The sequence below is a fragment of the Anolis carolinensis genome, chromosome 3 (assembly GCF_035594765.1).
Source record: "Anolis carolinensis isolate JA03-04 chromosome 3, rAnoCar3.1.pri, whole genome shotgun sequence".
NCBI classification, from domain to species: domain Eukaryota; kingdom Metazoa; phylum Chordata; class Lepidosauria; order Squamata; family Dactyloidae; genus Anolis; species Anolis carolinensis.
In genome coordinates this window covers 207,282,959-207,343,906 of record NC_085843.1, presented here as the reverse complement: position 1 = coordinate 207,343,906, position 60,948 = coordinate 207,282,959, and the positions used below count along the sequence as shown (strand labels likewise).

Below are 60,948 nucleotides of genomic sequence, written 5' to 3'. Positions count from 1 at the left end.
CTACACTCCAGCCCTGCACTGAAATTCAGAAAACAAATCTGGTTTCTAAAGTCTTGGTCAGGACCAGGAACCTATTTCTCTGCCATGGGGAAATAATATGATTTACAATATTTCTAAACATCAACATTCCATAGGCAAAGTGATGACAACGGGATTTTATGGCCCAATCTTTGTAGACAGCACCAGTTTGGGGTGGGGACACTTCAATAAATGATCCCCCAGTAAATCTGATAAGAAGCTGTTTTTAAAAACCCATCACAGTCTTCCTTGTATAGACAAGACTGTGGAAAAGACCAAGGCTAGTTCTTGCTTTTTAAAATCATTTCCTTCCATTCTTTGAATGCTCAGTACCTAGTCTTGCATTTCAAAACTCCAGGACGCATGAAGCTAAACGAAACTAATAACAAAGCCCACAATTGACTTGCATATCCTTTCAAAAGCAGAACTACTGTCCCAACTCTGAGGCACCCAAGGCTCCCAAAAATAGCTCTGGTCTGTACTAGATGTAACATTTGTTGATCTTCTTTTATGGAACCATCTTAGAACTTTGTTCACATTAAGCATTTAAAGACCCACTTAGGCTGACAGAGCATGGAGGTAGACGTCAGGTGCTTTGTAAAGGAATGTCTATTATTCGCCTTGTATATTAGCCTTGACTTCCCCTGGCCTAAATAAATCAGTCCCTCTTCTTGAACATAGCATTAAGTTGGTCAACAGTGCACTAGTCCCTCAACAGTGCAATTAACTGGCATTAATGGCTGGCTCACAGACATACTAATGGGCTCACTTTAAGGTTAAAATAATGTGTTATCTTTGGCTAGGAGCTTTTCACATCAAGGAACTCGATGACTTTTTAACTACGCTTCACTGCTAAAGATAATTGTAAATAGACTAGGGTTGCAAAGGGGGATACATTTATATAACATAGAAGGGGATCTTGTCAAAGGCATCACATCAAGGAAAGTCAAGGCACATAGAGCCAAAGCACTGGGACTTTTGAATGGCAAAAATGATGATGTCCTCTGCCACCCCTCCTTTCAGACTTTCATTTTTTTTTCTCTCAATTATTCTGGCAGTGTTGTGATCAAACCCTGTCCTAACGTAAAGTTATTTTGGTATGATTTGGTTTTGAATGTGGATTAAGATGCATGGATCAATATCGCTGTCTTCATTTTGGGACATAGCTATGTTGTTAGCGGCCATCAAGTCAATTTCAGCTTCTGGTTACGCTATAATGAAATGTCTCTAAGACTGGATCTACACTGCCCTATATCTCAGGATCTGATCTCAGATTATCCGATTTGAACTGGATTATATAGAATTATAGAATCATAGAGTCAGAAGAGTCCTTGTGGGTAATCCAGTCCAGCCCTTGCCAAGAAACAGGAAAATTGCATTCAAATCACCCCTGAAAGGTGGCCATCCAGCCTCTGCTTAAAAGCTTCCAAAGAAGGAGCTTCCACCACACTTTGAAACAAAGAGTTCCACTGCTGAACAGCTCTCACAGTGAGAAAGTTCTTCCTAATGTTCAGGTGGAATCACCTTTGCTGTAGTTTGAAGCCGTTGCTCCATGCCTGAGTCTATGCTGCCGGATAATCTAGGATAGATCAGATAATCTGGAATGAGATACTGGGTTATGGGGAAGTGTAGATCCATCCTAAGGCACCTTATCATCAACAGTCCTGCTCAAATTCTCAAGGCCATGGCTTCAATGATTGAGTCTATTCATCTGTCTTGAGCCTTAGAGCTCATGGCAGCTGGTGGCTTCCATAGCAGTAGACCAAGAAATACATCCCAGCTTTTTGTTGTTGTTACTACTGTCAAGTCAACTGTGACTTGCAATAACCCCATGAATGGGAGACCTCCATGTCATCCAGTTTGAGTCTTGCAGACTCAAGGCCATGAATTCCTTGATTTAGTATATTCTGTAAATTGGTCTTCCTCTTACTTCTGCCTTCTGCCTTACTAGTATCATTCACTTTTATAGTGAGCCTCGTTATATGTCCAAAGTATGACAGCATCAATCATTAGGCTTTCAGGGAGAGTTCAGGCTTGATTTGCTCAAGGCCCCATTTACTGGGGGGGGGGGGGGGGTGGTAGTCAATGTTACCTATAGAACTTTCTTCCTGTCAGCTTTATTCACTGTCCATCTTTAACAACTACATATAGACATCAGAAATATGATAGTATTTAATTATATGACTTTACATTTAAGGTTCTTATCTAGTTCTTTCAGAGCTGCTTATCTTGTGGTTTCCTTACTACAGTCTCTGTTTTGATTAATGACTGAACCAAGGCATAGCATTTTAAAAATTATTTTGATACTTTCCTAATCCTATTTTTACATATAATATTATTATTATAATTCTTTCTTCCCCTGTGCACATGGCTCTGAACAATGGTATTTCTAATTTTACTTCTCACCTGCCTTTTACTGTTTGAACAGTTTCATCAGTCATTCAATGAAGCATAAGAGATAGGCCTGAAAACATGGATAGAATCGAACCTAAATAGGATAGTAATCAGAATATCGGAATAGACAGGATGTAGAGTTAGCAAACATTGCAGCAATGAAAACAACAGTCATTGTAAAGTTGTTCATGATGCTGACAGTTTTCTATTCTGTTTTCCATTTTGTTCTCTCTAAGGGCCCTTCCACACAGCCATATAATCCAGAATATCAAGGCAGAAAATCCCAAAATATCTGCTTTGAACTGGGTTTTCTGAGTCCACACTGCCATATATTCCAGTTCAAAGCTGATAAAGTGGGATTTTATTCAGCTGTGTGGAAGGGGCTTATCCTAGCTAACTTCTCCTACCATTTTTTAAAATCTGCTATTTTTACCTTATATTCCCACTCCATAAATAGATGGAATAAGACATAGCCAACAATAAAAAAGTGCTGTGCTCAAGGGCTTTTTTAAAACCATCTTTCAGTAAGGCAAAGAAAAAAAGTAATTGACATTAGATTTAAGCGAAAGGATCCTTTTCAAGAAAAATCTAATTTCAGTGGGTGATTTTTATCCTAGTTCCGCTTCTGCTGGGAAATACATCAATGATATCTGAATTGCATTTTATAAAACACATGCATACTAAATCATAGTTCTGACAATACAAAATGTTTACTTTATCCTTTTGAAAGGAATGCAATTGATTTCAGAGGAAATAATTGTGTAAAAGAGAAGAGGTGGACCTACTGTCCTTGCAGTTTCAAAGAGGCTAAAGTTCAGGTTTGGCTTGACTGATTGCAATTCATTCTGATTAGATAACCGTAAAAATGTCCTACACTGTATCAGTGTACACATATTTGGTATTTCTAACCAAGCTTTCTATCTATGTCTGTTTTCTCTAATATCACGCAACTGACTCATTGATTATCCAGGACTTAGAAACTTGCCAGGCTAAGAGGAGTTCTATAGTACGCAAGTTAAAAAAATACCGTATTCTACCCCTGCTATTTTTTGTACTAATTTTGGGGGACTCACAACTGCAATATTTTGTTTTGTGGTTTCAGTTTTGTGATTATATAAGTTGTATAAAATGAAACAAAGAATAAGAAAAATAATCATAAAATAACAATATTAATTGATTATTTAATTAATAATATTTCTTCCTCATCATCCTCATCAACATTTTCAGCACCTCTGGGAGAAAAAAACTACTGTGTTTCCAAAGGTGGGTGTTCTGAAAACAATTCCAAATCTACTGTCATGATGATTGTAGTTCTCTTTCAGGCATTATTTATATAATACTCAAAGCACTCAGGAAATAGGAACAGAGCATATAAGCTCTTTCAAGCTATAGTCACCGAATTTATAGTAGTTCTAACTAGAATCTGTCAACAAATATGGACAACGAAACAATTGCTACAAATGTTTAATATACATTCCAAACACTAAGAAAGTGGACACCAAAGGACAATTGAATTAATTTTCCAGACAAGCAAACTTATGCTCAACATTCGATAACAACTTTGACATATACGGACTGAAAAATGCCATGTGTTCAAGCTGAATTCAGGAAATGAAGAGGCACTGGAGATCATATTGCATATTTGGATAATGGACTACACCAAAAAAATTCAGGAGGAAACCAGGCATTGCTAGATTACAACCTTTAATTGTGTAGATTGTGAAAAACTATAGATCAAAGAAATTAGTGCATCAAAACATTTTATTGTCCTAAGGAGTAACCTATATTCAAGACAAAAAATGGTTTCCAATTGGCAATGAGTCGGGCTCGGCTGCATTTTATCACCCTATCTCTTGAACTTGTATACTGAACATTTCATATGTAAAATAGATGAGACTCAAAGAAAGGAGGCATGAAAATTTGAACAGCCATAGTTTAAGACATGAATCCAAGAGCAATCAACACAACTAGCAGAAAATAGCAACAACTTGGAATGACTGTTGAAGAAAGTCAAGGAAGACAGAGGAAATGCAAGGGTACAGTTAGAACATAAAAAACACAAAAATGGACTTGAGTGATGTAAAGTGGATGAGGAAGACACTGACATGGTTAAATATTCCACATCTTGGCTCAGTCATCAATCGAAATCTAAATTGCAGTCAAATAATCAGATGAATTCTGCTGATAACATGGACTATTGAAAGGACTAAGAAATATATTCAAGAGCCAATCAAACGCGAATTCTCATTCGAAGCAAGGATGAATAAATAGAGGCTATTGTATCTTGGCCATATTATGAGATGGCATTACTCCTTAGAAAAGATTCTATAGTTGTGCCCTAAATTGCTTTCGTGGACCTCAGTGCTAGAGGAAATGATAATAGAAAGGAAATGACAGTAAAAGATGGTTAAGTGTGTGATGGGGAAGAATGAGCTTTCAAACACTTTAACACAGAAACATGTGATGGAGAAAAGTTTACTTTTGTCTTCTTGCAAGATGGACCGAGGACTGAACACAATGGTAATATGATTCCCTAAGGTACTTCTGACTTGCATGGGATGAGGTACTAAAACATTCAGAAAACTTTTACTGCTGCCAAATGTTTTAGGACCCCAAGATTGAGCTAAAGGGACCCCATTTGGGGTTGGGATCCACAATTTAAGGGCCCTTCCACACAGCCATATAACCCAGAATATCAAGTCAGATAATCCACAATATCTGCTTTGCACTGGATAATCTGAGTTCGCACTGCCATATAATCCAGTCCAATGTGGATTTTATACAGCTGTGTGTAAGGGGCCTAGGAAACAGTGTCCTAGACCAAAACCCAAACTAGTACCTTACACTGTGTCTTCTTTAGAAACCATTTCTCTAAATCTGAAAGAGGGTCTCTTTATTTGGTCCAGATAAAACATTATAGCGATGTAAGCAAGCAGGGCTTTTCCTCTGATGGGATGTCAAGCAAAGGTTGGAAGTAAAAGCAGTAAGTGAAAGGGATATAGGCATTGGATTAGCTATAGATATTATAACACGGGCATGCTATATATCAAAAAGGCTACAAATAAAGTATACACCGGAAATGGTGCGTGATCCTTCACTCAAACAATCTAATAGCAAAACCAGGCCATTAATCAGCTCTCTGTCCAGGAGTGGCAAAGCCATAGCAAATGAAGCGTTAAATCTCTAATCTTGAAAACCATGACAAACACTAGCTAATTGACTGGCATAAGCCATGTTGAGTCAAATATTTAGTTTTGCATTAAATCCGTATCTAACATTAGAACATTTCCTCTTGATTAAAACAGCTAAAACGCGGTTTTTCTGCTCCATTTCCCACATCTAATTAATGCTCGCCATTGACTCATTTTATAATAACATTACAAATGTATCAGCAAACATGCATAAAGAGGAACCGAACTCAGCCTGCATGATTAATTCATATTTCTCCATTTGCAATGGGTGCTAATATAGTATACATAAGGCTATTTGCAGACACTTGCCTGAGCTGTAAACAGTTAAGTCCCCTGATTGCTTAGATCAACAGTGATGTAGACCTGGAGATAAGCACTAGGAAAGAACACTCTGTCGCTAATTTAATTTTTGGCTCATTAGGAGTTAAAAGGCAATCTGCTCCTTCGTTTACAGGCACAATCAGCAAAGCAATTATATCAGCTTTGTCCAATATAGTTCTCAATAACCTTTACTAGAAGAGGAAATTTTAAAAACGAAAGAGGGAATAATATGAAGAGAAATGTGCAGTCCATATCTAAAAAGGGAAGTGGATATTTTCCTATTTTGGCAGATATATTTACTGCTAAAAATCATTTGTTATCTGTCAATCTGCATAGCCCAGGGGTGGGGAATGTATGGCTTTGCAGATGATGCTGGACTGCAATTCACATCATCTCTGGTTATGCTGACTAGGGACCTCATCACACTGACCAATGACCTTGTCACATTAACCAGGCAAAGCATCCCACTTGGCCAGTGAACTAAGGGGCAGCGGGGTGAATCTGTCACCCCATGTACTGCTCCTTCACAGTGATGCTTCCCCATCACACAGGAGAAACGTTGCCGAAGACACATGGATCCGTACTGGCTTCAGTGGAGCCAAGACAACACAGGAAGTTTCCCATGTTGCAAGGGAAGTGTCATACGATGCTTCCACTCTGGCTGTGGGTGTGGCCTTCATAGGAAATTCAGCGACGTTGTGTGATGGTCAACATGCCCATCCATTTCTGGACTGGTGGGAAAGTGTCCGATAACACTAAAAAGCCTTGTGTGATGAGGTCACAAATCAAATGTCCTAGAACACTTCCAGCTTGCTTTGGGGATGGAGCCCCACGCCTGCCATCACACAACTTCGTGTGACTTCTGGCAGAGGCTCTGCCCCCAACCAGGGTGGAAGCATCCTTGGACATTTCCCTCCAAACATGGGAGCCTTCCTGTGTTGTACTGGCTCCAATGGCTTGAGTGCCTGGTTTGGGTAACTCTCCCTCTGTGTGATAGGGGAAGGAGTGCTGCACCTGTTGTTTTGTCACGTTTGCTGATGAAATGGCATGTGGGGAGGCTCCCCATGTGATAAGGTCATAGGTCTATTGGGATTAACAATTGTCGCTGGTATGCAAAAAAATCAGAGTGCTCTGAGATTATTACATCAGTTTGCATATGTATCTCCCTTTATGAATCATCTATGAACCATCACAGAGATTAAGATCTTCTGGGGAGGCCCTGCTTTCAGTCCCACCTCCTTTGCAGGCATCCCCTCCTTTGGTGGGGATGGAAGACAGGGTCTTCTCAGCGGTGACCCCTCTGCAGTGGAACTCCCTCCCTAGTGATATTGTGATATTTGATAAGCTCCTTCCCTTCTAGCCTTCAGAAAGAAAGTTAAAACATAACCATGGGACCAAGCTTTTGGAAAATAACTGCAGTGCAATAAATGAACGTAGAATCTGTGCAATGACAATTGGCCAAAATGGCCCTGAATTACGACTTTGGATTATGTGATGTTAATCATTGAAGTAACTGTTTTAGATGTTTTAATTCTCTGGTTTTTAATGTATATGTTTACAAATTGTATGTTTTTATGGCATTGAATTGTTGCCGATATGTGAATCCACTGAGTCCCCCTCGGGGTTGAGAAGGATGGGGTACAAATATGGTAAATAAATAAATATGCACCACATATCCTCTATCCTGGTGTACATTGCGTAATTTTACATATACTTATCTATGTTGCAGAAGCACTAAAAACTCTTGTTACTACATTGTGAAGATACATAATTTTTTTTTCATGTCAGGAGCAACCGGAGTTGCTTCTGGAGTGAGGGAATTGGCCGTCTGCAAGGACGTTGCCCAGGGGCCGCCCGGATGTTTTGATGTTTTTACTATCCTTGTGGGAGGCTTCTCTCATGTCCCCACATGGAACTGGAGCTGATAGAGGGAGCTCATCCGCGCTCTCCCCGGGTGGGATTTGAACCTGGCAGCCTTCAGGTCAGCAACCCAACCTTCAAGATACATAATGGGGCACTCTGAGATGTGTCCTGATGCACATGGGCACTCTGTAACCAGTGTCCTAACCAGAGAGGGTCAATGCGCAGCCAGACCAATGTGAATTGGTCCCATTGTATATCAGTCTTAATCCACACCCATCATTTTGCTGGCTGCCCTAAGTAGCAACATAACAGTGTCCCCTTTTAAATAGCTTTTCATCTTTTTACTGAAATAGCATTTTATTTTTTTAATTTGAAGTCTGAAAATTTTTGATACTGTGAACAATTTAATTCTATTTCAATGTGAGCCACATTGAGTCCTAATTTTGGGATAGAAAGCAGGATATAAATAAATATAACAACAGCACCAAGAAGAAGAATGGCCCACCATGCCAAGGACTAATGCAGTCAGGACCCATATTTAGAGTCAGATCCCCATCTCTTCATTTAATTCAGGCATTGTTCAGAGCCTCTAAGACTCCTTCCACACAGCTGAATAAAATCTCACATTATCTGCTTTGAACTGGAATATATGGCAGTGTGGACTCGGATAACCCAGTTCAAAGCAGATATTGTGGGATTTTCTGCTTTGATATTCTGGGATGTAGGGCTGTGTGGAAGAGCCCAAAGAAGGCTAAAATTTAGAGGATGTATCTGATTTTAATGTGGGTTTATCTTTTGGATAAGGGAAACTACAACATCTAGCCTTTGGAAACGACCCAACTCTTGTTTGTATTTTACCATGGCCCATTGTCCTGTGGGGCCTCCCATTTGCTTTCCTTGGGCACATGTTGGCTGTTTTGAGTAAATTGGCATGGATGACCTTTACTGCCTTACTCCCAACTTGTTTTCAAACTCATTTAATCAGGAGATTCAACTTGAAAATGGTTATCATTTAGCAGGAAAACAAACAGCAAAGCACATTTTTGCAAGCAAAACGTTAATGATTGGAAGAATTGCACCAATTTCAGCATAACAGTGTGTGATTAATCTTCTGGGTCAGGTACTTATATTTTTAGCCATTAGGTTCATTGGCCTTTGATAGTCAGAACTCTTTCTAGCCTAATAGGATATTGATTTTGCTGGATAGTGTACTTTGACTCTTTAAACAACACCCACTTTTGAGGACTGTAAATAATGTCTAATAGTTCAGGCAGATCGGAGTGCCAGGCACAGATTTGGGACAGTAGACCCACAGGGGAGAACAAAGTGGTTTTCATGCAGGACTGGCATGTGGGAAGAGGCATGAGTTCACAACAGGTACAATTGTGTTTGAAGTAGAAGCACTTCCTTTGAAAAGAAGGATGGGATCAAAACAGCTCTGTACATGAATGTTCGCTCTAGAGTTATGATTCGGTTTCTGTACACATGCAACTTAGGGCCCTTCCAGACAGGCCCTATATCCCAGGATCTGATCCTAGGTTTTCTGCTTTAAACTGGACTATATAAGTCTGCACTGCCAGATAATCTGGGATAAACAGAAATCCTGGGATCAGATCTTGGGATATAGGGCCTGTCTGGGAGGGCCCTAAGGAGCAGGTGTTTTGATCCTGTCCTGTAGGAAAGCACTGAAACCAGTCAATCAATGTGTGTTCAAAAACTGAATAGAATGCAGGGATTCCATTTGCCTCTTATTCCTTGCATACATAAACACTGAGAACTAAATGTTTAATTGTTCCCTTAAAAGTCTGGCCTGAAGCTAAGAAAACCTTCTCTGACATGAGAATGCAAAGGCAGCATCTCTGGTTTGCAAGAACCAGAAAAGCCTGCTGTTACCTATATACTACTGTAATATGTTGTATATATTACAGCATAGTAGTGATATGGAGCCCCTGGTGGCGCAGTGTGTTAAAGCGCTGAGCTGATGAACTTGCAGACCGAAAGGTCACAGGTTCGAATCTGGGGAGCGGAGTGAGCGCCTGCTGTTAGCCCCAGCTTATGCCAACCTAGCAGTTCAAAAACATGCAAATGTGAGTAGATCAATAGGTACCATTCTCGGCGGGAAGGTAACAGTGCTGCATGCAGTCATGCCGACCACATGACCTTGGAGGTGTCTACGTACAATGCCAGCTCTTCAGCTTAGAAATGGAGATGAGCACGAACCCCCATAGTCAGACATGACTGGACTTAATGTCAGGGGAAAACCTTTACTTTTACCCTATGTTGTACGTGAGTTTGGAAACTGAAATTAGTTCAAAGCACTTAAAGTTGCCAAACTGCCAATGCTGCTAGGTTTTCCACCCTTTGTAAGCATGTCACCAAAATCTGTTTGAACCATTAACCGGCCTGGTGTCAAAGTAGCTGAGATATGGAGCAAAATGAGGAGGTAATGAAGTGCAAGAAGCATAGGAGAGACATAGGAAAGAGTAGGAGGATGGAGTAGTTCAAGTAGTAGCATGTTACAGGCAAGGCAATGACATGTTTTGAGGATGTGAGATGATGTGAGGAAGGGAAAAGGATGGAAAGGAACATGCATGACGCTACCAAGTGACACGTAAAAAGCAAGAGAGGGGCATTGTGAAGGCAGGAGTTGAGGTAAAGGAGGGAATATGAGAAAAGGGGAGTGAACAAAGGAGGGTGAGCACAAAGTATAAGAAGCAATGAAAGGGAGTAGGAGGGAATGGTGCAAGCAGGAGGGTTCAGGAACCATGGAAACTAGAAGCAAGGTTGCTGAGAAATATTAATGGTCCCTAGTCAAAAGATGAAAAGCATGGCCAAGGAGCTTCCTTCTACACTGCCACATAAACATCCAGATTATCTGCTTTGAATTGGATTATATGTAATTGTAGACTCATATAATCCAGTTCAAAGCAGATAATGTAGATTATCTGATACGATAATCTGAATTATATGGCAGTGTAGTAAAAGGAGCCAGAGAGATTCAAACATCTGTCTTCTTACATTACTCTGTGGTCATTGGTCTATTAAAACCAGTGCAACTATTAAAAATGGGATATGTTGTATTTGCATATCAAGAAAGCACAATATGCAAATAGCTACAAAAACTTCAGGAAGTGAAATATGGGAACCCTAAATAACATTACAATCAGGGTTTTGACTGGGAATAGATTTTGCTAGTTTTGACAAAGCTACTAAGCCTACCACCGGATTAATGAGCCCAATTCAAATTACTGTTTTTTACCTTTAAAGCCTGACCATTCCAGTCTATCACCGTAGCTTTAAATCTCATCACACTGCATGTGTTAATTGGCGTACCTAATGCTAGAATGCTTGTGTCATCAGCAACAGCTTTATCAATGGGTAGTGTTAGAAATATCATTCTCATTGTCATTACTTTCTGTACTTAATCTTGCAAGATATCGCTATTTACTGTTCTACCTACAACAAAGTATATTAGACCTCACAACCTCTGAGGATGCCTGCCATACATGTGGGCGAAACGTCAGGAAAAACTGCTTCTGGAACATACAGCCTGGAAAACTCACAGCAACACAGTGATTCCGGCCATGAAAGCCTTTGACAACACAAAGTATATTGTATTTGTAGATCTATTGATTGATTCATTCATGCATTCATTCATTTAATATCAAATTTTCTCCCAGTAGGAGATACAAGGTAGTATACACGGTAGTGGCAAATGCTTTGATAACACTCCATATATCTGTTGAAATGGAGGCACAGTCTATATGCCAGCACATAATGTAGTAAATGTGTTAGTAAGACCGCTATCAGACATAGAATCGGTGACAGCAAAAGAGAGGGCTTTCTCATGTGTGGTGCCTCTTACAAAACCCCCTTCTTAGAAAATATCCCTTGCCAGTCACTGTATTTTCTCTTAAGCCTCGGATGAAGATACAGTATTTTTATTGTCTCACCTTTTTTTGGACTTGTGCTTCATGCTTTATGCACAGTAAAAAATAAAGCCAAAATCCAGCACAACTTCAGAAAATTCAAGATTTTCAGCCATTGCCTGACTCGGAAGACAGGCTCCATAAAATCAAGTCAATTTTATTTATATCCTGTCCCATTTCCCCTTGGGGACTTGAGGCAGCCTACAACATAGATGGCAGCCATTCGATGCCACACAAATAAACAATAAAAATACAAATGCATAATCAATTAAATATAAATAATTAATGCAAACAATATCTCATAACTAAACATAATAACAATTAATAAAACACAATTCACAGCAACATTAAAAGCAAGACTTAAAATCAGATCGATAGATTAAAATCATATTCGTCTTTAAAGCCCTGGGGGAACCCAAGTCAAACAGTGCTCATTCATTGTGCCTATCTATTTCCTTGTTCTCCAAAACAGCTGGTGATACAGAGAAGGCCATCCTCAGCAGATATCAAAACATGTGCAGGCTTATATAGAGACAATGCAGTCATCTAGGATACAGCCATTGGATGTAGAAGATCTAGCAAATAATTAAGCAAGTAGTTGATAACCTACAACAGTCGTCCAAATAATAGGGCCGTGGTGGCTCAATGGGTTAAACCCTTGTGCTGCTGAACTGCTGACCTGAAGGTTGGTAGTTTGAGACGGGATGAGCTCCTGCTTTTAGCCCTAGCTCCTGCCAACCTAGCAGTTCGAAAACATGCAAATATGAGTAGATAAATAGGTAACACTTTGGTGGGGAAAGGCAAAAAGATTCTCCAAGCAGACTTGCTGGCCACACAACCAGGAGGTGTCTACGGACAAGGCAGGTTCCTTGGCTTGGAATTGGAGAAGAGCACCTCCCCGAGAGGCAGAGATGAGCACTGCCTCCAGAGCTGAAAATGAAAGGAGAAGCCTTTACCTTTGTCTGTGTATTTGTGTCTCATTGTATTTCTTTGTAACAAGGCATTGAATGTCTGCCTATGTCTGTTTATATGCTGAAATCCTCTCTGAGTCCCCTTGGGGAGAAGGGCAGAATATAAATAAAGATGATAATGATGATAATGATGATAATGATGATGATGATGATTATTATTATTATTATTATTATTATATTGGATTATAGTTCTCACCCTTCCCAGTCACATGGGTGGGAACAAGAAGATTTGTAAAGCAATAATAATAATAATAATAATAATAATAATAATAATAATAATAATAATAACAACAACTTTATTTTTATACCCTGCCCCATCTCCCCGAAGGGCTTACATGGGGCATGGCCCGATAAAACAAACAAATAACAGTAACAAAGCAATAAAACAATTATCCCAGTAAAAACATCAACATCAATAAAAACAATCATTAAAATCAACAAGCAGGATACAGTGTTAAAAACAGGAGATTAATTTGTAGATCCCAGGCAAAGTGCAGAGTGTTACGAAATGGGAAAAGGAGATTTCACAATTGAATGGACAATAAAGTGCGGTATAAAATGGCAAGACAACAACAATGGGACTATTATGGAATGGACAGATAGATCAATCCAGCAACAACTAAACATCGAAGGCCTTTTGGAAGAGCCAGGTTTTTAAGCAACACATATTGATGACATTAGAACAAGATAGTTTAAGCCTGTGAGACCTCTTCCAATCTGCAACTCCTTGAAGAAGTTATGGAGTATAAATACAATTAATAATATGAACTAGAATCTTATACAACAGTGTTAGGCAGCTGCTTGTCAATTGATAGGGAACTTGAGCCCTGTCAATCACAGCAGCTGCTTACTGATAAGAGGAGTTCAGGGGATTTTTATGGTTTTGATGTAGTCCCTAAACTAGGAGCTGTGTAGGGTTCGTAAATACATAGCCATTGAGAAGGCATATCTGTAGGTTACATATTCTCAATTGCCCAACAAAGTTCCGGTCATTATTAACAGCTGTCCATTGTCTCCTGTGAATGATTTGCAGATAGAAATGTAGGCTCCTGTTTGCTTAATTTTTATTCCAGTGTAAGACTCCTCACCTCAAGTTCAATGTCGATGATATTATCAAAGAGAGCTGATGTTTCTCAGTTCCTAATCCAACCTTTCAGCAGGAGATAAGAACAAAATAATGTAGTCTTAGTTGAGCTGGTCTATTGATTAAACCATTAGATGTTGGCAATTTACAATTATTTTCTTCACCTACCCAGCATGGTTACTAGCTGCATGATGAAATGGTCTGACTTTGCTTTTTCCTGCCATGCTTTTGCAATACTGCAGGCTTTATCTGAAACCACTATCACCTAAAGGATTAAAATGATATGTCAATTGCACCAGGAAGAATGTAATCAACAGTTAAATAGATCTGTCAACCACCCTGTGAATTGAGACCTTATTTTTCCTTAGTTGCCTGTGGAATCTGCATTCCATTATTTGCAAATTACACCAGATTAATTGAACAAACGCTTTCAAAAACACCCTGAGTGCTACTTTAGAGCACAGAGGAAGTGGTTTCTCAGACAACGGTTGCCCACAGATAGCTTTGATACCAGGTACATGGAAGGAGTGTGATGGTAATACTGAAGTACAGAGCTGATGATTGCTTAACTGAAGGTAGAGGGCTTTTTTCAAGCTTTTCTAGTCAATTACCTGCTCTCATTAAGTCCTTAAAATTCACTAAAATACAATTCGAGCTGAAGCAGCTGTGCCTTGTTGCTTTATTTTTCTAACACATTAGGAAGGCTATCAGATTAATGGAGAATAGCAAGTGTAAACACAAGAGTGAACCGTTTTCCTCCTTAAGAGTGCAAGGTTATTTTTAACTATTACAGTCTGACAGGGAAAAAGAGATATGGGCCAATTGGGCTATTATATTATACTCCCTTTTAACCTAAATGATCAGTTTGGGTTGTAGTCCCTTTTAATTATCATGTGCAGCAGCGGCAAAAATGGCAAACTACAGGTGTATCAGACAAAGTGACATGGTTGTCTTTCCACCTCATCACAAAGGGCTAAATACTATAGTCATTAGGTGAGAGAAGAAGAGACCCTGGCTGAATCCAATATTAATCCTAATTAGAAGAGAACCATTGTAATTTACATAAGTGCCGATATGCCAGTGTTTTAGTAGGTTTACGCTACTACCGTACTGACAACTTGTTGGATCTAGGCCATAGGTGGGGATGATAAAGCCGTCCAAATGTTGTTGGACTAGAACTACTAGAACTCTTCACTATTGACCTGTGATGACCAGGGCTATTGGTGCTAGTAATCCAACAACATATGGGGTGTGGTATGATTCCCAGCCTCTGATTCCTGGAATACAATCCTCTTGTGGATAAGCTATGAATTATTTTATTTCATGAAAATAGAGATAGAAGTTTTTTGGTTCAGCCTTAGATCAGAGGTACATTTACACTGATTGCTTAATGCAAAAAGGCCCTGGATCAGAATCGTGGCAGCCAAATGCTACCCAGAGCTAATTCGGGATAACGCAGAGCAAGACCAAACTAATGAGATCCTCCTAATTCTGTTGTGGCCGATAGGAGAAATAATACCAAAAGGAAATGTAGGGTGCTTTTCATTGCACCCTGAATACACTGATCTCATCTGATTTTGGAAGCTAAGTAGAGCTGGGTCTTATTAATAGGAAACCAAACAATATGATTATAGGAATATATTCCACTTTAACTGCATTGGCAACATTCTATGGCATTGAAGAAGGGACATTTAGAATGCTCTGATTTACTTTCTCTGAGGTATGAGGGTACAAGATTCCATTCTTAGTGTTAAATGTTGCTGGTATATTTTTTTAATGCAGTCATTACATTCACATTCTAAATTGGGAGATTTTATTTCACATGCATACATGATTTTATTTCTTAATATAGGTAAGTTGTCCCAACAATAGGAGCTCCCAGTGACACAGTGGATTAAACCGCTGAGCTGCTGAACTTGCTGACTGAAAGGTTGGCGGTTCAAATCCGGGAAGCAGGTGAGCTCCTGCTGTTAGCCCCAGCTTCTACCGACCTAGCAGTTCAAAAACATGCAAATGTGAGTAGATCAATAGGTCTCTGGCGGGAAGGTAACAGCGCTTCATTATTATTATTATTATTATTATTATTATTATTATTATTATTATTATATGCAGTCCTCCCGGCCACATGACCTTGGAGGTGTCTATGGACAACGTCGACTCTTCAGCTTAGAAATAGAGATGCATACCAATCCCCAGAATTGGACACAACTAGACTTAATGTCAGGGGAAAACCTAACCTCTGTCACAACAATGTTGTGAGGTATACTTACCTCACAACCTCTGAGGATGCCTGCCATAGATGTGGGCGAAACATCAGGAGAGAATACTTCTAGAACATGGCCATACAGCCCGGAAAACATACAACAACCCTGTGACCCTGGCCATGAAAGCCTTCGACAACACGTTCAAATAAGCCTTGCATAAGAAAACATTTTTTCCTTCTAGAGTCTATTTGAAAGGTTCTTCTAAAATCCATCCAGGATCTCACAACCTCTGAGGATGCCTGCCATAGATGTGGGCAAAACATCAGCAGAGAATGCTTCTGGAACATAGCCATACAGCCCAGAAAACTCTCCACTCTTCTTAGGGATTCCATTTTGTGGCTACACTTAAGACATTTAGGCATGGCTGGCCAGGCAAACTAATCTGCTTTTGCTTTTTCTTTGTTTTGCTAACCAAGCATGTTCAGTAAAGGGTCCAAGACGCAGTTGCTCCAGGCAGACATGGCTACAGTAGCATTTCCTAGAATAGAATCCAGATGTTTCTCAGATCATGTTTTGATTATTGCAACATATCTCGCAGACAAACTGCTACAACCAGACACCAAAAGTTTGTTTCTTTTCAGCTCTCTTTCATCATCTACCCAGTGTTGATGCTGTTAAAAAAAATCTATGGCTAGACAGAAGATGTGGAGGAAAGGGGACTGGGTGGATATGAAAAAAACTTTCCTAAGCAAAATATGGCTTTCTGATATCTGGTCAATGTAGCTGTAATATTTGGAAGGAGATTCCTCTTTTCATAAACTGGGGTGTAATACAAGAACTTGACTGTAAAATTGTCCCAACAAAGTGGTGCGGCTTTGGTTTGTGAATATTGCCATTTTGTATTTTGATAGTGTATAAGCACTGATTATATTTCTGACAATCGTTACAAGAAGTCATCTCCCTGGAATTTGGTACATTCCAAATATATCAGACTATCAGACTATGGCCATCTGTCAGGGGTTCTTTGATGGTTGTGTTTTTCCTTCATGGCAGGATGTTGGACTAGATGGCTCATGTGGTCTCTCCCAACACTATTATTCTATGATTCTATACCTCCCATTATCCCCAGCCAGCATAGCCAATGATTGAAGGGTGTCAAGGAGAGGCAGTTGCAAATAATGACCAGCATCCTCTATGACACTGCTTCTTAAACTGTGCATCCCAACACCAAATGGCTCCTTTTAGCTCATAAAGCAATGGTATTCCCCATAGTAACCTATGGATGCAAGAGCTGGACCATAAGGAAGGCTGAGCAATGGAAGATAGATGCTTTTGAACTGTGGTGCTGGAGGAAAATTCTGAGAGTGCCTTGGACCACAAGATCCAACCAGTCCATCCTCCAGGAAATAATGCTCTCCTGCTCACTGGAGGGAAGGATATTAGAGGCAAGTATTTTGACCACATAATGAGAAGACAGGAAAGTTTGGAGAAGAGAATGATGCTGGGGAAAAAGGAAGGAAAAAGGTAGAGGGGTCGACCAAGGGCAAAATGGATGGATGGTATCCTTGAAGCAACTGGCTTGACCTTGAAGGAACTGGGGGTGGCGACAGTCGACAGGGAGCTCTGGCATGGGCTGGTCCATGAGGTCACGAAGAATCGGAAGCAACTGAATGAATAAACATGAAATATTTGGCAACAGAAAAGAATTTCTGAATACCGCCCATTTACACAAATATGTCAGCAACAACGTTCGGTGTTTAAGTGGATTATGCAGCAAATGTTTCAGTTGTATTCCACAAAAAGGAAAATCGGCCTACTTGTTTAGCAAGCCTTGCAAATAGTGTAATTACGCTATGTAACAAAATTTGAAAAAAATCTGTTCCTGGTTTGAAAGTGTTATTTTCTGTTTCATTGTGTGGCACTTACTTGAAAAGTAGTTGTTATACTCCAGAACCTTGGTTTTTGTGGCTACCACAAACTATGTTGAATTGGTTGAGACTTAAGGAGACATTCATTGAAAACAAGAGCAAAATGTGTTGCAGGATGTCCTGCAAAAATGAAGTGTTTTCAATTTAATAAACCTTTTCCATGTTTGTATGATAGACCCAATTAGGAAATGATATTTATAACTTAGGAATAAAAATCGTGTTACATAGTTTAACTTGTATACTTATTTTATATACCTATATAAAGGTCCCCTGGTGGTGGGGCAGTGTGCTAAAGCGCTGAGCTGCTGAACTTGCAGACCGAAAGGTGCCAGGTTCAAATCCTGGGAGCGGAATGAGCGCCCGCTGTTAGCCCCAGCTCCTGCTAACCTAGCAGTTGGAAAACATGCAAATGTGAGTAAATAGGTACCGCTCTGGCAGGAAGGTAATGGTGCTCCATGCAGTCATGCCGGCCACATGACCTTGGAGGTGTCCATGGACAACGCCGGCTCTTCGGCTTAGAAATGGAGATGAGCACCAACCCACAGAGTCGGTCACGGCTGGACTTAACGTCAGGGGAAAACCTTTACCTTTTTTACCTATATAAGGGTCATGCAAACATTTCTTAGGTGGAAAGGGGTCACTAGTGAAAAGATTTTGAAAAGCCATATGACAGGTATTCATGTGTAACATGGAGTCACACACTTGTCTAGTTTATGGCTATGTAGGGACTGGGACCATGAAAGTTTCCAGTTTCCACATAGCAGGCAGTAGTCACCTCAGCCAAGGGAGATCTGCTCCCATTAACTGAGGCTGGATCTATATAATGCAGTTTCAGAATGCAGAGTAACTTCATTGAACTCCATTATATGGCAGTGTAGACCCATATGATACAGTTCAATGCAGTTAATCTGCATTCTGAAACTGTATTATATTGCAGTGTAGATCCAGCCCAAAAGCGAGTGGCTGATGGTCCCACCCATTTCCCTTGTGTGCGGGGGAATGATGACAGAGACACCTTTCTGCTCGATAGCTTAAGATCATAGTCACATTTGAGAGAAGTGTGTTTATTTATAAATGTTCTGTAATTTTTTCATGACATCATTGCCAATCATTAAAAAATACAAGGCATTTTATAACACTGTAAATCAGTTTGGGAAAGACAACACAAATAAGTGGAGAGAGACTTCTGTTACCACTTAGTGGTCTATGTGTGTTACCTAAATCGGTGTCAAGAGCACAGGTTTTGCATGCTGAAGTTCCTGGTTAAAGTCCGAAGCATCTCCAAATAAAAAAGAACCAGCTAACAGTACCAGTCTGTGTCGAAAATACCAGGCTAAATGGACATTTAGTGCAACATGTTATAAGCGTATGAAAAGAACATAATCGTAGGATGTTTGCTCAAGTCAATCTCATGCCATAGTTGCATCCCTGGTACAATAAGTATACACACACACACAAATCTGGTCTGGATTATGTTCAACACATCTGAGGAAATAGGTTGTAGTTCCTGAAATGATTTTTTTCCATCTTCAAGGTGCCACAGGACTTGTCATTGTCATATCCTTAGTGTGATTATTACCCTATAATAAGGTTTAAACAGATTTTTACAGGACCAGCTCCTACAACACATGAATCAATGAGTACATCAGAGCATTTGAAGCGTGCATTTCCTCCCTGTTCAAAAAACAAAATTGCCTACATTTTACATTCATCACTGCAAAAAAGTGACATTTGAGGAACAAAAATTCCTTTTAAATGAAAGGACAGCTGGAAAAGAACATAAGAGCTCCATCCTATGTCTCTGTAACAGGGCTCATATTTTCAATGCAAAAGGTTCCAAGTTCAATCATTCAATTCCACTTTTTCTTCAATCAACGGCATCTTACAGTAAAAAAAAATCCCTCCTAAACATAAAACATAATATAAAAAATATGTCCTCTTCTCACCCCCCACCCTCACCTCGCAAATTATAGAAATAATCGGTCAGGCTAAGGCAGAGATTTAAAAGCAGTCAATTGTTGGAGGCCACAACCAAAAAGACCCTCTCTCCTGTCACTACTCCCTAATCTTTTCTCACAGGGAATACTTGAAAAAAGGCCAAAGATGATGAGTTCAAGAATAGGCAGGATTGTGATAGAAGTAAACAGTATAAGAGTTAGAATTGCACCTTGAAATGTATCAGCAACTAGTGTTGATGGTCCAGAATGCAAATGATACAGATTCAGAAGTTCTGGTCCCTCTGATCAATTCAGCTGCAGCATTTTGCACTAGCTGCATTTTCTGAACAAACTTCAAAGAATGTACATTGCAATAATCTTATTTGGACATCAGCAAAGCATAGATGGCTGAAAGACAGGTCCCTCTGCGCAGAGCTTGGATCAAACCAGCTAATTCACAATATTTTTTTTCTAGTTGCGTGGCTTTAACTCATTGGTTTTCCTGAATAATTTTGATGTTCATCATAACTTTTCATTAGTTATTCGCTTTGGGGATGTGAATGGCTCTTCCTTAGGAAGATTCATCAGAACGGGAAAGCCTACAAAAACAAATCAGAGTGTTCCTAGACCAAACCTGCAAAAGAATAGCTGGGAAGCATTTGAAGACTTAGGATTGGGGAGAAATGGAGAAAGATCTTAAAAGAAATAAGAATCCTAGAATAGACTAGGGACTTTATCCCACAAGAGGGGGAAATAAAGTTCCTAGGCTTCTGGGATGGTCAGCCATTCCACGTCCTTATCTAGTCAATGCCTGTCTTTCCCTCACTTTCTCCTGCTTTATTCTGTTTGATGGGTAAACGGAGCCCCATGGTGTCCCATCGGAAGTACCCTTATGTCATGTCATGGGCTCCATTTATGAAAAGCATAGAAACAGAAACAGAAACCTAAAGTCATGGGATGAAGTCCTAAGTAAAGTTGAGGGAATGATTTATTATTTAAACCTTAAGTAGCCCTGGGTGTTACCAAATGCTAGGCCTGTCCGGTATGTAAGATGGGCACCCCTTTCTATAATTGGTCTTTGTCAGCAATACATTCTGATTCTCTTCAATTATTTGCATTTGCTGGTTTTATTCTGGGTTTTATTGTGTCTAGTCAGTCCTTTCTATCAATAAGGGATTGGTTCCAGGACTCCACATATAACCAAAAAACCCCACGGATGCTCAATTCCCTCATATAGCGGAACTTTATATAAAGCTTGAGCAACACCTAATCCCCATCAACTTGTCACACCCCAATGGCAATTGCTGCTTGAATGAGGCTCAGCCTCCTGTTGAAAATGTTTGGTGAAACTGGAGCAATTAGTTTGAATTCAAAATATTCTTTTAGTTCAGTTGTTCTCAACCTGTGGGCCCCCAAGTGTTTTGGCCTACAACTCCCAAAAATCCCAGCAAGTTTACCAGCTGTTAGGATTTCTAAGAGTTGAAGACCAAAACATCTGGGGACCCATAGGTTGAGTACCATTGGTTTATTTAAACCTATGTCCTCCTGTTCGCTACACTTAAGTAAATCCTACTGAAAGCTTTTGTAATCCTTTAGTGCGTTTCTTCTAGTTTACACTGTGTAAGGCACCTGGATGATGAACTTTGATTTCTCAATCCCATCTCATTTCCATTTCTTTTGGCTTTATCCTTCTTCTTTTTCCCCAAATGAGTGGTTCAAATACTTTGAGGATTTTGGTGATGCTCCAGTTATTAGTTTGAAGTCAAAGTATTCATTTAGTTTTAACAGTGCTTCCCAACCTTTGGTCCTCCAGGTGTTTTAGACTTCAGTTCCCACAATTCCTAACAGCTGCTAAGCTTGTGGTGATTTCTGGGAGTTGAAGTACAAAACAACTGGAGGACCAATGGTTGGGAACCACTGAGTTAAAACAAGGCTTACCAATGTCTACTCAGACATAAATCCTGCTGAGAGTTTTTGTAATCTTTTAGTGGCTTTAATTCCTACAAAGTGCTGGGCACTTTTCTCTGTTGCCGTCTCCCCTTCTATTCTGTTTTTAATAGATTGAACATTTAGATGGCTTTGGTAAAGCTGAAGATTGGAGCTAACAAACAGACAACTTAAAATCATGACATACTTTTCTTGACTATGTCTTTTCTTTTTTAAAAAAACTACTAAAAACTCTGATTGGTGTAAATGTGAAAAACATATGTTATACAGCTGATCTTAGATTATTCCCTGTTTTTGCCTGTTGCATTTAAAATATGTCAACTCACGACTTAGGTTCCAATAAACATGCACATATAGCATCCTTCCCCAACTTTGAGGATCCTCAGATGTGTTGCATAATTTTTCCCATCACTTTAAATCCCAAATCTGTAATGCATCTGCTTATGGAAGGAAAGAAGACCCTTAAGTTAGCCCGTCCCTCCTGTAGAAAATATTGTGGACAAAGATACATTTGTCTTCTTCACCATTCTATGATTCCTAATAAAATTAAGATAAAATTCAATATGATTTTTAAAGATCCTGACATATGCCCAGTGTCCATGTTTCATGGTACATGCTAGTTATACATACATCATTGTCAATCTTGATGGGATCTACTAAACTCCACAAACACTTTCACAAAGAAGACAGCCTGCAAAACCTCTGTTTCCCTTATAAATCCACCACACTTAGGACATCTTGCAAACAGTTCCATCCCAGTAGTGAATATTCAACTCAGGAAACCAAAAGGTTCATTGTCATTTTGTTGTGTTACTTTTCCTTCCTCGGCTGGCCAAAAGATCTTCATGTCCTCAATCCATGGAGGAAGATGGAGGATATTTCCAGCAGGATGTGAAAAAGAGCTCTCTGAAGATAGATGAACAGCAAGAGATTTCTTTCGTTCATAAAAGCAAATGTAGTCAAACTGCCTGAAAAGAGGGGAACCGTCCATTTAGTCTCAGCACTCTTCCCAACCAGCAGGAAGAAGAAGAAGTGTCATAGACCTGGAAAGTTGAGGAGCAAAAGATGACCATGTCCTTTGCTCCACCAGCCACCGTAAGCATCAATTGCCAGTCAATAAAAGGATTTATTCCATATAGCAATTGATAGTCTAGCGCAAACAATGGATATTAGACCTACGCCACTGTGTGCTTGTCTCATTCCCCCTCCGATGGAAAGATCTTTCCTTCTGCAGCAAATAGGTTGCTTCCGTCAAGCCAGCTCTTCTTAAAGTCAAGCCGAGGGAACATCCATTCTCAAGGTTCGAGGAGAAACAGGCTACTGATGGGGACCGTTCAAATAACCCTTGTCACCTTCAATATCCACCTCTTGATCAGAGTCATCTGAGACTTCAGAGTCAAGCTCCTCCTGAGAGGCGGGTGAGAGGACAAACTGCAGCTGGCCTGGGGAAACTTCTTTTTCAAGTTCAGAACTCAAACAGCCTTCTGGCGTGGGACTAGGATGGTTGTCCTCATTCCCAGACTCTTCTTTTTTGCTGGCCTGAGGATTCTCCTAAAAGCAAACACAGGGAGACATGGGATCAATGCTACCAAGTCACTGGCGGAGCCTTTTTGGAGGAAGGACAACCACCTAGAGAATCCTGTACTGTTCTTATTTGACAGTTTTACTTACCATTATATTGTTGTTAAAATGTTGGTTTAATACATTTAATGTTAAATGTCAATGATGTCTGTTCTATTGTGAATGTATTTTATTTTGTTTATTGTAGAAATTGGGCTTGGCCCCATGTTAGCCGCCCCAAGTCCCTGTGGGGAGATGGAGGCAGGGTATAAAATTATTATTATTACAGTATTATTATTATTTTTCATCCTACTATATGCAAGAATAGTAAGAGACAGCAGTGTGGTACACTAATGTGAATGTTCAGATGACCAGGGTCCAAATCCCCACTCAGCTATGTAAACCTACACAGAGATTGTGCAGAAGGCACCTTCTCAAAGTCTTGGCTTACCATTCCTGGAAAAAAAAATATTGTCCAAAAAACCCTGTTGCTGTTATCTTTTGAGCATTAGTGTTATCATGAGTCAAAACTGACTTGAAGGCACTCAACAGTGAGAAGAAATGTGTTGTTGAAGGCTTTCATGGCCAGGATCACAGGGTTGTTGTATGCTTTTCGGGCTGTATGGCCATGTTCCAGAAGTATTCTCTCCTGACTTTTCGCCCACATCTATGGCAGGCATCCTCAGAGGTTGAGGATGCCTGCCATAGATGTGGGCAAAACGTCAGGAGAGAATACTTCTGGAACATGGACATACAGCCCGAAAAACATACAACAACCCAGTGAGAAGAACGTTGTTACTGGGAAGGATTACTACCCCATCCTGCTCCCAGTCACCTCTATATTCTTGAACTGCCATGCTACAGCACAAACTGCCTAGCAGAGTCCATTGAACACAATTTAATCTTTCTTGTGTCATTAGACAGCTATTAATATTTTGCCATTATGCTGAGAGGAATTACAAAACCCTGCCTGGTGACAGGAGACCAAATTTATTACAAATTCCCTCCAAAGTTTCAAAAACTGTGCAAAACTAAATCTAGAATTTTCTCTAAATTAGTGATATTTTCGGTTTGGTCAAGTAAAGAGTATTTTGAAAGCTCTTTTAACATTTTACAAAGTAATCTGGGTCTTACATAACCCTTCACTCACGAATGTGGATTCCAGGATGGTGTGAGAAGATACAACAAATATCCATACAATGCTCACAGAGTGATAACATTTCGAGAGATAGGACTAACACCATGTGAACAGCACACAGCTGTTAAGTACAGTCAGCCTAAACATATACAGATTTGATTTGACTTGCACATTTGCTTAATATGCCCTCTCTAGGAGTCTCTAGACCGTCCAAAGCAATTCTGATAGAAGTTAACTATAGGGTTGCACTGGAGGTCTAAGTCACGCCTAGAGAAAACCCCTTTCTAAGCATTTATAGCTCCTCCAGAATGATTCAATTGGAAAATGACCAAAGAATTGTGCCTGAGGACCAATGACCCCTAGAGATAGTCTCCCTGGTTTAAAAAAGGCTTAATCCACATTTTCCCCACTTTCACAGGGGTTCTGGACCCCTTAACCTCAACGAATGTGGTGGGACAGTTGTAAATTAAAATGATGGGGAAATTAAAACTTTTTTTATCAGCGCTATAATAATACAATCTAAGTATCAGAGAAGTCTTTTCCAAAATATATTTCAGGATCCAGGCGCTTCCACAGAAAAGACCTCCCTATCTACACTGCCATATCAGATCCAGATTATCTGATTTGAACTGGATTATATGGCAGTTTAGACTCATATAATCCAGTTCAAAGCAGATAATGTGGATCATCTGCTTTGATAATCTTGATTATATGGCAGTATAGAAGGGGCCTAACTCACCTTGCAAGTTATCACAGACACAAACCCCAACTTGTCCTTGATCACATTTAACTGACAAATGTGTTTCCCCTTGTTAAGAGAACTGCATAAACAAACATTTTCTTCCCAATCCTGGAAACAGTTCAACTGGAAACAGAACCAGAAATATCAAGAGATCCTTTCAGGAGTGTTCTTGATTTTTTTAGAGCCCTTTGGAAAAGCCTGATTTTGGGGGACAGGGTGGCTTTCTCCACCAGCACTGTTTGTTTTTTTCTCAAAGTGAAAAGGTTTAACAGCACTTTGCAAATTAAAAAGTAACTTATCAAAAAATTCGCAACCAAGATGTCCCACCATACCTGCTTTAGCCGCCTCCATTTAGCCCGACGGTTCTGAAACCAAGTTTTAACCTATAAAGGTTCAAAGAGGAGAAGACAGAGGCATTAAATAAGAGAAAGATGTAAAAAAAAACCGAAACCAGTAAAGGCAAATCTTAACTGGGGATACCTTTCTTTAGAACAGTAGGTGTAGTAGTTATAGCAGTGAACAACGGAGAACAGGGTTTGAATCCCTGCTCAGCCATAACACCGACTGGGTAACCTTGAGCAAGTACACATGCCTCCTCTGAACAGATTTTGCCAAGAAAATCTTCTAATTTGATTGCCATAGCTTAAAAAAAACAAGCTAAAGATGCGCAGCTTTGACCATGACTACTTTTAAGCAAATCGGTAGTGGCCATGATCCTATTTGCACCTTCACACTGAGCAACAATCTGACAACAGCCCAGCATCCTCAACAGTAAAAAGAGATACGATGAGGCTACAGCTGGACATGATCCACCATGCTTTTAGTGGACTGAAGACCAGGAGGCAGTTTTCCTTACTAAATCCTGGAAGGAGTTAGAAGAAGAGCTTGGACTATAACTCAACTTTGGAACTCCCTGCATAAGGAAGCCAGAATTGCCTCCTCCCTGCTGTCCTTCCAGCGGCAAGCTCAAGCCTTTCTTTTCAGGCAAGCTTTTAAAGAACAAAGTTTTAAAGAATGAGACATGGTGCTGTGTTTTATGTAGTTTAACAGGTTTTCAAATTGTGTTATTGATTTTACCTATAACCCCATAATGTGAACTGCATTATGTGATCAGTGTAGACTCATATAATGCAGACTGAACTGAATTATATAAGTCTACTCTGCCATATAACACTATGCAAAAAAATTGGGGGGGGGGGGGAAATCTGTTCCTGGTTTGAACATCTTATTTCCTGTTTAATTGTGTGGTGCTTACTTTGAAAGTAGTCGTTATTCTCCAGAAACTTTGTTTTTGTGGCTGCCACAAACTATGTTGGATTGGTTGAGACTCTATATAGTTTTTCATTGAAAAACTATAGCAAAACATGCTGCGGAATATCCCACAAAAACAATGATTTTGCAATTTAATAAACTTTTTCCATGTTTTTAGGATAGAACCAATTAGGAAATGACATTTATAACCCAGGAACAAAAATTGTGTTACATAGTGTAATCCAATTCAATCTGCATTATAATGGCATTGTAGATGAGGCCTACATATTTTTAATAGGTTCTGTGCATCGTTCTGTTTTAATGTTTGTTTGCTCTGGGTTTTAGTTGACATATTGCATGACTTGTAGTGTTAGCTACTTTGAGTCTCTTTTGGAAGGAAGGAAGATATTACACTATGTAACACAATTTCCTGGCTTACAAATGTCATTTTCTAATCGGTTCTATCATTTTAAAAAATGGAAAAGGTTTATTAGTTTGTTTTTGTATGACATACTGCAGCAGATTTTGCTATAGTTTTCCAATGAATATCTCATCCAGTCTCAACCAATACAACATAATTTGTGGCAGCCACAAAAATGAAGTTTCTGGAGTAGAACAACTACCAAAACATTTAAAACGAGAATAACACTTTCAAAGCAGGAATAGAACATTTTCAAATTTTGTTACACAGTGTTATTGATGATGCTGATGCTGATATGACATTCAACAGTGGAACTCTCTGCCTTGGAGTCTGGTGGAAGCTTCTTCCTTGGAGGTTTTTAAACAGAGGCTGGATGGCCATCTGTCCAGGGTGCTTTGATTGTGCTTTTCCTGCATGGCAGGGGGTTGGACTGGATGGCCCATGTGGTCTGTTCCAACTCTATTATTCTAGGATTCTAAGAATATAATTCCAACTTTAAAGGCTAGGCCTCCCATTGGCACCGCTCTCACCTGCCTCTCGCTGAGCTGCAGCATCTTGGCCAGGCGCTTCCTCTCGGGAGGCGAGAGGTACTTCTGCGTCTCAAACTTCTTCTCCAGCTCCACGGTCTGGTCGTTGGAGAAGCGCACTTGGCCACCCTTCCGCTTGTGCAGTGGCCTCTGCATGAAGGAGCCCCAGAGCAGTGGCTTCCCTACAGAAGGAGGAGGAGGAAGAAGAAGAGAAGTCACCATCCCACCATCCACTATTTCATAGCATTGAGCCAGGGTAGTCACTGTGCTGTAAACTGCATTCATGACATAAATGCATCCTTTAACTACCTTCTCCTGACTCAGAGGGTGCCAAAGAGACAAGAGAAGGGTACCAAGAGCCTTTGAAAATCCTGACCTCCCCATACATTTCAAAAAGTAGTCATTCCCAAACTCTGGACCTCCAAATGTCCTCACTGGCAAAGAGGGATACACTGAAGATCACTCACATTGAAGATTTTTTTTTCTATTGGCTGGGTGCATATTCATATTGCTAACATTGCCAACCTCTTTTCTTGAACGCCTAAAGTGCATTTCTGCAATGCCCAAATGTTGGGGACTGAAGGAAAATGGAGTTACAGTAGAGACTCACTTATCCAACATAAACGGGCCGGCAGAACGTTGGATAAGTGAATATGTTGGATAACAGGGAGAGATTAAGGAGAAGCCTATTAAACCCAAATTAGGTTATGATTTTACAAATTAAGCACCAAAACATCATGTTATACAACAAATTTGACAGAAAAAGTAGTTCAATACGCAGTAATGCTACATAGTAATTACTGTATTTACGAATTTAGCACCAAAATATCACGATGTATTGAAAACATTGACTACAAAAATGCGTTGGATAATCCAGAAGGTTGGATAAGCGAATGTTGGATAAGTGAGACTCTACTGTACTTACTTTGAAAGTAACAATAATAATAATAATAATAATAATAATAATAATAATAATAATAATAATAATAAAAACTTTATTTATACCCCGCCACCATCTCCCCAACGGGGACTCGGGGCAGCTTACATGGGGCCATGCCCAAAACAATACAATATAAACAGCATATAAAAGAACAACACATCACAATACAATAAGCAATACAATAAATAATAATATCCATTACAAAGTAAAACAAGGAGACAATGAAAAACAAGGGCAGACCACATGAACATTAAGTTAAAACTCGGGGTGAGAGAGACATAAAAATAAAACCACAGCAAACAGGGTCATAAGGTTGTTATACTCATAAGTTGTTATACTCCAGAAACTTTGTTTTTGTGGCTGTCACAAACTATCTTGAATTGGTTGAAACTTGATGAGATTTTCAGCAAAATGTGCTGCAGAATGTCCCACAAAAACAAAGTTTTTGCAGTTTAATAAACTATTTTGAAGTTTTTATGATAGAACCCATTAGGAAATGACATTTTTAACCTAGGTACAAAAATCATGTTACATAGTGTCATTATGTATATGACTCCCCTCAGGGAGATAGGGCGGAATACAAATAAAATATGATGATGATTATTATTATTGTTATTGATATTTATTTATTTATTTATTTACAGCATTTATATTCCGCCCTTCTCACCCCGAAGGGGACTCAGGGCGGATCACATTACACATATAGGCAAACATTCAATGCCTTTTAACATAGAACAAAGACAAGACAAACATAGGCTCCGAGCGGGCCTCGAACTCATGACCTCCTGGTCAAAGTGATTCATTGGAGCTGGTTACAGCTGGCTTGCTCTCCATCCTGCACCACAGCCCGATTGATATTATTTATTAAGGGAAAGCTTTTGTTCCCCAACTACAGTACATCCATGGAATACAGAGTGGGTCTATAAATGGGAGAAATATTCTGGGGCTTGAAGTCTATGGGTGCATCTAGTCTACACTGTATAATGAAGACAGTTTGACACCCCTTTAAATGATGCTGTACAATCCTAGGATTTGTAGTTTTGCCAGAGTGTTGGTGTCTCCGCCAAAACACAAGATTTCACAGCATTAAACCCTGGCAGTTGAAGTGGTATAAAACTAGATTAATTCTGTAGTGTAGATGCCTCCACATGGGTTCAGGGTAGGCCAGTCCCTCCACATCCCCTTTTGACCTCAGGAGTCCTTTTGAGGGGGGGGGGGCAGTTACAGCCGCCCTTGTGTTTCCTGTGAATCTGACTCTCCAAAGGAGAAGAATCACCCCAAACTTCCTCCTTGTTCTCTGGCTGCTTTTCTCCCCAGGCGAGGAAGAAGGCACAGGGTGCGTCTACACTGCAGAATAAATGCAGTTTGATACTGGATCAGTTGCCAGGATGAAAAGCTGTGGAATCGTGAGAGTTGTAGTTTGGTGAGGCACTGGCAGAAAAGGCTAGAGACTACAACTCCCAAGATTCCATGGCATATTTTTATTATTAATAAAATAATTGATAAAATAATTAATAATAATAATAATTTTTTTTTTCGTTTCAGGAGCAACCGGAGTTGCTTCTGGAGTGAGAGAATTGGCCGTCTGCAAGGACGTTGCCCCGGGGACGCCTGGATGTTTTGTGGGAGGCTTCTCTCATGTCCCCGCATGGAGCTGGAGCTGATAGAGGGAGCTCATCCATACTCTCCCCAGGTGGGATTCGAACCTGGCAGCTTTCAGGTCAGCAACCCAACCTTCAAGTCACTTAGTCCACTACGCCATCTGGGGGCTCCTATAATAATAATAAATGCCAATGATAATAAATTATTATTATATTAGTAATAATTTAATATTATCAATATTATCAATATTATTTGAAACACAACAAGATGAGTCCACAGCAGACACTCTGCTGGCTGTTGTATTGGATCACATGTTGGATACTTCCCAAGTGTCTAGGACTGTGTGATGTATCCGCGAATAATGCATGCAGATCCCGGTAAGGTGGCCTTCTGCAGCTGGCAGATGGTAATTTTGTCAACACCGATTGTGTTTAAGTGCAGGCCAAGGTCTTTAGGCACTGCACCCAGCGTGCCGATCACCACTGGGACCAACTTGACTGGCTTGTGCCAGAGTCTTTGCAATTCGATCTTTAAATTCTCATATTGTGACAGCTTTTCCAGATGTTTTTCTTCATTATTATTATTATTACTGATGATGATAATAAAAATCCCCGAAGTCATGATCTAAGGCTCAAATCTAAGGTTGAGCTAAACTACATTAATTCTTCAGAGCAGATGTGCCTAAGGCTTTTATTTATCATCATCATCAAGTTATCACGTCTCATTTAGGATGCATCCACACTGCAGAACTGTTGCACTTTTGACACCATCTTAGCTGCTCTGACCCAGGTCTTCTCTGCCTCGCCAATCTACAACTCCCATCTATATATATAAAAGGGTAATGAAATTTCGGCCTAGGACAAAACAACAAAACTACACATCCCAGAAACACTAAACTTGGCAGCACAACCCCTCATCCATGCTTCTACCTTCATACAACAAAAAATAAAGAAAAATAAAGTCCTAATTAGAGGGAGAGGAATAACTGTTTTTATCCAATTGCTGCCAGTTAAAAGGCTAAGCTCCGCCCACTTGGTCTCCTAGCAACCCACGCAGCCCAGGGGACAGGCAGAGTTAGGCCTCACTAAGGCCTCTTCCACACTGCCTATAAAATACAGATTATCTTATTTAACTGGATTATATGGCAGTGTAGACTCAAGGCCCTTCTACACAGCTATATAACCCATTTATAATCTTATATTATCTGCTTTGAACTGGATTATCTTGACTCCACACTGCAATATAATCCACTTCAGTGTACAGTCGGACACAACTGGACTTAATGTCAGGAGAAAACCTTTACCCTTTACCTTAACTACCACCAATTCCTCAATACTTTATTTCCCATACCACCATACTTCGCCACAGCAACGCGTGGCCGGGCACAGCTAGTGTATCTATATAAACCATTCAGCCATGCTGGTGAAAAGGAGTGTCAAACCACACTGATTCCACAATGTGGATGCACTCTTAAAACACTAAGGCCACTTCCACACAGCTGTATAAAATCCACATTGAACAGGATTACATGGCAGTGTGGACTCAAGATAACCCAGTTCAAAGCAGACATTGTGGATTATCTGCCTTGATATTCTGGGTTATATGGCTGCATAGAAGGGTCCTGAGAGCCTTGGTTGAGTCACACTCTCTCAGCCTCAGAGGAAGGCAATGACAAAACTCTTCTGAACTAATTGTGTCAAGAAAGGCTCATTATAGGGTCACATCTCTTAAAGGAACAGAACAACAACAAAGGAACACAGATCTAGTCCGACACTATAACCACTATAATTTAAAGGACCCTACTCCTGTCATCATCATCATCATCATAGCAATGATTATGAAGATGATGATAATCTAAGGCTCAAAGCACTACATCACATGCGTAGTGAGGCTTACTTCTAAGAAAATCTGCTTAAATTGGAACGAACCACATAGAAATTGTTGAGACTTACTTCCCAGTATTAAAAATATACTAACACAACTAATTCATTTCACTTCCGCCACTAGCATAAACTGCAAGATAACAAAATATAATAATAAAGGTTCTGGAGGATTGACTCTCTTCATAAATACATTTTGCAAAACTGATTCGAGAAAGAGAAGAAATACATTTGTTAATACATTTGTCCTTGTTTTAAGACAAGCAAATGGACTACTGACAAACTCTCATCAACGCCTGCATTTATATTGGTAGGAAATCCTAGATTTGCAAAGTATACCTTGCATGATAAGAACATGGGTCCCAATGGACACATGTACCCAAATATTATTTTGGTTACAGACAATACTATAGTATTTGTCATATAATATTTGGCTAGAATATAAATACAAAAAATACTAAAATATTTGGCATATAATATTTGACTAGAGTATAAATACTAAAAATCCTATAAAATTTGGCTAGAATATAAATACTAAAATATGATAATATTTACCTGTGATCTAAATACTATAAATACTATAATATTTGGCTGGAATATAAATACTATAATATTTGACTAGAATATAAATACTAAAATACAATAATATTTGTCTATAATCTAAATACTATAAATACTATAATATTTGGCATATAATATTTGGCTAGAATATAAATACAAAAAATACTAAAATATTTGGCATATAATATTTGACTAGAATATAAATACTAAAAATCCTATAAAATTTGGCTAGAATATAAATACTAAAATATGATAATATTTACCTGTAATCTAAATACTATAAATACTATAATATTTGGCTGGAATATAAATACTATAATATTTGACTAGAATATAAATACTAAAATACAATAATATTTGTCTATAATCTAAATACTATAAATACTATAATATTTGGCATATAATATTTGGCTAGAATATAAATACAAAAAATACTAAAATATTTGGCATATAATATTTGACTAGAATATAAATACTAAAAATCCTATAAAATTTGGCTAGAATATAAATACTAAAATATGATAATATTTACCTGTAATCTAAATACTATAAATACTATAATATTTGGCTGGAATATAAATACTATAATATTTGACTAGAATATAAATACTAAAATACAATAATATTTGTCTATAATCTAAATACTATAAATACTATAATATTTGGCATATAATATTTGGCTAGAATATAAATACTATAATATTTGGCTGTAATATGTTTTGGCATTGGAGGGCATAAAAAAGAAAGGCTGCTTTTTTTCAGATTTTTCCCTCCTTTTAAAATTGTTATTAGTATATTATACAATCTGGGTTGCTGTGAGTTGTCCGGGCTGTATGGCCATGTTCCAGAAGCATTCTCTCCTGACGTTTCGCCCACATCTATGGCAGGCATCCTCAGAGGTTGTGAAGGGCTTTCTGGGAAGAAGTAGTATTCCAAGTTTCTATAGCTACAAGAAGGTGAGAAATTAGAGGAAATATATTCACAGTGGGATGAGGATGGGAAAGAGATCATGACCCCGAGGTTAAACACTTTACCTCCAGATCATAAACTAATTGGGGAATATGAAAGTTGGAAGCAGCACTTAGCTTCTGTTCTAATTTATTTCTCATTTACCTCCCTACATCTTCTCCCTGTTCATGACCACCCGGCTTCCCTTTTCCTTCTGAATGTTGCTGCAAGGTACAGATGTACTTGGGGGTTACAGTACTGTTGTATTAAGAATTGCAAAACTCGGTGTGCGGGAAGTATGAGGGTTGAATGAAAAGTAATGCCTACACCTTCGTAACTCCTCAGCAGATGGCAGTCCTGGTATGCAGCAGGTATGGCTTGTTCAGTAGACTCTCCTCTACAGTTCCATTTGGCGGGAAGCCTTAGCATTGAACAGCAGTGTTGTTAAAGTGCGAAGTATGGAACCCTGCACAGATGGTCGGTCAATGCAACTTAAGGAGATGGGAGATGGGGCGGGGTATAAAAATAAAATTATTATTAATATTATAATATTATTATAAGCAACGTGCAGTCACCGAATTCTTGACAGCAGAATGTGTCACCCCAAAGGAGGTTCATCAGTGAATGCAAGCGGGCGAGTAAGTTTAAAGATGTTGAGGTGGGAACATCTGACTTGTGTGACAAACAAAGAGTTGGACCTCCTGTGACAGCAACCACCAAGTTTCATAAGCAAAAGGTTGACAGATTGATTCAGGAGAGAAATTTCAAGCATCATCAGCATTTCACAAGAACGTGTGGGTCACATTATTGCTTTGCAAATGTATCAGGAGCCTGGTTTATGGTTAACACTTAAAAATAACAGTTAGGTAATTAATGGTGAATTGCTACAGAGATCCGGCTGAGTACAGGCCATCTCCATGTTAATTTCAAATAAGCTCATCCTGGTCAACGCTATTATGTTAAATACCATTGAGAGCAATAATGGTGATGGAGACTAGGCAGTTGTGAGGTCTGTTGGAAACTAGGCAAATGGGGTTGATATATCTGTGGAATGTCCAGAGTGGAAGAAAGAACTCTTGTCTGTTTGAGGCAAGTGTGAATGTTGCAGTTGGTCACCTTGATTAGCATTGAATGGCCTTGCAGCATCAAAGCCTGCCTGCGTCCAACCTGGAATAATCCTTTGTTGGGAGGTGTTGACTGGCCCTGATGATTTCTTGTCTTCTGAGTGTTGTTCTTTATTACTGTCCTGATTTTAGAGTTTTTTAAAAAAAATACTTGTGGCAAGATATTGTCCATTTTAATTGTTTCCTCCTTTCCATCGACATTGTCCACAGGCTTGTGTATTTCAATGGCTTCTATACAATCTGTTATTGTTGTACAATCTGTTATTAAGATGATCCTCCACATTTAAAAAGGATGTTATTATATAACTTAGGTTTTGCTTGTGTTTTCACCTTGGCAAACCGCCTTGAGGTGCTTCTTGGTCCAAGGGCGACACAGAATAAATAATAATAATAATAATAATAATACAATTTATTTGGGGAGTGGTCTCTAAACTTTTATCCAAACCTTTCGTTTAATCAAATGTGTGTTCGTTTCTATTTATTGATCAGTTTGCTACATATTGTATTATATTTTGTGCTTTATTTGGATGATTTAACAATTGCATTGCAGTTTTACATTTTAGATTCCTTCCTTCCTTCTCTGTATGTGTTTATCTATATGCACATCTCTTTCAGATTGTACCCTTTTTACTTGTCAAGCATTGTACATTGATGGCGCTAGATAAACAAAACGATATAATCATTACCATCACAATTAAAGAGCACTTTATACTCCACCCTTGTTGTCTTCCCTGGTTGCTAATAAACAACTTAGAAAACCTAGCTGCAGACACACACACACACACACACCCCTCCTCAGCACATCTGAAGCTTGATCTGCACTGCCAAATAACACAGTTTAATCCAGCAGCAGATGGCTGCTTTATATATATGCCTTTCCTTAGAAGTAAACTCTGTTTTAACTAACTTCCCAGTAAGTCTAATAGCTATGTGTCTTAAATGATTGTATCTATTATATTTTAATTATATTGGAACCTGCTTCAATCTTTGGGGAGGAGCTCTTAAGAAAAATCTTTACTATTATTTCTATTGTTAATATTTGTTATCTGTTGTGTTTCACTTATGTTGGAACCTGCTTTGAGCCTTGGGGAGAAGCTGTTAAGAAAAATAATTACTATTGTGTCTATTATTATTTCTTATCTATTGGATATATATTTGAATAGTCCCACTTTTGTATACTTGAATAGTCCCACATTTGTTCTGTAATTGATATGTTGTGTGTTCATGTTAATATGTTATTAAATTATTTTTGTTATACATTTTAATTGTATGTTAACTGTTGTTTTTAGGGCTCTGTCCCCATGTAAACCGCCCAGTCCCTTTGGGGAGATGGAGGTGGATTATAAGAAATAAATTATTATTATTATTATTATTATTATTATTATTATTATTATTATTATTATTATAGTTGTTATCTATAATACTGTAATCATGTTGAAACCAGCTTCCAGCTTTGTGGAGGAGCTGTTAAGAAAAAGCATTGCTATTATTTCAATTATTTATATTATTATTAATAATAATACATTTGTTATCTATTGTATGTGTGTATGTATGTGTGTGTGTTTGAATATATATATATATACACACACACACACACACATATATACACATACACATACACACTCTATTGCATTTTATGTTGGAAGCTGATTCCAGCCTTAGGGAGGAGCTGTTAAGAAAAAGTATTACTATAATTTCTAGTATTAGTATTATTAATACATTTTTCATCTATTGTATATGTGTGTATATATGTGTGTGTGTGTATATGTATGTGTGTATGTTATCTATTGTATTTTATGTTGGCATCTGCTTTGATCCTTAGGGAGGGGCGGTTAAGAAAAATAATTACTATAATTTCTATTATTAGTACTGTATTAGTATTATTAATACATTTCTTATCTATTGTATATGTGTGTGTATATGTGTGTTATCTATTGTTTTTATGTTGGCATCTGCTTTGAGCCTCGGGAAGGAGCTGTTAAGAAAAATCATTGCTATTATTTCTGTTATTATTACTATTAATAGTAATATTAATAATGATAGTAATATATTTGTTATCTGTTGTATTTTAATTATATTGGAAAGAACCTGCCTCGAGCTGTTATTATGATTACTGTAATTTGTACAGTAGTTTGAGCTCTGGAGGAAGACGCTGCGGGTGCATCTCCACTATAGAATTAATGCAGTTTTGACACCGCTTTGAATCGCCCTGGCTCATGCTATGGAATTCCGGGTCTGCCCCAGATCCAAACCACAGATCCCAGGATTCCGTAGCATTGAGCCAAGGCAGTTTAAATTTCTGCTTCCTTTCTGGAGATCTACGATGGATCAGAGCAATTCAGTCTCTTGGGAAGTTCAGGAATCGAAGGTTTAGGATACAAGACGGTGTTGGCTATGCATTTACATTTTGGAACGAATTAAGTTGGACAGGAAGGGAAATTCACTCCTGGAAGAATTATCCTGAGGGAAAGGTGTCTCCACTGGGGCTTTCTCGCCAATCCTTGTTTCCACAACAAGCCACATTATTCCAGATCTAATGAGCACAGCCTGTAGCTGTTTGTGTTTCTGTCTGATCTCCCGGCGCGCTTTGGAGGGGAATAAAAAAAGGCAAACATTGTTCTCCAAGATTTCGTTTGCGTCAGGCTTTAGCAATTCGGGCGAAAACAAGCCTTTTCTTTTCTCCTCAGCCATCCCTTATGGGTTTGGTTTTTTTTTTAATTTTGGAAGGAAGCAACAAGTTATTTTAGCTGTCACACAACCCCATCCCGCGCAGAGGAAATGAACAATATCAGAAAAACGGATCCAGGCTATCAGAAGCGGAGTGTTTCCTGAATTTGTCTGTATTGAGGATGTCGATAAAATAATCAGCAGCGTGCACGAAGGGCCCGAGGAAGCAGCCTGCGCCGGGAAGGCAGGAAAGAACGCTTTTAACAGCTTCTGAAACCAGATTGACTCCTATCGAGGGCTCAAGATATCCGGGAAGGGAGGAAAAGCCTCTCAAGCCAAGCCCGCAATCCCAAACACTCCCCAATCAATGCAGGGGTGCCTCTGTTCACCTTTCCCTGGACTATCCAAAGCTAGCTCTATCTATCCGTCTATCTGTCTGGGTTGCTGTGAGATTTCCGGGCTGTATGTTCCAGAAGCATTCTCTCCTGACTTTCCCCTGCATCTGCAGCTTCAAAGCCTGGTTGCGTCCAAGCCAGAGGAATCCTTTGTTGGGAGGTGTTAACTGGCCCTGATGGTTTTTGGTCTGGATTTCCCCTGTTTTCTGAGTATTGTTCTTTATTTACTGTCCTGATTATAGAGGTTTTTTAAATACTGATAGCCAGATGTTGTTCATTTTCATGGTTTCCTTGACATTGTCCACATGCATCTATGGAAGGCAACCTCAGAGGTTATGAGGTCTGTTGGAAACTAGGCAAGTAAGGTTTATATACAGTAGAGTCTCACTTATTCAAGCTAAACGGACTAGCAGAAGCTTGGATAAGCGAATATCTTGGATAATAAGGAGGGATTAAGGAAAAGCCTATTAAACATCAAATTAGGTTATGATTTTACAAATTAAGCACCAAAACATCTTATACAACACATTTGACAGAAAAAGTAGTTCAATATGCAGTAATGTTATGTTGTAATTACTGTATTTACGAATTTAGCACCAAAATATCACGATATATTGACTACAAAAATGGCTTGGATAATCCAGAGGCTTGGATAAGCGAGGCTTGGATAAGTGAGACTCTACTGTATCTGTGTAAGGTCCAGGGTGGGAGAAAGAATTCTTGTCTGTTGGAGGCAAGTGTGAATGTTGCCATTAATCACCTTGGTTAGCATTGAATAGCCTCGCAGCTTTAAAGCCTGGCTGCTTCCTGCCTGGGGAATCCTTTGTTGGGAGGTGTTACCTGGCCCTGATTGCTTCCTGTCTAGAATTCCCTTGTTTTCAGAGTATTGCTCTTTATTTCTATCTTGATTTACAAAAACGGTTTGCTGTGACAGTGCCCATGCACCTTTGCTCTCAGGAATGTTAGAGATATATAAGATTGAAGGAAAACATGCATAACATAAAGAAATCTATCTTGTCCAGTGTTAGAGACAAGATAGGTTCTGTAGGTTTGTTCTTAAACTGAATTTGGTTGTAAATCAGGTACATCTTAAGTGTAGCTCTAGTCAGAGAGAGAGGGAGAGGGAGAGGCAGGGAGGGAGAGAAGCTCTGGTCCTATCTATCTATCTATCTATCTATCTATCTATCTATCTATCTATCTATCTGAAACACAGCCGAATCAATGCATGGGTGAGAGATCTTTATCTATCTATCCCTCCCAATGCTATCCAAAGCTCCCTCTATATATATCCAAAGATATATTGACACACACACACACACACTAGAGTCTCGCTTATCCAACATAAACAGGGCAGGCAGAACACTGGATAAGCGAAAATGTTGGATAATAAGGAGGGATCAATTAAAAGCCTATTAAACATCAAATTACATTATGATTTTACAAATTAAGCACCAAAACAACATGTCTTACAACACAAAGTGACAGAAAAAAAGTAGTTCAATACACGGGAACTTTATGTAGTAATTACTGTATTTACGAATTTAGCACCAAAACATTGCAATGTAGTGAACACACTGACTACAAAAACATCGACTGCTACAAGGCAGACCGCGTTGGATAATACAGAACGTTGGATAAGCGAGACTGTGCTGTATATATGCAATATAGTCTTTCTTCTGCCTCATTAATCTACAAAAAGCCCAAGCAGAGAAGGCTTACAAAACGACAGTTATAGAATAAAAATAATACTAATAGTAATAATAATAATAATAATATAGTAATATAACATTACTATAAGTAGTTATATGATTGTTGTATTATTATTACTTTATTTTTGCACCCGCCGCCACCATCTCCCCGAAGGAGGGGACCAAACCCAGAGCATACAAACGAAATTTGCCAACAGTTACCGTTATTCGATATTATGGAGCCTCAGCAATATTAATGGTGCCAAAGTGCATTAATTGCACAGTGTGGATGCACTCAGGGATACTGAAAACAAGCCACACTCAGTCCTTGTAGATTTGCGGCTTTCGCATTCTATTATTATTATTATAATAAAATAATTAATGATAGTAATTAATAATAATTAATAATTAATACTATAATTATTAATGTTATTATATTATTATCTGTTAGCTTATTGTTATTACTTTCGTTTGCTTATTGTTGCTGTTTATATTCTCTCCCAGGACTGGGACCTAGAGACTTAGCCACTGTTGTTTACACTTGGGGAGGAATTTGAATGCCTAAAACTCTATTTCTAAATACTTCCCTTATGTTTAAAGGCGCTGTAATTCTAGAGAAAGTAAATTGATGCAGTGGTTTGAACGACGACAAGAGACTGGAGTTCGAATCTCCTCTGGCCCTGAAAACCCCGCGGGCGACCACTGAGCAAGTCACACTCTCTCAGCCCCAGAGGAGGGCAAAGGCAAAACAAACCGTGCCAAGAAAACAGCCATAGGTTTACTCTAAGTCAGGAAAGGGCTGGAAAAACACCAACAACAAATGCTGGAAATGTCAGGATTGGAGGAAAATGTGATGCGGGACCAGTAGAGTTATTTTGGAGGGCTCCTTTGCATTTCGCTTCGAACGGGCTTGAATCTGAATCTGACTGTTTATAACCCACCCCGAAATTAAATCCGTTGATTGGAAAAACTAATTCCTGCTGCGACCCTTGGCGGAGGCGTTGAAAAACTAAGTCCTGTCTCAGCGTGCATCTACATTGGCGAATTAATGCAGTTCGACACCACTTTCATCGCCTCAACTCAATGCTATGGGACGATTGGAGCTTTTAGTTTTAGGCGGCCTTCAGGCTTCCTTACCAAAAGTTCTACAAATCCCAGTTTGTAGTTTTGAGCCATTGCCAATTCAAACTGAATTAATGTTATGATGGACCTTGAGAACCAAAATCTCGAGTAAGCAACGCCTCAAGGTCGCGTTCTAGATTCGGATCCTGCTCGTTTTGAAACACGTGTCTGCCAGGAAACTCATTCCGACGTGCAAAAACGCGTGTTAGGGTCAGGATTGCGTTTTTTGTTTGATTGTTCGTTGCAAATTGGAAACCAGCGTAAACTCCGTTTCCACCAAATACAAGGTAGTAACAAGAAAGGTTGAAATTCTCCAGGACTCTGGGGTCGCTGAATAAAATACCACGTATTCTGCTTTGAACTGGGTTTATATGCCAGTATGGACTCAGATAAACCAGTTCAGATATTGTGGGATTTTCTGCCTTGATATTCTGGGTTATATGGCTGTGTGGAAGGACCCTGGGTAACCCGGTGCCTCTACCTTGTAGAATTAAGAAATTTTCGATACCACTTTCACTGCCACGACTCAATATAATTTCACAAAGTCTTTTATTGCCCCGCTAAGGCCTTGATATGATCCCAAGAAAAGCCAGGACAGTCTTGCTTTGGAGGAAGAAAGAAAAAACCTGAATGAGTCCAAACAAACAATGTCTAAAGGATGAAGGCTGTTGGGATGAAAAGTAAGAGAAAGTCGTGCTTGTTCTCAAAAGCCTTTTTTTTTTCTGTCGGCCACATGCTGATTCTTTTACGCAATTGTTCTTGAAAGAGAGGAAACAGGAACACGCGCTCTTTAAGGGGACAAAATAGAGCTCTGCATTCATTCTAGGTGAGGAGCCCTGCTTCATGGCAGGACTTAGATCCCAGGGCCTTATATGGTCCGTTATATAGATTCAAGGCCCTTCCACACAGCCATATAATCCAGAATATCAAGGCAGAAAATCCCACAATATCTGCTTTGAACTGGGTTATCTGAGTCCACACTGCCATATATTCCAGTTCAAAGCAGATAATGTGGGATTTTATTCAGCTGTATGAATAAAGACCTCTATTTTCCCTAAACTGGGATTTTTAGTGCCTCCCAGTCCTTCACAGTTTGCCCTATGGATGGTCCCTCTTGCCCTCTCAAAATAAATGAAGGAGAGGAAATCCCTCTAATTTAAATAGTTACACTATGGGCTGCTTTGCCTGACTCTCCCGTTGCCTTATTATTATTAATAATTATTATTATTTTATTATGACACAGCAAACAAGATAGATATGCTGGATTATTATTATTATTATTGGTTTAAATATAACAAGGAAAATAGCATTAATAATAATAATAATAATAATACTCCTTCCCAGACTCTTGTTAGATTTAAACCAGTTCCTCCCAGTTTGGTCTACTTCTTCCCTCTTTCAAGGGCCTCTTCCACATCGCTGTATAAAACCCACATTGAACTGGATTATACGGCAGTGTGGACTCATAACCCAGTTCAAAACAGATATTATGGATGATCTGCCTTAATATTCTGGGTTGTATAGCTGTGTAGAAGCCCAACCTCTATTTAAAATAAACGAAGGAAGGAATCCTACAACTTCATCTTTCTCTCTAATTGTATTAACATAATAATAATAATAATAATAATAATAATAATAATAATAATAATAATAATAAATAATTGTAAAATGGGCTGCTTCCTAAAAATAAAGCTGGCTCCAAATGAATTAGAGGAGTAGAGCACTCTTCCACTGAGTTGAATACAATCCAGATTATCTGCTTTGAACTGGGATGATGATGATAATAATAATAATAATAATAATAATAATAATAATAATAATAATAATAATCGTCATCATCATCATAATTACTCCATTTGTACCTGTCCTATATCCCTGAGAGGACTCAGAGCAGTTTCCAACAAAAGTAATAAAATGCAAAACATTCAATGCCGAACACAGACAATGATAAATCAAATCAAAACAGTGTATAAAACAATCTCAAAATAAATTTATAAAACTAAACAAAAAAGAAGACATAATTGAACTTAAACATAATATAATTAAATAGTATATTTTGTGAAGCTCAGTCATTAGTGATAAACATAAGCCAGCAAGAAAATTAAGAATTAAAATTGTATATTACAGTGTGGAATCAGATAACCCAGCCCCCTTCCACACAGCTGAATAAAATCCCCCATTTTCTGCTTTGAACTGGGATATATGGCAATGTGGGCTCAGACAGCCCAGTTCAAAGCAGATATTGTGGGATTTTCTGCCTTGATATTCTGCTGTGTGGAAGGGCCCTTAGGTGCCCTTTAAGAGAGGAAAGAGAGATGGTGAGGATGATGATGATAAATCTGTATTTATATCCCGCTTTTCTCCCTCACAGGTCTTACAACATATTAAAATCATGGAAATAATCCAAATACATTGATCAAAGTATAAAACATCATAAAATAGTTTAAAACAATAATATATATTCACATTCTTGTGGCATCAGATCATATTGTACTTTGTTCCAGTCCATAAACATTATGGTGTTTCTTATTGCTCCAGCTTAATTTCCTTCACTACTGTTTATGATAATAGTAATAATAACAATAGAAACTCCAGCCAGACTCCTGTCACCCCCAAACCAGAGCCCTTCCACACAGCCATATAACCTAGAATATCAAAGCAGAAAAATCCCACAATATCTGCTTTGAACTGGGTTATCAGTGGACCCTTCCACACAGCCATTTAATGCAGAAAATCCCACAATATTTGCTTTAAAATGAGTTATCTATGGGCCCTTCCACACAGCCATATAACCCAGAATATCAAGGTAGAAAATCCCATAATATCAGCTTTGAACTGGGTTATCAGTGGACCCTTCCACACAGCCATTTAATGCAAAAAAAAATCCCACAATATCTGCTTTAAAATGAGTTATCTATGGGCCCTTCCACACAGCCATATAACCCAGAATATCAAGGAAGAAAATCACATAATATCAGCTTTGAACTGGGTTATCAATGAACCCTTCCATTTAACGCAAAAAAAACACAGCCATTTAACGCAAAAAAAAAATCCCACAATGTCGGCTTTAAAATTAGTCATCTGTGGGCCCTTCCACACAGTCATTTAATGCACAAAATCCCACAATATCTGCTTTAAAATGAGTTATCTATGGGCCCTTCCACACAGCCATATAACCCAGAATATCAAGGTAGAAAATCCCACAATATCGGCTTTGAACTGAGTTATCTATGGACCCTTCCACGCAGCCATATAACCCAGAATATCAAGGCAAAAAATCCCACAATATCTGGTTAGAACTGGGTTATCTATGGGCCCTTCCACAAAGACCTATAACCCAGAATGTCAAGGCAGAAAATGCCACAATATTTGCTTTGAACTGGGTAACCTGAGTCCACACTGCCATATAATCCAGATCGAATCAGATATTGTGGGATATTATTCACTGTGTGGAAGGTGCCCCAGTTGCTCCCAGTTTGTCCCATCACCCTCTAATGGTCCACCTCCCCACCTGAACACACTCCAATGGAAGTATTTCATTGTAATTGTAATGGGATAGTAATGTAACAACGCAGCCTAATGTTGATTGTTTTACTCACCCAGGGGGTCGTGGCGGATGAGCGCATGCGCGTAGTCGGACCGCGGGAACGGATACAGGGGCCCGGTTCCCGCCGCGGCTGCATAGGCGCCGGGGGCCCCGTAGTGGGCGGCGGCGGCCATCGGGTGGGCGAAGGCGGCGTGGATGGGCGTGGGCTCGTAGATGGGGGTCCGGTAGGAGGCCACCAGGCTGGTGAAGGAGGAATTGGGCGAGGGCAGCGTGGGCGGCGGAGGGGGCATCGGGGGCGCGCCTCGGCCCAGGATGTCCTCGATGTAGAAGGGCGTCGGGTGCGGCGCCTGCAGCAGAGGGCTGGGCGCGAACAGCGGTGGCTGGTACTGCATGGCCGGCAACGAGAGCCTGCTTCCTCGACGAGGGTCCCAAAGCCAGTGCCACAGGTCTCTTTCTTCACAGCCTCAAGGGAGGAGGAGCCACTCCCTGACAGGCCCCGCGGAGAGCCAATCCGGAGGCAGACCCCCCTCCGGGGAGCCACGCCCACCGCGGGGACTGGCCACGCCCTCCCACCCCTTCTAATACACATTGGGTGAGAAGGACGTGCGTATGGGGCAGAGTGGTGTAGTGGATGGAGCGCCGCGTTAGGACTCTGGCGGCACGGGTTCGAATCCCCACTCGGCCAGGTCTCCATTCATCCTGCATTATTTGATCAGTTACAAAGACTCCTATAATGCAATTTAACTCCTTTGCAGTGTGGACAAGACACTAACTGATCAAGCGAAACCTACTCCATCTACCCTGTATTACATAGCAGTATTACAATAGAGTCTCACTTATCCAACATAAACGGGCCGGCAAAATGTTGGATAAGCGAATAATGTTGGATAATAAGGAGGGATTAAGGAAAAGCCTATTGAACATCAAATTAGGTTATGATTTTACAAATTAAGCATCAAAATATCATGTTATACAACAAATTTTTGCAGAAAAAGTAGTTCAGTACGCAGTAATGCTATGTAGTAATTACTGTATTTACGAATTTAGCACCAAAATATCACGATGTATTGAAAACATTGACTACAAAAATGCGTTGGATAATCCAGAAGGTTGAATAAGCGAGACTCTACTGAATTACTAACATTTACTACAGCATGTGCTGGCATATTGACTGTGCCTCCATTTCAACAGATACAATGGAGTGTTATCAAAGCATTTGGCACTGTGTGCTATCTTGTATCTCCTACTGAATAATGAATGAATGAGTGAATGACTACACCTACAAATACAATATACTTCGTGTTGTCGAAGGCTGGGTTGCTGCTGTGAGTTTTCCGGGCTGTATGGCCATGTTCCAGGAGCATTCTCTCCTGACGTTTTGCCCACATCTATGGCAGGCATCCTCAGAGGTTGTGAGGTCTGTTGGAAACTAGGCAAGTGGGGTTTATATATCTGTGGAATGTGGGAGAAAGAACTCTTGTCTGCTTGAGGCAGATGTGGATGCTTCAGTTGGCCACCTTGGTTAGCATTGAATAGCCTTTCAGCTTCAAGGTCTGGCTGCTTGCTGCCTGGGAGAATATCTACACTACCATGTACTTCAGATTACCAAAGCAGATAATCCATCATGATCTGCTTTGAACTGGATTATATGAGTCTATATTGCCATATAATCCACTTCAAAGCAGATAACCTGGATTTTGTATGGCAATGTAGAAGGGGCCTCTGCTCACTATCAGTAAATTTAAAACAACCAGTGATTTTTGAGTTGTTTGAGTGATTTTTAACAAGGGCTGCATCTACACTGCAAAATCAATGCAGTTACTTTGATACCACTCCTATGGCCATGGCTTGATGCTATGGAAACCTGGGAGTTGCAGTTTTACAAGGTCTTCAGCCTTCTCTGCCAAATAGCATTGGTAGTTTGTTGCATCACCAAACTACAGTTTCCAGAATTTCATAACATTGCGCCATGACAGTTAAAGTGGTGTCAAGCTGCATCCATTCTACAATGTAACTGTACCACCACTACCACCTTTAGCTCAGCTCGTTAACACTCCTTGGGGGGAGAAGGTGGGACAATAGAAGGTCATCAAAGCTTGCATATTTAGTGGACTGAGGTGCCAGACGTTGTTTAGCTGAATTTATAATAACAAAGGAAACCCCACTGAGGTTGCATTTGCACTGTAGAATTAATGCAGTTTGGCACTACTTTAACTGCCATGGCTCATTGCTATGGGGAAATGGGAATAGTAGATTTACAAGTTTTCTTTTTGGATTTTATCTCTCAAGAGTACTATGGTGCCTCACCAAACCTCCGGATTTCAAAGCAATGAGGGCCCTTCCACACAACCATATAACCCAGAATATCAAGGCAGAAAATCCCACAATATCTGCTTTGAATTGGTTATCTGTGGACCCTTCCACACAGCTATTTAATGCAGAAAATCCCACAGTATCTGCTTTAAACTGAGTTATTTGTAGGCCCTTCCACATAGCCACATAATCCAGAACATCGAGGCAGAAAATCCCACAGTATCTGCTTTAAACTGAGTTATTTGTGGGCCCTTCCACACAGCCACATAATCCAGAATATCGAGGAAGAAAATCCCACAGTATCTGCTTTAAACTGGTTTATCTGAGGCCCCTTCCACACAGCTGAATATAACCCCACATTTTCTGCTTTGACTTGGAATATATGGCAGTGTAGATTCAAATAACCCAGTTCAAAGCAGATATTGTGGGATTTTCTCCCTTGATATTCTGGGCTATATGGCTGTGTGGAAGGGCTCTGAGTCCACACTTGCCATATATTATAATAATAATAATAATAATAATAATAATAATAATAATAATAATAATAATAATAATAATAATAACAACAACTTTATTTTTATACCCCGCCCCATCTCCCCGAAGGGACTCGGGGCGGCTTACATGGGGCCTTGCCCGATAAAACAATCAAATATCAAAACACAGCAATAGAACAGTTATCCAATAAAAACATCAATAACAGTAAAAACAATCGTTAAAATCAACATAAAACATACAATATTAACACTGGAGACTAATTCATAGAACCCAGGCAAAGTGTATGGCTGTTTGGTTGTGCATTTAAGTAAATCAGATCTAATTTGCCAAATAGTCACTGTTGAATGTTTTTATGTTGAATGTTTTTATGATGAATGTTTTCTATTGTGGAATGATATTTTAAATTGTAAGTCGCTCGGAGCACTCTGGTGGAGAGCGACTAATTAAGAAATAAAGTGAAGTGAAGTGAAGTGAATATATTCCAGTTCAAAGCAGATAATTGGGATTTTATTCTGCTGTGTGGAAGCGGCCATGGATTTATTTCAGCCAGCTGGGCTGTGTGCATCTATACTGTCGAATTAATGCAGTTTGACACCACTTTAAACTATCATGGCTCAGTACTAGGGAATCATGGGAGCTGCAGTTTTACAAGGTCTTGAGCTTTTTCTGCTCCTTCTTCACCAAACGCTCAACTCGCAGGATTTCAAAGCATTGAAGCAGGGCGGTGTAAAGTGGTGTCAAGCTGCATTTGATCGCAGAAGATTGGTGTTACTCCACGTTACTTTCCCATTTCCTTCAGGATATTAGACATACATAGACATCCTCATTCGAGGCTGCCCTAAATAGTCTCACTTGGGGCTCGTCTGTGACGGCAGGGAACCCTTTGCTCACAGATTCATTCATTGCTCTCTTTTCTTACACATTATTTCTGCCATTCATTCTCTTCCTGCAATTGATTGGCAGCGCGCGTAATCCAATGGAACGTGATTGACTAAAGAATCGGCTTTTAGCCCTTAGGGCTTTTCCCCCTCCTGCTGCAACAGCTACTAGCTAGGGGGATATTTGGGGTGAATCAACTCCTTAAAGGAGAAATTAGACGTCTGACACGTGGCACACGCGACTCCAAGAAACGCCTCCGGGTCAGAAAATGGGCAAATTCCTTTCTTGGGGTGCTGTTGTTAAAGGGCATCAAATCGTTTTGGACTTAGGGCAGTCCCATGAATGAGAGATCTCATTCAGTTGCAGCTTGGCAGAGAAGACTTTGTAAAACTACAGCTCCCCTGATCCCATAGTATGACAGTTAAAGTGTGTTGCATGTTGTAGATGTACAGTAGAGTCTCACTTATCCGACATAAACAGGCCAGTTGGATAAGCAAGAATGTTGGATAATAAGGAGGGCTTAAGGAAAAGCCTATTAAACGTCAAATTACATTATGATTTTACAAATTAAGCACCAAAAACATGTTTTACAACAAATCGACAGAAAAAGCAGTTCAATACATGGTAACGTTATGTAGTAATTACTGTATTTATGAATTTAGCACCAAAACATCTCAATGTATTGAAAATATTGACTTAAAAATTGGCTACTAACAAACTGACTACAAATAAAGATAGAATTGCACAAAATGAATTTATAGTAGCGACATTGTCAGAAATTGAATCCATAAAAAGTTTAATCCTTGATGCCCAGAGAAACAGCTGTGGATCCAGGAAGGAGGAACGTTGGATAAGCGAATGTTGGATAAGTGAGAATCTATTGTATATAAATAGAAGCTTTATCATGGTGCCACTCAGGACTGTGAAATAAGTAACAGTAACTTTACTTCAGTTCAATAGGTCGAACAGAGCAACAACATATACAGTAGTCTCTCTGGCTTCTTACAGATAACAGAGGGAATAAACAGTCATTTTCAAACAGTCTTTAAATATGCCTCATTGCCTTATAAATGATCAGGCTTCAGAGAGTCAGCATCCATTAATTCTCTAGCTGTTACCTCTTAGCTCTCTGAGGTAAAATGCCTGCTCAAACCTCCTTCTCAGCAGCAAGCCAGAGGCAGTAGCCAACCAGAATGTTGGCTCCTGGCATGCTTAGCCAATCAGCTGCTGCCACATGTCTTTCCAGTCAACCCATTACTTCATGGTGCCTTTTGCAAATCCCCACAAAGTGGTGTGGAAGTGCATCAGTTTTCCAGTGTAGATGCATTCCAAGTCACCCTATACTTAAGGGTTTGCAAATCCAGGCTGTAGTTTCCTTGATGGAGTTCATCCATATGTAATATTGTCTTCCTCATTTCTTCCTGCTTTCCACCTTGACTGGTTTTATTACCTTTTCAATTGATCCATGTTCTTCTCATGATAGGATCAAAGTAAGACTCAGTCTGAGGCCCATTCCACACAGCTGAATAAAACCCCACAATTTCTGCTTTGAACTGGAATATATGGCAGTGTGGACTCAGATAACCAAGTTCATAGCAGGTATTGTGTATTATTCTGCCTTGATTGCAGGTGAACTATAAATCCCAGCATCTACAACTCCAAAACATTCAGGCCAATTCCCCTCAAAACCCACCAGTATTCAGATTTGGGCATATTGGATATGTATGCTAAGTTTGGCCCAGATCTATCATTGTTTGGGTTCGTAGTCCGTTCTGGATGTAGGTGAACTACAACTATAAATCCCACCAAAGACTTCCAGTATTTTTTGTTCTGTGTGCCAAGTTAGTTCCAGGTCCATCTTTGGTGCGGTTTAGAGTGTTCCTAGATTGCAAGTGAACTATACATCTCAGTACCTCCAACTCCTATAAATCATGGTGAATTCTCCCCAAACCTCTCTAGTATGTTCAGTTGCCGATCAGTTCCTCTCTTTGCTGTGTGCCATAGAAAATAATAGGAAAGGGTTATGGGAGAGGTAGTGGGTGGGGTCATGCAAATTCCACACCAATGGAGAGAGTCAGGAACACTGGGATGTCTGTGGTGGAGGAAAAACAGAAAATCTAGGATGAAATTGTCCCTGTATGAAAGCCTTTATTTGGGTGGTGGGCAGTATGGTGTTTGTGGAGGACACTGGCAGGACTCTTGGACAGGTCTATGGCGCGCGCTCTATAACCTGCAATATCTTTGAAGGGAGGGCCATTGGTGTGTCCTAACTAGTGGGAGCTATAGCTATTTGTGGAGGCAGGAGTTCGTCTGTGTAAGTGAACATCCCGCCACATACACACATACATATTTTCACTTTTATTATGTGTATAGATTCCCTTTCGTTATCTTAATTTTCTCTGTGTTATGCAACACAGAAATTTTAACTCATTTTAACGTTATCACTTCAAGTTTCAAGGTGTCTTATTTACAACAACACCTTTATGCACCATGTTGTGGAATATAGGTAGAAATACAGATACATAAAAGAATGCACATTTGTTACCGCATCTTTCTGTTTATTGGCCTAAAGTAGATTTATATAATAATAATAATAATAATAATAATAATAATAATAATAATAATAATAATGGAAACCGATGAAACCATTAATCATATCCTCAGCTGTTGTAAGAAAATCGCACAGACTACAAACAGAGGCACAACTATGTGGCCCAAATGATTCATTGGAACTTATGCCTCAAGTACCACCTCCCAGCAGTAAAGAACTGGTGGGATCAGAAACCTGCAAAAGTATTGGAAAATGAGCACGCAAAGATACTGTGGGACTTCCAAATCCAGACTGACAAAGTTCTGGAACACAACACACCAGACATCACAGTTGTGGAAAATTAAAAGGTTTGGATCATTGATGTTGCCATCCCAGGTGACAGGCGCATTGATGAAAAACAACAGGAAAAACTCAGCCGCTATCAGGACCTCAAGATTGAACTTCAAAGATTCTAGCAGAAACCAGTGCAGGTGATCCTGGTGGTGATCGGCACATTAGGTGCCGTGCCATAAAATCTCAGCCATCATTTGGAAACAATAGACATTGACAAAATTACGATCTGCCAACTGCAAAAGGCCACCCTACTGGGATCTGTGTGCATCATCCGAAAATACATCACACAGTCCTAGACACTTGGGAAGTGTTCGACTTGTGATTTTGTGATACGAAATCCAGCATATCTATCTTGTTTGCTGTGTCATGCAATAATAATAATAATAATAATAATAATAATAATAATAATAATAATAATACTTTATTTATATACCACCCTATCTCCTTGAGGGACTCAGAGCGGTTTCCAGTTACAACAGGAAACATACAACAAGTTATAACCATACAGCAATTAAAATATAATACCACAAAAATATAAATACATAAGACATATAGTTATATAACAAAAATTTAAAACCAATGACAAAACTCCATCAAAACCCAGACATAGTGACCAGGATTCAGCATTGGAGAGATTGGCTATAAAGTGCTGGTATGTCAGATGCTACAATACATAGTGGGTTGGGAGGTGGGTAAAGTGCTAAGCAAGAACATAGCTGGCAGGCCTAAGGAGCTCTAATCAAAGATCTACTGAAACCACCAGGTTTTCAGATCCTTACAAAACAAGGATAAAGTAGGGGCTTGTCTGATCTCTCTGGGAAGCGTATTCCAGAGCCGGGGAGCCACCACCGAGAAGGCCCTCTCCCTCGTCCCCAACAACTGTGCTTGTGATGGTGGTGGGAGCAAGAAGAGGGCCTCCCCAGAAGATCTTAGAGCACACAGGGTTTCCAGGGGGTTGTCAAATAATTTTTTTTTCTAAAAGGGGGATAGATGATGGGAAATAGATTTGGGAACCTCTGATTCAGACCTATACAATCAATTAAATGCAGTTCAAACTGCATTATATAGCAATATAGATCCAGCCAGGGAAGACAATACTTTCTGTTTCTGATGGCTGGCTTTTCAGTCTCCCTTTATGTCCCTTTAGGCCTCTTGGTGGGCAATCGCTCCATGTCTTCATCTGGAAGTGTTGGATTTGCAGTCTGATTGACCTCAGATGCCTCCCATAAAAAGCAGACCCCCTGGCCCTTCGAAATAACAAGGTGTGTGATAGGAACTAATCGAGCATCAATCCTCGTTCAGTATTTTCACAAACCAATCCCCATAGATGTGAGACGCTACCAGGGGGGTGAGAACCAAATAAATTTGGGGGAAGAGAGATTATTCTCCTCTGGGTTTTATACAGGCAATAGGCCTTGTTAAAAAGGAAGTTTCAATAGCCAGACTTATTGCATTCCTGGGCTGCTGCATAAGCCCCGGCAAGAGGCAAAACAAAACAAAATCTTTTGCATTTAACTTTTAGTTCCCTTCCTATTTTTCCTCCACCACAATCCAATCAGACTTTTTCTAGAAGTTGGTAGGGGGAAAAACCCACACGCAATTAATTCCAACCCTCCACAAATATATTGTGTTTAATGGAGCTACATTATTTTTAATATCACTCTCGTCGGTTTTTATAGGTGATTGTATTATGTTTTTATAGCCATCCGGGGCTCCAAAATCCCGGCTTCTTCTCTCACTCTAAAGCTGTCCCCATCAGTTTTTTTTCTTCACACAGTCAGAACTCATAAAATCGAACAGTTGTGACTTTTTAATACAAGAGCGCTTGAAGTTTCAATATTTCCACTCTGCTGGATACTCAAACCAATAAAAATACATGAGATTTTAATTATTTTCTGGATAAAATAAAACTTGCTCCTTCTTTCTCACCCCCACCCTTTCTTCTTCTCTTCCTTTTAAAAAAGCATGGAAGAACATGTGTTGGAATCAAGTCTTTCACACGGGTAATTCACATCAACTTGTAAGGAAAGTGGTGACTACTTTTTTTGGATTGCAGCTCCCACAATCCCACACCCATCACCCTTAAACTGGGGAGTTGTAGTGCCCAAAAGGGACACTTCCAAGGTGGATAAGAGAACTCATTATAGTGTAGAACAGTGGTTCTCAACCACTGCTGTGACCCCTTAATATAGTTTCTCATGTTGTGGTGACCCCAACCATAAAATTATTTTCTTTGCTACTTCATAACTGTAATTTTGCTACTGTTATGCAGGATGTATTTTCATTCACTGGACCAAATTTGGCACAAATACCCAATATGCCCAAATTTCAATACTGGTGAGGTTGGGGGGGGGGGATGATCTTGTCATTTGGGAGTTGTAGTTGCTTGGATTTATAGTTCACCTACAATCAAAGAGCCCTTGAACCCCACCAACAATAGAATTGGGCCAAACTTCCTACACAGAACTCCCACGACCAACATAAAACACTGGAAGGTTTAGGAGGAATTGACAGTGATTTAGAGGAGATGTAGTTCACCTACATCCAAAGACCACTGTGAACCCAAACAACGATGGATCTAGACCAAATTTGGCATGTTTACAATTTGTCTTCTTCTGGGCTTGGCCCCATGTTAGCCGCCCCGAGTCCCTTCGGGGAGATGGTGACAGGATACAAAAATAAAGTATTATTATTATTATTATTATTATTATTATTATTATCATCATTTAATGGCAATTATTTCTCTCTCGTTGACCTCAGTGTGTGTGTGTGTGTGTGTGTGTGTGTGTGTCTGTCTGTCTGTCTGTCTGTCTATCTATCTATCGACCTGCTCCAGTTTCAATAAGCTCCTTAATAAAGAATCATGAGGAATATGTGCTCTTATCTTACCACTGTCCTGACAACACAAAGCATTCTCAAGTAAAATTTGCACCTCCTTAGGCGGCTTATCTGTAGAATGTAGAGACTGGAAAATATTCTTTTTAATTATTACACTTTCCAGAATTCTCCAATGGCTGTGATATTCTAGGAGTTGGAAGACCTGATCGCATGTAAGCTTTAAAACGCTTGATCAGTTTACATCCCACATTTTGTTTACACCAGGATGCATACAGTATCCTGACATCACACAAATTTCTTACTGTTTGAAGTCAGAAATTGACTATTGCTTAATGTGATAAGATTCATAGTTGTTGCTGTTGTTTTCTAAAGTAACATTTCAAAGCTTCATAACAGGTATCTAAGGTCGAGCATACCTTAGTTGGAATTCCATAATCCAAAATAATCCAAAATCCAAAATTGTCTAATTGTCGCTAAGATAGCAATACTTTTGTTTTTGATGGTTCAATGCACATAAACTTTGTTCCATGCATAAAATTATTTTTAAAATACCATATTACATTACCTTCAGATTATGTGTATGAAGCACGTATGCATTTTGGATTTAGATTGGAGTTTCATTTCTAAGATACCCCATTATGTATTTATGTGCAAATACAGGTACAGTAGAGTCTCACTTATCCAACATAAATGGTCCAGCAGAACGTTGGATAAGCGAATATGTTGGATAATAAGGAGGGATTAAGGAAAAGCCTATTAAACATCAAATTAGGTTATGATTTTACAAATTAAGCACCAAAACATGTTTTACAACAAATTTGACAGAAAAAGCAGTTCAATACACAGCAATGTTATGTAGTAACTACTGTATTTATGAATTTAGCACCAAAACATCATAATGTATTGAAAAGATTGACTACAAAAACATTGACTACTAAAAGGCAGACTGCTTTGGATAATCCAGAACATTGGATAAGTGAATGTTGGATAAGTGAGACTCTATGTATCTCCAAATTTGTAAAAAAACATCTGAGATCCAAACACTTTTGGTCCCAAGCAATTCACATAAGGGATGCTCAACCTGTAGTTACTTGAATCCTAATAAGATTTAAAGAGAAATGGAAGTATTGTGAGCACGCCTTTCAATGAAATGGTAAGGTTTAAATCTAAAAGCATACCAATGGGGATGGGGATTGCCGTCTGTGAACTTTTAAAAGAAGGTGAAGTGAACAACAAGAATTAAATCAATTAAATCAATTAGCAATTGTCCCAAGACTGTATCTCTTCACATACTTATTTAACAAGATGTCCATTTATCTCCTCCGATCGTTTTGGCTGCAACGCAGGGGCTGATGCTGAAGAGAAGCCTCTTATCTCTGCTGTTAGGATGCTATCTTGTCCCTCCAAGACTGACTCGTCTCTTCCTCTCCAGAGTAAACAGTACACCTGGCTGGATGGTGCCATCTCACCTTGTTGACTTTCTCTTGTAATTGCAGGTTTATCAGCTCCACTCCTTCAACTTCCCCCTCTCCTAATCTGCCTCAAATTAAAAGTAAAACAAACCACACACCATAATGATAAAGCAATGCAGTAATTGAATAGAACGGTTGGAGCAAGCAAGTCAGATTTTCGACATCAACTTTGTTCAAATCCTATTGTTTACTTAACAAGGTATGATATAAAGGATCAGGTTCATGATCAGAAATCTCCCCACTGCAACATTTTGGTGCAGGTTTCATGTGCCTCTTTACTTTCTGTCCCAGCCTACTTTCCTTCTGTTAGTTTCTACGTATTCCTATATTAGGATCAAGCACACACCACCATCATTTGTAGAATGTATTCAAATTGTAACACGAATAACAACTTTCTGTACAAATAACTTGTTCTGCAATGACCGTACATACATCCAGTCAGACCTCATATCTACGGATTCTGTATGCACAGATTCAACCAATCACAGATTGAAAATATTCAGTATTTTGCTGACCAATTTTTTTTTTCAAGCATAGCTGATCAATTACATAATTAATCTATGCCTCTGTGTGTGTGTGTGTGTGTGTGTGCACATATGTGATTACAATACTTATAGTTCTCCCTCTGTATCCATTTATTCTTTATTTATGGATTCAACTATCCACAGATTGAAAGTATCCCCTCGCCTCTCAAGAAATATCTATCTATCTATCTAACCTTAATTTTGCCATTTTATATATGGGACACCGTTTAAAAAATGCTATTCTATATAATGGGACTTGAACATCCATAGAATGTGGTATCCATAGAGGGTCCTAGGACCAAACCGCAGTAGATACTAGGATCCACATTAGTATTCATATAAGCCATTGTGAATATTTGGGACATAGAGTAAGGAGACCTGTCTTCAAACCCAAATGGATCCATAGGCTTGCATGTCTCCTCATAATTACTCAAAAGTAACTCAGAAGTAAATCACAAATTGTCACCCCCTGCATTGAGCAATAGATTCTTTGAGAAATTTAAAACGCATCTGACCATACAGGCTGACCATGGTTGTAGTGAAGCCATCCACTTTTCCTATGGCCCCTTCTACACGGCCATATAAAACCCAGATTATCTGCTTTGAATTGGATTGTATGACAGTGTAGACTCATATAATCAATTTCAAAGCAGAAAATATGGATTATTTGCTTTGATAATCTGGATTATATGGCAGTGTAGAAGAGGCCTATAAGAAACTCACTTTTCCTTTGCATTAGTTTTCAGGTGATGCTGTGCCTTTGTCTCCTTGGAGATGTGAGTGACCTCTTGTGGTGGTTTCCACCAAAGCAAAGTCAAGCAATTTCATCTTGTCTGAAAACCTAAGAGAGATTTAGGCCCCATCCACACAGCTGTATAAAATCCACATTGAACTGAATTATATGTCAATGTGGACTCAGATAACCCAGTTCTATGACCCTTAGAGTGCCCAAACACAGCATGGTTAGCATCCTATTGGCTGGTCTCAGCTAATAGGATAGATCCACTCAATCAATTGCATAAGGATGAGTGAACACATGGAGAAATCTAATGAATAGTTTACTCAAGAGAAAACTTAGACAGGATTTAAGTACATGTGTTGCAGATTCCTTGAAACAATTGGCCATAACAACTGCTGTTTGTCAACTTTGGGTTCTGTTTTTGATATATTTGCCTCTCCTCTCCATCTGCAATAAAGTATTTTTATTCAACATCTCAGTGGCATTTTTACAGCAGTGGAAAATGTCTGTAACTAGCATTCTCACACAGTTCTCGCATCATCATAATGCCACTGGTGCTTAAAATCACCCTGTGAATTCAATATATATCCTAGATAGAATAAAGCTTCGGTTTGAAAGTGAACATGTTTTGCTTCTTGTCCCACATTAGCATCATTTGCAAATGAGTTATCCTAATCTAATGGACCTTGTTAAGTGCCACTTGTATGAATACATTTGGTGTACATGTCCCTAAGGTCATTCTAGCTGCATTGAGTCTCTATAATGGGAGAGAGGTCGGATAATAATCACTGCACGAAAGCACTAGAAACAGGCAAACAAAATTGCCTATTTCTACAAAGGGATCCAGAAAATTACTCGCCAATTCTTTTAGCATGTATTCTGGATCAACTGGTGGAAAGAATGGATTAAGGATAAAACTCTTTGGGCCCTTCCACACAGCCATATGACTCAGAATAACAAGGAAGAAAATCCCACAATATTTGCTTTGAACTGAGTTATCTGAGTCCACATTGTCATATATTCCAGTTCAAAGCAGAAAATGTGGGATTTTATTCAGCTGTGTGGAAGGGGCTTTTGTTATGAAGGTTACGTTTAGCTGAAGAAGAAGAGCGGGAGCATGGCTTTTGTAAGATGAAGCACCGCCTCACAAAAGTTTTAGAGAAGTGTGCTTCTCAGGCTAACTAGTACGAGGAACTGCAATTTCCCTCTAAGATGGCGTAGCATGTTAAAGTGCTGAGCTGGTGAACTTGGGGACTGAAAGGTCGCAGGTCCAAATCCAGGGAGTGGAGTGAGCTCCTGCTGTTAGCCCCAGCTTCTGCCAACCTAGCAGTTCGAAAACATGCAAATGTGAGTAGATCAATAGGTACCGCTCCGGCGGGAAGGTAACGTCGCTCCATGCAGTAATGTGGCCACATGACCTTGGAGGTGTCTACAGACAATACTGGCTCTTTGGCTTAGAATTGGAGATGAGCACCAACCCCCAGAGTCGGACACGACTAGACATGAAGTCAAGAAAACTTTTTTATCTTTACCTTTATCTATGTCATAGAGCAATTGTATGTTTGTACTCACTAGTTGCATCTGTTTCACCCTTTTCGTGGAAACTCACCACAGACTCGAAGTAGATGGTTCAATGATAGGCATCCACTACCATGTTGAGTAGCACTATTTTAGAAGTCTTTAAGAGGGTCAACAAATATGTAGATGGAGTCGGCCAGTAAACATTGCTCATGGGGACTTTCAAAGGGCTTTGTATAAAGTCCTGATGAAATGCAATACTTATGGGGCAAGGGAAGAGATCTCCTTATCATTAAAGAACAGGATCAAAAAGGAGAAATAAAAGGAAGTCCTCACAATAGAGAGATGTAAACAGGGAGGGTCTTCAAGGATTTTATTGGAACTGCTTTTCCCTGTTTGTAAGTTTAGAGATAAGCAGGGAGGGAGCCATACCTAAACACTCTCTCTAAGACTCCAGATTCTGTTTGATCGCAGAAGCTGAACTGGGTCACTCCTGCTTAATACTTGAGGCCCTCTCACACAGCCATATAACCCAGAATATCAAGGCAGGAAATCCCACAATATCTGCTTTGAACTGGTTTATCTGAGTCCACAGTGCCATATATCTCAGTTCAAAGCAGATAATGTAGGATTTTATTCAGTAGTTTGGAAGGGGCCTTGGGAAGATTGTCAATGAAGACCACGGGCTGTAGGCTACATTTAAGAAGCAACTGGCATAACCACCACTGGGTATTCCTTGCCAGAGAAAACTCTGTTGGGTTGCCATAAATCAGGCATCCTCAAATTGAGGCCCTCCCGATGTTTGGGTCTCCAACTCTCAGAATTCCTGACAATTGAATAAACTGGCTAGGGTTTATGGGAGTTAAAGGTCCAAACAGCTGGAGGGCAGCAGTTTAAGGATGCCTGCCATAAGTCAACTGGTGACTTCAAGGCACACACACATAGGCCCCTTCTACACTGCCATATAAAATCCAAATTATCTGCTTTGAACTGGATTATATGGCAGTGTAGACTCTTATGGGGGCCACAGTGGATCAGCGGGTTAAAGTGCTAAGCTGCAGAACTTGCTGATCAGAAGGTCGGCGGTTTGAATCCACAGAGGGGTGAGCTCCTGTTGTTAGCCCCAGCTTCTGTCAACCTAGCAGTTCGAAAACATGCAGATGTGAGTAGATTAATAGGTAACAGCGCTCCATGCTGTCATGCCAGTCACATGACCTAGGAGGCATCTACAGACAACACCGGCTCTTCAGCTTAGAAATGGAGATGAGCACCACCCACCAGAGTCGGACACAACTAGACTTAATTTCAAAGGGAAAACGTTACTTTACTAGACTCTTATAATCCAGATCAAGGCAGATAATGTGGATTATCTTTGATAATCTGGATTATATGGCAGTGTAGAAGGGGCCAGAGGGTGAAGGAATCAAATTTTTTAATGAATCTGGTTTTTTTCAAAGTAGTTAAAACAAAAACAGACTTCAGAGGGTTCCCATTCCCTTCTAAAATCAAATTTTGAAATTCTGGAAGAAAACTGAAGATATTTATGATCAGGGTTATAGGAGAAGGCCTTGGTTCAGCGAACGAAAACAAATTCTTGACACATGAACTCAACTGAAATTTCATGCCTGCTTTGCTTAGACACTAAGGTGACGCTGGCTCCAAATGGTGGACCTCAGGAATTTTGAGGAAAATCAGATAGATCTTGGAAGACTGAAATCTGCCCACCCTTGACATGCTGGCGCATTCAGCTCTTTCATCCTCCTGTCTAAGGATTGCCTGGTCCAAGGTCATCCTGTGATCTCTGTGGGCAAGTGGAGACTCAGAAGCCGAGTTGGATTTGCAGTGGTGTTTCCCCAAAGGTGGTTACTATGCTTGCCTGTTCCAGCTTATGGCCTAACAATTAAAGGAGCTATCCAATGTGGTGAACATTTTTAGAGAATAAAGTTCAGCACCTTGAATATACCATTTAAAGTTTGGACTAAGACCCAGTTGGACTCACTGCTCCACTAACTGGAAGCTATGAGACACCACAGAGGCTGGATCGACACTGCCCTATATCACAAGATCTCATCCCAGATGATCTGTTTAACCCAGACTATCTGGCAGTGTAGACTTATATAATTCAGTTCAAAGCAGATGATCTGAGATCAGATCCTGGGATATAGGGCAGTGTAGCTCTAGCCAGAGTTTCTTACACAATGTGAAAAGATTAGTCTACTGACTTACAGTTCCCAGAGTCCTTTAGCTAGCACAGCTGCTCTGTCCTCCTGAGTTCTGCACAGACAACTCTTTGGTGTGAATGTGATGTTCTCCTTTCCTACTAGTTATGGAAGCATTGTGTAATTAATCCCTGTAGTTATGGTTACTGCTAATAAACACTCCAATATGTGTATATATGGTATTATTCCCCATAGGAGTTGTACTATTACATCCAGACTGTGTGCACATGTGTGATAATAGTATGAGTAGGAGGGGGATAGTCTTGAATTTTCAGGCCATAGGTTTCTGGTTCACCTTTTCCTCAGAATAATGAACCCAGCTGTTAGAGGATAAAGAGCATTATCTGAACTCTGGGAAAGTAATGTGGATAATGAATCGATCTAATAAATTGATTGTTTTTTGTCTGGCGTCCTGGCAGTGTAGCAAAAAGCTCAGTCAAAAATCGGCTGAAGGGGTCCTGTTATCTAGTTGTCACTTTTTGTTATCTAGACCCTGTGACAGAAAGAGAGGAGCAGGTTGGGAAATTGAACAGGAGCCTGACTGTTTCACTGAAGAAAATGCAAAACTGCTTCGGACTAATCGGAGACCACTCCGAGGATATTAAAGTTGATAATTTATATGAAGTTGAGAATTCAACTGTATGGCCTAAAGATCCTAAAGGCATCAGATCCTGGCTGGATTTGGAAGCTAAGCAGGAGCGACCCTGATTAATACTTGAATGGGAGGCTGAGGACACATACCAGATGCTTTAAGCTATATTTATCACATTATAAGGAACCATCTTTCCTAGCTGGAAAATACCAAAAACTGGGGGAGAAAAGAGGTGGAGGGAGGACATGTGAGAGAAGTAACAGAGAATGATAACCATGTATAAATATGTGAGGAGAAGTCATAGGGGGGAAGGAGCAAGCTTGTTTTCTGTTGCCCTGGAGACTAGGACACGGAACAATTGCTTCAAACTACAGGAAAGGAGATTCCACCTGAACATCAGGAAGAACTTCCTCACTGTGAGAGCTGTTCAGCAGCGGAACTCTCTGCCCCGAAGTGTGGTGGAGGCTCCTTCTTTGGAGGCTTTTAAACAGAGGTTGGATGGCCATCTGTTGAAGGTGCTTTGAATGTGATTTTCCTGCTTCTTGGCAGGGGGTTGGACTGGATGGCCCACGAGG

At 39.6% G+C, this 60,948-nt stretch overlaps 1 protein-coding gene across 1 annotated transcript; it reads right to left on the bottom strand.

The window, feature by feature from the left end:
- Positions 1-18,951: 18,951 nt before the first annotated feature.
- On the bottom strand, positions 18,952-44,375 carry hhex (hematopoietically expressed homeobox). Its single transcript, XM_003223777.4, has 4 exons — positions 43,953-44,375; positions 27,430-27,608; positions 25,560-25,610; positions 18,952-23,338 (listed from the first exon to the last, which is right to left on the bottom strand). Exons 1-4 carry the CDS (start codon positions 44,290-44,292, stop codon positions 23,105-23,107), a joined length of 804 nt encoding a protein of 267 aa, XP_003223825.1. The 5' UTR covers positions 44,293-44,375; the 3' UTR covers positions 18,952-23,104.
- Positions 44,376-60,948: the final 16,573 nt, after the last annotated feature.

Coding starts and splice junctions, on each gene's coding strand:
- hhex (XM_003223777.4), bottom strand. CDS start 44,292: ATGCAGTACCAGCCACCGCTGTTCGCGCCCAGCCCTCTGCTGCAGGCG. Junction 27,609..43,952: donor CATCCGCCACGACCCCCTGG/GTGAGTAAAACA, acceptor CTCCTTCTGTAG/GGAAGCCACTGCTCTGGGGC. Junction 23,339..25,559: donor AATGGAGGCGGCTAAAGCAG/GTATGGTGGGAC, acceptor GTTTGCTTTTAG/GAGAATCCTCAGGCCAGCAA.